This window comes from Sphaerodactylus townsendi, linkage group LG08, assembly GCF_021028975.2.
Source record: "Sphaerodactylus townsendi isolate TG3544 linkage group LG08, MPM_Stown_v2.3, whole genome shotgun sequence".
NCBI lineage: Eukaryota > Metazoa > Chordata > Lepidosauria > Squamata > Sphaerodactylidae > Sphaerodactylus > Sphaerodactylus townsendi.
In genome coordinates, this window is record NC_059432.1 from 34,882,325 (window position 1) to 34,954,413 (window position 72,089).

At 42.8% G+C, this 72,089-nt stretch overlaps 1 protein-coding gene across 4 annotated transcripts; it reads right to left on the reverse strand.

Moving 5' to 3' along the window:
- Positions 1-1,202: 1,202 nt before the first annotated feature.
- HTR7 (5-hydroxytryptamine receptor 7) lies at positions 1,203-58,807 on the reverse strand. Of its 4 annotated transcripts, XM_048507116.1 has the most exons (4): positions 58,204-58,807; positions 23,993-24,742; positions 5,159-5,183; positions 1,203-1,772 (listed from the first exon to the last, which is right to left on the reverse strand). In XM_048507116.1, the coding sequence occupies exons 1-3, from the start codon at positions 58,800-58,802 to the stop codon at positions 5,168-5,170; spliced, it is 1,365 nt and encodes a 454-aa protein (XP_048363073.1). In that variant the 5' UTR covers positions 58,803-58,807; the 3' UTR covers positions 1,203-1,772; positions 5,159-5,167. The 4 variants fall into 4 exon arrangements, with proteins under 4 accessions (XP_048363073.1, XP_048363072.1, XP_048363075.1 ...); XM_048507115.1 differs by lacking the exon at positions 5,159-5,183; XM_048507118.1 differs by lacking the exon at positions 5,159-5,183 and having other exon boundaries at positions 23,988-24,742.
- Between the last annotated feature and the right edge of the window lie 13,282 nt (positions 58,808-72,089).

A 72,089-nucleotide genomic window follows, 5' to 3' on the forward strand; every position in this document is an offset into this window, starting at 1 on the left:
ATGGATAAGCATGGTTTATTTTCTCAGGATTATAGGCAGTATATTTCACACTTGATAGCAAAAAGTACATATACCACCGCTGGTGTTTGTTGGGTAGGGGAACAATTTAGCAGTCCAGCAAAAATACATTCTGCATTATAGATGCTTCCTGAAAATTAATTCATAGCAACATCTTGTCTCAAAGCAATAGAAAATCAAAATAGATGTCATCTCCCCTGGTTGAGATTTCATTTGTCCCTTAAAATTTTATGTAATAGAAATCTGCAGAAATCTACACTTCCCATGATTCTCAGCAAAAGAAGGGGAAATGGAAAAGGAAGGAGAGAAATAAACCCAAGAAAATAGAAAATAAACCCAAGTTGTGCCTGTTTTGTGTTCCTTATCTCAGAAGCAAGCTAAAGGATTCCGTAATTCTGCCATTTATATTGATTTTTAAATGTGAAATGTTGTTCCACCCCTAATCCTTTCCTAGGGCTTATATGTCTCTCTTCCCTGGCACACTTTTCCACTGATTCTAATTTCAAGGGGAATCTTAACAAGTGTGGCAACATTTTGCCTGTTTGGAAGGACTGAGAACAATTAGTGGCGGCAGTTTGCAAAGGTTGGTGAGACAAACGCAGGATGCCCCTCGCTGTAAAGCATAATTTAGGAAAGACCTCTTACTCTGTTCCTTTCCAGAAATTACAGTAACATACCAGGAGGCCAACAACTGAACCCATTTTGACACATGACCATCACCATGTTGTCTGAAAGGGTACACAAGGATTTTCAGCTTTGGTACATATATTTACAAGAGCACTGAAAAACCAGTGTTTCAGCTAGTGTGTACAGAGGCTTTACCCATGGACAAAGTGAGTGTATTGCCTCTTTCAGACAACATAACAACTGTAAATTGCAGGTAGAAGGTAGTCCAGCATGCTGTAGTGGTTAAGAGCAGGTGGACTCTAATCTGGAGAACCAGATTTGATTCCCCATTCCTCCACATGAGACTCTTATCTGGTGAACCAGATTTGTTTCCCCATTCCTACATTCCTGCTGGGTGACCTCGGGCTGGTCATTATTCAGAACTCTCTCACCCCCCACCTACCTCACAAGGTGTCTGTTGTGGGGTGAAGAAAGGAAAGGAGCGTAAGCTGCCTTGAATCTCCTTATGGAATAGGAAGGGGGGTATAAATCCAAACTCTTATTCTCTTCCTTTTCTAGATTAGATTTCCCACTCCTTCACATGCAGCCTGCTGGGTGACCTTGGGCTAGTCACAGTTCTCTTAGAACTCTCTCGGCCTCACCTACCTCATAAGGTACCTACTGTGTGTGGAGGAAGTGAAAACAGTGGCAGCCCACTTTGATATTCATTGTGACAGAAAAAAGCATAATATAAAAGTCAACCCTCCTCCATGTTAGCAGACAACCACAGCATGTGAAAAGAGGTTTTCTATCCAGCCTGTGGCTTGTGCTATTTTCAAACAAAGAAAGGGGAATGTGTATATATGGGTATGTGTCTGCTTTAAAAGAAAAGATGGGAAAGAGAAAAGAGAGATAGATGTTACTGTGTTCAGCAGAAGTGCATTTAATACAATATACCAAGCTCCTTGATCTTCTTTACAACATTCTCTTCCACACTGGACCAAGTGCCTTTCATTAATCAATCAATTTCTCCATACTGGTTGGATCTTCAGCATTATCCTTTGTCTAGCAGTTCCTTGTCTGTATATGACTGTTCTTGATTTAGTCATAAATCATGGCTCTTTTTTCTTGAGTAATCAGAGCTCCTCCTGTTCAAACAAGATAGAACGTACAAAACATTAAGTTTGAAAACAGCCACAGAGTAGCTCCTAGAACATAACATAAGACTCATCTTCCCCCAACTTCAGGCAGGACTATGACATGTCAGAGCTAGACACACAACATAATGGCTTGTGGGGACTTCTAGAAATTAGCCCTACAGAAAAAATTGCAGGATGGAATTTAAACAAAATACAGTCAGAGCTTTGTTTGAGTAGGAGGTTAGGTAGGAACAAGACTGGGCAGGATGAAAGCATAGGCAGAGCTACCACGGGGAGGGGGGACAAACGCCCCGAGCGCAGGTGCGGTGGGGGAAGAGAGTTGCTCCCCCCTCCCCTCAGGCTGCCTCCACGACCTGCAGCAGCCCCCACAGACTGAAGCAGGCTGCTCTTTTAGCTTGAAAAAGGTAAGTGGATCGTGTTTGGGGAGGGCAGGGGTGTGGGGGAGTGCACGGCCTCCATTTTGCCCTGGGTGCCATTTTCCTTCCTATGGCAGTGGATGAAAGAGGAAAATCTTCATCAATGTACAGGGATAACTGAACTAATGATTAGCTATGCGGGCCACAGATGTAAGTATCTTGGGAAAGGGAAATCTATCAGTGAAAAATATGGCAAAAACAGCCAATTGAAACATGATGAGGTCCATACAAACACAACACAACACAACAAGAAATTAGTTTTCTAGGTGAAATTCAACGCAGTGAGTTTCTTACAGCCTCATCCAATGGTCTGGGGCAAATGCCTTGGGGAGGGTAAATTAGCTGGTGTAGCCCTGCACCATTCCCAAGGGCAGAATGCTCCCACCTTTTGGATGGGGCTGTAAATGTCTAAGCTAAGAAAGTGAAGGCCCAAGAATTTCTGCAGGTATTGAATTAGTTGGTGGCATATACAAAAACTATTTCCACAATATAACTGAGGAATAAAACAGTCATAAGGATTAAAAGGTCAGGATCTGGGAGGGTGTGACAGTGATTCTGGGGGCCCAGGCAAAAGTTCAAGATGGGCTTCCAAAAATCACTGTCAGCTTCTCACCTAAGAATTCCAGCCTCCAGGTGGAATCCGAGGTGCCCCCAGAGCTACAGTTTATATCCAGACAACAAAGATCACTTTCCCCTGGAAAAGAGATGCTTTGGAATGTGGACTCTATGCCATTGTACCCCAATAATGTCCCTGCCCTCCTCAAGCCCAATCCCCAAATTTCTAGGAGTGTCCCAACACGAATCTACCAACCCTGCCTGGATACCCTGCTGGTGGGTGGGGGTGGGGGGAACCTGGCAATCCTATTCCCACGGGCCTCAGCCGTCGCAGACTCAAGCAAAGCAGGAGCATGAGTTGGCTACTGCCTGAACCCCTGAAGGGGAATGGCATACGTGCGCATGGCAGGCAACCACCGTCTGAGCCCCAAACAGGACAGGCAGCAGCTGAGGTAGCCAGCTGCTGCCACAGCTCCAGAGGGGGTGGATATGTGCATGGTGGCCAGCCACTGTCCAAATACAGAAGGAGACAGGCAGCAGCTAAACTAGCATTTGCAGCTCAAGCTCTGGAGAGGTTTAGCAGGCATCTGGTGGACAAGCTATTCCTTTCCACCCCTGTGAGGGGGCAGGGCCATGGGTAGTCAGGGGCTTACCCACCCCAGTACCTAAGGCAGCTGCCCCAGATACACCATGACTAAGAGAACCCCTGCTTTGCAGACTGGATGAAATTGATCATAAATAATTTCCCAGTTACTTCTTTTAGTAGCATAGATAAGAATGCAAGTGGGGATAGTTATGGGGGATGGAAACAGAATCTCCTTCCTGTCACAGGCTCTGGGGTCAAGTAGTAAGTATTGCTATCCAGAATTGCTAGAACAGTGGATGCATCTGAGCCTCCTGTAGAGCTCAAATCCATTTAAAAGTTTTTGAAGTTGCTTGGAGAATCACGGAACAGATTAAAAGCAGAACTACACATTATATGGAATCTCCAATTCTGAGCTTGACTTGTAATGCTAATGAGAAGATGAATTTTCAAGAAACAATATTAGTGGGTGGGAAGGTGACTAGATATTCCTGTGCTTACCAGTTGTCCCCTAAAACCAGTTATCTCCTAAAAAAATCCTTTTAGACTTTTTTTAACTGGCTTTACACTCAGTTGACCTTCAAGAAGGGAAATAACCTTGAAGTCAAACAGTCTCAAGGGGGACATTTTTTTCAGTGAGATGACAAATATATGACAGCACTTAAACCTCAATATTCATGGTACCTCAGTAAATGTGGATGTGGGAGCATGAGCTTACACAGTGAGTAGCTCCCTCTTATACTATTTTTATATGATTTTTTAAAAATCTTAATTTGAGAAGGAGGTTTTCCCTCAGGGAAAATTAAGTACTGAGTTTTCCCTTCTGGGTTTTGAAAGACCATGTTAAATGAAAATTTACTTTTAGTAAAATCTTACATTCAGTAAAATTAATCTTATCTCTGTAACTATAAGTACTTTAAACAGCATTTACTTGTGGGGCTTGGAAAACAGGAAGACACCTAAAAATCTGATATAGCCACTGGGGAAATCTAAATATGTTCCTACTTCCGCTTGCTGATAAGGTAAAGCAATATCTCCAACATTATCACAGTGATGAAACTTAAGGCCAAATCCTGCCACCTTCTCCAGTTGTAAGAAAAAACGGAACTGAATTAATCTCAGTGAACTTGCAATTTCCTGCAGTCCAAGTTTCTTCCAACACATTTTCATTCACAGGGGGGCAATCAGTTAGATGTCACCACTATCATTTGCCAGTCATTTAAATGTTAACTTTCGAAGACTCAGAAGTAGAAACACATATGTATTGGACATAGCAGGGAAACCCCTTCAACTTCAATTGCATGGAAGTATGGAGATCCAGGATTTGGCCACATTATTGTACGCTTTACAACAAACACAGGACACAGCTGAAAATGGCAGCCATATCATTCCTCCTCTGGAAAATCTAGGTCCATATAAATGAAATCCTGGTGTCATGACACTATGCTCTTCCTTGTGCCTTGCAGCCAGTTATGTTGACTGGGAATGGGGAAAGGTACATTGGAAAGATGTCAAAATACAGGACAAGTTGAAGTAGATGATCTAGAAAAGGGAGAAACTAGACTCAGGGCTCTTGTTTTCAGCAGCAGCTATAAATCTCTACTCAACAGAACACAAACAAGACTGCTATCATTTTAATTCCCATACACAGTCCTTTTTGGGGTGTATGAAAATACAGCCTTATGAAGACACAGAACCACAGAGGAAATATGCCAGAGAACAAAACATCAGGGACAAAAATTTGCAATAGACATCATTGGATGATACATATAACTTCCCTTTTAATTAAAATAAAAATATTAGAAATAAAGTTAACTAACCATGTAGTTTTATCCAAGGTCAAAACTAGTTTTATCAGGAAGGGAATAATAATAGTAATAAATAACAAGGTTAGTAAACAGTAAAACAAAATAGAACAGAAAGAAATTTATATTACAAGCATTACTATTTGTAATCAGTAAGAACCATATGCCCATGTTGGAATTTTAAATAATTTCTCGTACTAAATGGTTAAATGAGCAGCTATGTCTATTGAGGATAATCATGGCAAAGCACAACTGTTTTGTAAACCTGTCCTCTGGTGTGAGAATTATTCAAGAGACAAAGGCATATTCTTTGGAAAGTTATGAAAAGAACCTCAAGTCTATTTTGGGCTACAGAAAGGATTGGTTGATTGATTGTCCCTGTGCTTTCTGTATGAGAAATGTTTCTTCTGAGTGGTCTTTCCTGAAAAAAAGAGAAAAGGTCAAATAGAAAGTCAAGGCTTATGAGAAATGAAGAAATTGCTTCATTTCAGCTTATGTTCAATGTGTTTTTTCCCCATCCCAAAACCTTAGGAATGGTAACCTGATGCTTGTCAAGATCCTGAATAGCAGACAGAGACCCACACAGATGTGAGTCAGACAAATCCAAGAAAGCCATTTAGTTTTCTGACAGTTCCAGAGAATGAACAAATACACTGGGAGTCCTTAACCGAGGAAGCAATCTACAAGCAGAATAGCAGAGATTTTGATGTTTGTAAAGCTTTTAAGGATGACAGAAGTTTCACAGGTATAGATTATCCCGTCATAATGCCGCCATGAAAGGAAAAGTGCATCAGCAAACAGTTGTCTTAATTCATATGACCCAAGCCTATGTGTGTGCTAAAATCCCATGCCCACTTATGAATATGCTTATATACACTTGTGAATATACTTTTAAAAAATTAGAATTAGAAATTAATATTTTCATTTGTCACGTTTAATGCAGGAAGACTCCAATGTTTACATTTGGGTCGGAGGGAGGTTTTCAATTTCCTAAATAGATGGTATTCTATTGATATAATTAATGGACAAAACTAATGTTCTGTGCTGTATAAATATTCACAATGGCTTTCTTCATAGCTACAAGTATTTGCAGTGAAAAAACTGATTAGCTACAAAAAATTTCAAAAATGCCTATTGAAGGTTATTTAAATGTGACATTCAGATTCAAAACTTTACATGGAAATTACATTTTATCAGAAATATTTGTAAAATCTTAAAGATAACAGATTGGACCTAATTCCGCTTTCCGCTCGTGGAAGGGAAAGAGAGCACTTTTTGCCAGTTAACCCCTCTCACTTGTATTCTGACCCTCAAAACATTCCAGGGTGTCAGTGACACATGGCAATGCAACTCTGGGAGGCATAGAAGACTGGAGAAGAAAAGAGGAGAAATTGCTATTTATGTAGCACAACTTTACTTGTGCTGCACAGGATCCAAGCCAACGTACAACAGTATGCTCTTGTCTTCCTGATTAAGAGAAAAAAGATAGCACTGAAGACTACTGATATTCTAATTTGAACTCACCTACAGATCTGTGTGTGATATACTGTAATTGCCCATGCAATGGGTTCAACAGAGCTTAACGTTCGCTGATGGCAATGCAGTGGTTTCGATAGATCTGTTCCACTAGTTTCCCTCCAGCAAAAGGCGTGTTTCCTTGAGTGTCAGTTCTTGCACTGAGGAAAGCACCTTCATTAGTGCAAAGGGGCCATGGGACCTACCCAACCTGCAGAAGTTCTTACACTACTTTATTTCCATTCAGATGCGCATCAGATCCAGAACACTTCATACTATGTTGTCTTTCGCAAAATGATGGCAAAGTGTATCGCTAGGTTTGCCAGTCTCCAAGTGGTCCCTGGAGAGTTCCCAGAATTACAATGGATCTCCAGACTACAGCAATCAGTTTTCCTGAAGAAAATGACAACATTACGAAGTAGATTCTATAGCATTATACCCTACTGAAGTCCTTCCCCCCTTCAAACCCTGCCCTTCCACAAACTCCACCCCCATATACCCAGAATTTCCTAAGCTAGAGCTGGCAACTCTGATCTACATACAGGAACAACTCTTTGCTAGTTGTGATTTTTTAAAATTATTTTTAAATTTTCCATTAATAAAAGTTAACATAATAGAAAAAAGATAAAAACAAAAACAGATCCTATCAGTTACAATTCTAAATACTAAGAGAGGCAACAAAGTTATATCTATAATCTATATATATATAAATCTATCAGTGCTTTTTTCTGCTGACAGGTGATCTCCCAAACTACTGGACCGATTGCTTTGAAATTTTCACACAACGTCGCATTCGCGTGCGGCCAGGTTTCCATACTGTTTCCACACCTCCTATTGTGTATATGTCACAACTGTGACAGTTGGAACCACAATTCTGTTCCGCAACAGCGCCATCTGCTGGCCATCAAAGCAACACCCTCTGATACAAGAGAAACAACCATGCCTTCCTTGAAAACCACTGCCTTATGGAGTGAAAGGGATGGGGCGGGCCATCTAACATGGCCCACCCACCTTAGCGGAGGAAGGGGAAGGTGAGGGAGGGTCTGGGGGTTTGCTGGACCAAACGCTCTGAAATTTGAACACAATGTCGCTCATGCCTCCCAGCGTGTTTTACGCTAGATAATTCGCCTGCAAGGGAAGGGAGTGAAAGGGACAGGACCAGCCACCTGCACATGGCCCACCCACCCTAGCAGAGGAAGGGGAAAGTTAGGGAGGGACCGGCTGGGTTGCCATGCAAGGGAACGGGAGAGAGGGAGGGGAGTGAGGGGCCCCTTGCCCCTCCCTTGCAAGCATTGTGCAATGCCACATGTTCTAACCGTTCGCTTCCCCTTTTCTTTCTTTTCCACTTCACCAGACTCAGCCACAGCAATGCATGGCTGGGCCCACTAGTATTATATAAAACTCTTATGTCAGTTTCCAGTACTGGCCATTTTAGTTGAGAAATACATTAATAGTTGATTACTGTTATAATTTTCTAGAATTTTTCTCGCAAAATATAACTCATGTTATCAAATTGTAACAATTTCTTAATTTATCCTTTCCTCTTTCCCCCTTTAACTCAGTTTCAGTATGATATATTCTATGTTCTAAGGATTGTTAATAATTAACATCCATCATATTCACTTTTCACCTGTGTTCTTATTTTTGGGAATAATACGAATAATACATTTTCCATTTATCTTAGAATTCTTTGATTGGTCTCTTATTCACAAAGTTGGTTAGTTTTGCCATTGTCACATATTGTACTGGTTATTTTTCCAGTTACCTTAGTTAGGGCATTCTTCTGCCTTCCATTTTGTCGCAAGTACTACTCTGGCCACTGCTGTCAAATATCAAAACAGTTCTTCTGAGATGTTTGGGACATTGCTAGTTGTGATTGGGACTGTCATTTTTTACCATTTTTTTTGGTAACTTTTGCATTTGGGTTTTAAAGACCTGGAAATTCTAGAAAAAGTTGAAAAAAGTCAAACCACAGAGCTGGAATGCAAGCCAGAGAGCTGAATGCTGGGTCTGGCCCATCGAATGAGACTCGCCATGCCTCTCTTCCCAGGGGAGAGGGAATTTTAAATGTGGAACACTGGGCGCCAATTAACTATTTATTAATTATATCTCAATCCATTGGGATTGTGCAAACCAAATTTCTGGGTTTATCGCTGCTTTTAAATGTTTAACCTGTTTTATACTGTCTTTTTACATGCTGTACACCGCCCAGAGCCCTTCGGGGATGGGGCGGTATAAAAGCATAAACAAACAAACAAACAAACAAATAAGGGCTTTAAAGGCATTCAGCAGGTAAGTAAGGGAGAGAGAGGCTCCTCCGTTTTTTTTAATGGCGGCAAGGCCAAAATGTCCTGAAAAATTTGAGAAAAAATCAGCTCCTTTAAATTACTGCCATTTTTCACCCTAAAATAACCCCACCCCTCAAAAATGCCAAAATGTATTTTTGATTCAGTTTTATCTGGACACACAGCCCTAATACATGCCCAACAAATAAGGTTGCTAACCTCCAGGTGGAGTCTGGAGTTCTCTCAGAATTACCAATGTTCTACAAACTACATGACTGTGGAGCTTATTTACTGAACGACATTGGAATGAGCGAAATAACAACATTAAAGCGAGTGAACCGAGTGAATCAAGTGAAACAACGGAGTAAGGACTGTGGCATGCGATACCTGACTTCCCTGTGCTTCCCAGCGCCTGGTGTTCCGTGTCTCTCACCTCCTGGTTGGATTGTCTTCCATGTGGCCTCGAGATCCAACTGGGTTCCTCCTATTGCCCTGGAGTATCTCACACTGACGAACTGGGGTTTTTGGAATTGGGGTGGAGGACGGCAGCAGTCCTCCCCCTGCAACCCCCGGTGGGACTCCGGCGGCTTCTGGCGGGACCTTCGGCGAGGCGCCTCAAAAATTTACAGCAGGGGCGGTGACGACGATGGGGAGTCCTTCTTGGAGATTGAGACCACAGCTTCAGCGGTGTTTGCAGCCTGGGATTTCTGCTGCTCTTTCGGGCCTCGGCGAGCCGGTAGTGTGAGGACAGAGCGGTCCGTGGCCTTGGAATGCGGTGGGAGGTCCAGACCAGAGCAAAGCGTAGTGGGGAGATTAGGCTGGAGCAGCGAGCACATCAGCGGCTCTTCTGAGGCTCGACGTGCCGGCGGTGAGAGGGCCGTGTGGGCCATGGCTCTGAAGAGCGGCGGGGGGAACAACTTCATACTTTCAACCTTGACTGGGGTAATCGGTGGCAGAGACCCTCAGAGACCCTCAGCTGCTGCTTCACCTCGCTTGGAGCCGTTTTATCGGCCCTACAAGACTGGATTTTTGCAAGTGGCTTATCGGGTGGTGGGAGCCCCGTGTTCTGCCACTTTTGTCCACCAGAGGGCGCAGGGACCTGGTATCAGAGTTTCCCATTGCCATCTATTGGCGCCCTCTGCTGGCTCCAGTCTTGGTTACATCCTGCGATCCTTCTGTTCATTTAGAGGCTGGAGGCAGGTACCTGCGTTTCATTACATCCACGACAGCCCGCTAGTGAGAGTATTGGGCTGCTCTGTCTAAGGGAACGGTAGACTTTGCTCTTCCATCCAACCTTTGTTATATTGTAACTAGCAAGATAGTGCTGGGTTAGCTGTTTAGTATTGGTGGAATTAGTGGTTAGGTTAGTTAGTTTGACTAGGTGGAATGTCCAGCTTTTATTGTATTAGTTGATTGATGTTGTTGGTAGCAAGACTGGACTCACCTATAAAGATTTAGTATTACTAGTAGGCTATTAGATAAACAGAGAGAGTGGAGATATGGGGGCGCCATTGGGGCTGGGGATCCCAGTTTTAATGGCACGGGGTAAGTACAACGGTAGGCGGTGGCCTTATGTGAGAAGACAGACAAGATATGGGTATGCTGGTACGTCTTCTGACCTCCGACCTAACCCAAGACACGAAGGTGGTCGGGCTCAGGGTTACTCCGCTTCATCTCTGGTGTTGATCAATGCCAGGTCCATTAACAACAAAACTGCAGTGCTTCGCGACTTCCTAGGAAGTCAGCGAATGGACCTGGCTTGTATCACTGAAACCTGGGTGTGTGAAGGCGAAACGGTCGCCTTACGTGAGGTCTCACCACCAGGTTTCGGGTGCTTCCACCAGTCATGAACACGGGGCTGGGGGGGCGGCGTGGCGATGTTCATCCATGATTCCATTCCCTCTAGGGCTATCCTGGTTCCGGAGATCACAGGTATGGAGTGTGTCAGCCTAGAGTGGTTGGCTTTGGAGAGGTTGGCTGTCCTCTTGGTGTACCAGTCGCCTAGCTCACCGAGGGACGGTCTGCTGCGGCTACTGGAGGTGGTGGCTGACTGGGCGCTGAGGTTCCCCAGACTCATTGTCTTGGGGAACTTCAAGGTCCATGTCGACACCGCCTCACGTACGGTGGCTGCGGACCTAGTGTCATCCAGGGCGACGCTGGGCCTCTCCTTAATAAATTCTGGCCCCACTCACGAGGCTGGTCACACGTTGGACCTGGTCTTCGGGTCGGGAATTAACATGGTCATATCCTCTACCGACAGAGTGCCATGGTCCGACCATTATACCCTAAAGGTCCGGATGGACTTGCCGTGCCTCCCCTGTCTAGGCGACGGACTGATTTATGTCCGCCCGTGGAGACTTATGGATCCACTTGGTTTCCTGAATGCTCTGCGGGACCCTGAGCCTGCCGGCACGCTCGATGGACAAGTGGAAGACTGGAATGCCCGGCTTTCCGATGCCATTGAAGCTGTTGCCCCCCGGCGCCCTCTGCGCCCCCGCTCTCGGCTAGCTCCGTGGTATACCGAGGAGCTACGCCATATGAAACGGGAGCTCAGACGGCTGGAGCGAGTGTGGAAGAAATCTCGTGACGAAGCTGCGCGAACATCTTATAGGACGTTTATGAAGGCCTATGAGATGGCGACGAAGGAGGCGAAGAGAGTTTTCTTCTCCTCCTCTCTCGCATCTGCTAGCTCTCGCCCAGCCCAATTGTTTCGTTTGGTTCAGTCTTTGACCTCACTATCTAGAGGTTCTACAAATTCCCAATTGGAGATTGGCTGTGAGGCATTTATGAGCTTCTTTGCAGATAAAGTCGCGTCGCTCCGCCAGGACCTTCCTGCCACGTTGACTACAATTAGCGAACTAGAGGCTCCCTTGCCATCTTCTGGCCCTTGTTTGGCCCAGTTTTCCCTGCTCTCTGAAGCCCATGTTGACAGGGTCCTGGCTGCTGTTAGACCTACTACCTGTCCTCTGGATCCGTGCCCCTCCTGGCTTATTAAGGCTTGCCAGGGGGAGTTACGACCCCACCTGTTGAAGATCATCAATGGCTCCCTTGAGCAAGGAGTCTTTCCGGGTGGGTTGAAGGAGGCAGTGGTCCGCCCACTCTTGAAAAGACCATCGTTAGATCCAGGAGATCTGGCCAATTACCGACCCGTTTCGAATCTTTCGTTTCTGGGGAAGGTAATTGAGAGAGTGGTGTTGGAGCAGCTTCAGGGCTTTCTGGAGGACACACGGGCTTTTGATCCCTTCCAGTCCGGCTTCCGTGCTGGGCATGGGACGGAGACTGTCCTCGTCGCTGTCACAGACACGCTCCGCATACAACTTGACCGAGGCGGATCGGCGCTGCTGGTATTATTGGATCTTACCGCAGCGTTTGATATGGTCGATCACGACCTTTTGGCCCACCGCCTGGCTGCTTCCAGGGTGCGAGGCACTGTCCTTCAGTGGATTGTCTCATTTCTCTGGGACCGGAATCAGCAAGTGTGGGGTGGGGAGCAAGCCTCCCAGAGGTGCCCGCTTCATTGCGGGGTGCCCCAGGGAGCGCTGTTATTCCCGCTGTTGTTTAACATCTACATGCGACCCCTTGCTCAGTTGGTGCGGAACTTTGGGCTGATCTGTCACCAGTACGCTGATGACACTCAGCTCATTCTGTTGATGGAGGGGAGGGGCAGTCGTCGCCCCTGCAGCTCTACAGCACTGTTTGGAGGCGGTTGCTGGTTGGTTGCAACAGAGCAGGTTAAAACTGAATCCATCGAAGATGGAGGTCCTTTGGCTGGGCCGCGGGGCGGAGGTGGGGGATTTTCAGTCGCCGGAGTGGGAGGGGCTACATTGGCAACGGCCTCCTCCGTGCGTAGCCTGGGGGTCCACCTGGATTCGTCTCTTTCAATGGAGACCCAGGTGGCCCATACAACCCGGGTTGCGTTTTGTCACCTTCGACAGGCCCGGCGGCTGGCCCCTTTCCTCTCCCAGGCGGATCTTGCCACTGTGATCCATGCAACGGTCACCTCTAGGTTAGACTATTGTAACTCGCTCTATGCGGGCCTCCCCTTACGTCTGCTTCGGAAGCTGAAGCTGGTCCAGCATGCGGCGGCACGTGTTCTCGCCGGTGGTGCCTTCAGAGAACACATCCAACCTGTGCTGCGTCGCCTGCATTGGCTTCCAGTTGAGTTCCGAATCATTCATAAGGTATAGGTGCTTACCTTTAAGGCCTTACGCGGCCTGGGACCTTCGTACCTTCAGGACCGTCTTACCCCATACGTCCCTACACAGCCTCTACGTTCGTTAGAGGCCAATTTGCTGGTGGTCCCTAGCCCCTCAATGATGCAGCTGGCCTCTACCCAGGCCACGGCTTTTACAGCCCTGGCCCCTGCCTGGTGGAACACCTTACCACTAGCTATTCAGGCCCTGCGGGACCTTGGAGAGTTCCGCAAGGCCTGTAAGACCGAATTGTTCCAACGGGCGTTTGGGGAGGCCGGCCGCTGAGGTGCACCCCACCCCTTCCTTTCTCCCTTTCCCCTTTACTTCCTGGGTTCTTCACTTCTCTGTTTTGTTTTTCCAGGGTGGATTTATGAAGTCTGTGTTTATGTTGGACGCCACTGCAATGCATTGTTATTAATCTGTTTTAATGGGGGTTTATTGTAATTATTGTTTTTATTATGTTGTTCACCGCCCAGAGCCCTTCGGGGGAAGGGCGGTATACAAGACCAATTATAAATAAATGAATGAATGAATGAATGAATGAATGAATGAATGAATGAATGAATGAATACAGAGATCAGTTCCCTTGGAGAAAATGGCAGCTTCAGAGTGCAGATCTGGTATATAATAGATGTTAAGTGAAACCTGCACTCCCCAATTTCCCCTCCACTGGTACCATTCCCAAATTTCTAGAATTTCCCATGCTAAAGTTGGCAACTTTAGGAATAATCACTTGAAAAAAGTGAATTACAATTTTGAAACTGTCCAATTTACTTGCTGTCTTATTGGCACCCACTCATATTCCGCTGTTTCATAAAACTAATGTTCATTTTTTAAAAAATAAACTATCCTTGGAAAATGTTCAGTGCCACATCTATGGTGATGATAAATGGCTATGTATATTCTGATCACATCCTGCTAGATTACTGTACTGCATTCTGAAGATGGATTAAAAACATTAATTAGTAGAAAACGAAGCAGCAAGGATGCTGACTGGTATAAGATATGTAACATCTTGTCAGTTTTAAGAGCTAAACTGGCAGCTGATTCACTCTTAGGAAAAAAACTGAAGTACTATTTGTTACCTTTAAATTTCTATGTAATCACAGATAAGGATATATAAAAATCACTGAAGCAAGGCTCCTTCCCATACCAGTGTAGTATAGTGGTTACTGTTGGGCTAGAATCTAGGAGGTCCTAAGGGGGGGAAAAGAAACACTCTGGGAAAATAAAGTAACAGAAGGCAAATATCAATGATAAAAATAATTGTACAGATGAAAATACATACATATATGTATGTGTGGGTGTCTATATTAGTTAGTACACAAAATATATAGAGTAACAACATAACAAAATTGTGTAACAACTTAAATGTCAGAGTGTTGGATGTGTGATCCAATATTACAAAATAAATAACGGAAGTAATACTATATAATGAGTGAGAAAAAAATAAATATCAACATTTATACAAAGAAACATAAGGCAATAAAAGGAGAAGACATGCCGTATATACTCGCATATAAGTTGAATTTTTCAGCACATTTTTTGTGCTGAAAAAGCCTCCCTCGACTTATACGCGAGTGAGGTTTATTTTAAAAAATATTTTTAGGGTTTTTACTTGGCCACTAGGGGGCACAGTTTTTAGGTTAGCGGCACTAAAATTTCAGGCTATCATCAAGCCTGAATGATCCTGATGATACCAGCCAGGTTTGGTGAAGTTTGGTTCAGGGGGTCCAAAGTTATGGAACCCCAAAGGGGGTGCCCCCATCCTCCATTGTTTCCAATGGGAGCTAATAGGAGATGGGACTACCCTTTTGAGGGTCCATAACTTTGGACCCCTTGAACCAAACTTCACCAAACCTGGGTGGTATCATCAGGAGGGTCTCCTAAAGATACTCTGAAATGTTGGTACTGCTAACATAAACATTACTTCCCTGAAAGGCACCCTCAAATTTTCCCCAGATTCTCCCTTTAAATCACCTACCCCCCACTGCTTCTGAGTGGATTTAAAGGGAGAATCAGGGCTTATAGAGCTAGTTTACTGTTTTTCTTTGAAATAAATATTCAAAAACATTTAACCTACTGAAGCCTCAGTTAATGTAATTTTATTGGTATCTGTTTTTATTTTTGAAATTTACCAGTAGCTGATGCATTTCCCACCCTTGACTTATACGCGAGTCAATAAGTTTTCCCAGTTTTTTGTGGTAAAATTAGGTGACTCGACTTACATGCAAGTTGACTTATACACGAGTATATATGGTATCCATTTCATGAAGGATAATGCTAAAATGAGAAGGAGCCATAACATCGACTCACTCATGATTGCTGCCATAGTTATAAACTTTACAAAATACTGTGGCAATTCCTATTTTCTCAAGCTCTCTTTGAATTTAATATTTCGACTCATATTGAGATGTAAAGGGCAAAACCATGACCTCCAGAAATATCAATACATGACGAGCCTGATAACAATGCACAAGAACGGTTAATTTGCAACTACGATCATTCTTTCCACATGGGGTGTTCCTACTTTCCTGCCAAAAAGCTAGATTCAAAGGGTGCCACTGATAAGCAATTGCCTCATCCATTCAAGGGCTGCCGGCAATACATTTATTTCAAATTATTTGTCTTGTCTCTCATCCTGAAAAATACAGAACAGGAAAATAACCATCTGTAGAGGAGGAAAAAGTTAAATACTAGGCTTCTATGTAGTCTAAACAGAAAAAGTAACAGGTGGATTGATGATAGCGAGTCTTAAATTCCTGAAAAATAAGCACAGAAAACCTTTGTCAACAGTATCATTTTCCTGTACTGACAATCAGCAGAACAGCACACTTCTTCTATCTGGAATGGCCGTCCTCTTCCACCGTGGGCACAGCCTCAGGAGGGACACATATGGAGCAGTGAGGGAGATGGGGGACACCTGCCTAGCCAGCCACCTTGCCAATTTTAAATATGTTTAATATTAGTTGTTAACAAACAAGAGATCCATAACACTTGCAGAAGAGGGAACACAACACTAGCAGAAGAAATTCCCTCTGCAATCCCACCGGCCAGTTTCTCCTCCCCCCCCCCATCACTGATTTCTCTTCCCTCTTCCCTTCTCACTCCCCAACGACCACTTTCCCTCCCTTCAAAACCCAGAAACAGTATTCCTTCTCATCTCAATCACTTCTTTCTCTCCTTTCCCTTCCTTATCCATTTCAATTACTATTTCCCCTTTTCTGCTCTATTCCAATTGCCTCTTCCTTCTCTGCCTTGCTACCCAACTGCCACTTCCTCCCCCTTCTCTCCACCAGGTGCCCTCAGTTTCTCTATGTTTCTTTGCTATCACTCACCCAACCATTCTCTCCCTCCCCAAAAAACCCTCCCAATATGCCAGAGTTGCCCTGACCAAGTCATGCCTTAATTGCTATGCAACCTCATAATCCCAACAGGATGTTATACTTTGTAGGGGGTGGTATTTAAACCCCTAATTATCTTCTAGTGTTGGGGTCATTGTTTTTTTTTGCAAACCTGGAGTTTCCCCAGTCTGTCTCTGGCCCTACTGTGCAGATTTTTAGATACACAAGTCAGGACCAGGTTCAGTATTAAATATAAAATATTATTTGTTTGTAATAGAATAGCTATAGTTGATGTAGCTTCTCCTTATTGTTGAAATTCTTCTTCCTACATTCCAACTTGACCTACAAATTTTAAAGAAAATATCGAGATGACAGCTCAGAATGAATATAATGGCTCTGTAACATGCATTACTGGTGCAGAGCTAACTTGGATATATCTTATTTCAAGACACTTTGCAGTGGATCAAAGTACCTGATATTATTTTAGTTCAATAGAGTGACAGAGAATCAGTGACATGATGCCTTCTGTAGAACGAAAAAAGAACATGAAGACTGAGCTACTGTTTTTGTCTGTGAGATATAAACCTGAAGCAGGGCCGGGATCTCTACTTGTCTATTGTAGCTCTGTCAGCGGTGGCAGTGCTTGAATGTTTCAGGAAACAGAGCAGTGGCTACAGCAGAGACAGTGAGGCCCCTTCCACACAGCAAAGGTATAACGGGTTGTAATTGGGATAAAGGAACCTATTTTCCTGTTTTCGTATTCACATGCATCCGTGCAGGCAGTGATTGGAGCCCACAGAAACCATCTGGATTGCTGTTGAGCCTTCACACAGACGCATCTGGCTTTTTTTTAATTTACTTCCCATTGATGCATAGCTACGCAGGCATGCACAAAGGATCCTCCAGAGCCATGCTGATGTCTCACAATACAACCATCTGCACCTGCGTAGCTACGCAGATGTAAGCCGTGAATTTTTTTTAAAGGGAAAGCACAGCCAAATAAAGCGCTTCCTGCTCCTGTTCACTCGCGAGTGGGCTGCAACCCAAGATTTTTGAAAAGACTCGCTCATAGTGCACTTCTGAAAAAACCTAGCTTGGGGGAAATAACATGGGGCAGACTCAATTTAGAGATCTGTGCGAAGTCCCCCCCCCCCAAAAAAAACAATCCTGTTTTTTTACTGTCCCACACCTGTGTTTATTGGCCTGTGAGGAATGGGCCTCAGAGAAGCAATGCCTGGTGCTGCCATCCCCACTTTCTACCTCTTGTGCCCTATAACAGGAGCAGCCCAGTCCGAGAATCTCATGAGACCAACTGTTTTGCACCTTTTCTTTGGCTAACCATTCATATACTTAAGAATTTATTTCAGTTCATTTCTAATCCTGTTTGTTTTACATACAGTGCAGGACAATTTCTGGGCACCCACTTACATGGGTGACTAAACACTGACTCTTAACAACAGGTCCGTATCTCCTGAAGGACACAATGGGTCAAAGTCCAAACCATAATGGCACCTTTAGCAGCAGTGCCACTGCCTCGTTCATGAATACTTGTGTTGGCAGCTAGGCAGGCCCTAAAATGGGTTAGAAATGTCCACAGTGTCCAGGAAGTCTCTAGTAGAGCGAGGCGAGTCTCCTTTCTCATCTCATCACAAGGGAGCCTTCTCCTGCACTGCAGAAAAAAAATCCTACCCACAGTCGAGCCAGCCACGACAGAGCACAGGAAAAGGCAGCAGAGCTGCCCAATGGTGCACCTGCAGCCCCAACCAGAGCTGGGAGTGACAGCAGCACTGCTACTGGTGGTATTGTTTTGGGGAGAAGTAAGGCCAGGCAACCCTCAGAGCTAGCCTGACTGTGCCCATGCCACCACTGTACAATCTCCCCGCAGCTGCGCAAGGTTGCTTGTGCTTCAGGATAATCTTCTCTTCTGTCTCCTCGAATAAAAAACCTTGCTTAAGTAAACCATTTAAAACATTGTGTGTGTGTGCGACGGGGGGGATGTCTTCAAGTTTCTGCAGAGTTCTGTCTTAGGCTACATAGCAAACAAATAAGGGAGAAAAAGCCAATTCCATATCTGCAACTGTTCTTGACTGAGTTTCTTTTCTGGTGCTTGTCGCTGTCCCTATGTTTGCATCTTTTGGCAATGGCTTGTCACGGTTTAGCTCCTTCTGTGGAGTATCTAGAAAAGGAAGCTGCATAAAGAGGCATACGCATGAATATGAACAGTGCAATCCTAAGCAGTGTTTTGTCTTCAATGGCTGCAAACGATAATTTTCTGGCACTTTATAACATCCAACTTTTTCTGGCACTTTATAACATCCTCCAACATTTCACAGGTAAAAATACTGATGTATACTAGTTGTAACACTCTTATCACCATCTTATGCACTCAGAAATAAGTTCTGCTATGTTTTCTTGCGTGCATAAGATTGTAGCCTCAGTGCAGTCCTATGTAGTGTTACACCATTCTAAGCCCATTAGTTTCAAACCAAGATCTCCTTCTGAGAGTTCTTCTACTATTGTAGGTTCTTTCTTACTTGCTGCAAGCAAGATTTATTCACTTTGGGACAGTATGTTCTGAATGGATTAACAAGACAAAGGTGTTTGTTGTTTTGGCTAAAGATATACCTTTGAGATTTCCCCAGGCATTGCTTACAATTAAGCTTGTCTCTATAGACTTAACACCTAGAAACCTGACTTCTAAAAAGTGAATGCTGAAACTCCCAGTCATCTTTATGCTCTGCACAAGGCAATCATGGAAACATTCAATAAACATGCAGATGTAATTCAAGATGGCTATAAGCAAATCTATTTCAGTGTTGGCTAAACACTGACATTATTGCCGTTCCTAAATTAAGACAGAGCTTCCTTAAATTTCAATTTTATTTATTCACATATCCCTATCTCACCTTACTCCAAAGCCTTAGAACCTCATCCAAGGGGCGGGTGTGTGTGTGTGTGAATCCTATTTCCCCGCCCTGGGGCACCTATCCCGATGGAGGAGTGATTTCACCAGTCTGCAGCCACTGTTCCCACTGTCTGGTACTGGAATGTGACACTGAGCACAGTGCCAACGTCCCAGCAGCCCCAGAATGGCGGGGGTGGGCAGAGAAGAAGTTGACATTACTCTGCTCTCTCCCAGCCTTTGCTGGCATTATGCCAGCGGGCTGCAGTTCAGGCTTAAACCAACCTTTTGGTTGGCACAAATCCATTGTGGCCCATTGAGGGTTCTTGGCGGCAGGGAGGCTGTTACATTTTGCAAGTCTGTCCACACCACCATGAAGCCCCTTTGGGAGCTGCGGGGCAGCACCACATCGGTACTGTGGCCCACTGCCAGTATGGATGGGGATGCCCATGTATTAAGCAATTAAACCACCATATAATGTAATGGAAAATGGAAACTTCTGGTTAGTCATGGGAATACTCTGGTTTTTATTTAAACCATAGGATTAGAACTGTTAAGTCTCCAAGATTAATAGCAGACTTCACATTAGCAGCCCTGTCTACAACTCCTGCAAGCTGGCCTCCTTTGGCCTACACTAAGTTACAAGAGAGTGTCAATACGAAATAACAACAGAGCATCAACTGGTGAATGACTACATGTGAAAACACTGAGTTCAGTGGCTGCCCAACAGGCAACACTAGATGTTACAGTATAACAAAAAAAGGTATAAGTTTTGTCATAATGAAGTAATATGATATCAAATCTACTTGGTAATGGTTATACTTTTGGCAGTGGAAAGTGTCATCAAGTCATAGCCGAATTATGGCAACCCTGCAGGGTTTTCAAGACAAGAGACAAACAAAGGTGACTTTTCATTGCCAGCTTCTGCAAAGCAACCCTGGACTTCTTGGGTGGTCTCCCATCCAAATGCCAATCAGACTGACGCTGTTTACCTATCAAGATCTCACAAGATCAGGCTAGCCTGAGCCATCCAGGTGAGGATAGTTATACTTTTACCTCAGCAGATGTCCAATCAATTTTTAAAAGCAAATCTTTGGGGATATATTAAAACACTCTGAATGAAGTGGATAAAATAGGGGTAAAATTAACTCTGGTGAAAATAATACCTAAGGCTAGCTTGACCTTCCTGTGGTCCAACAATCTGAATTAGGGTTTGGAGGTGCTGACTTGGTGGGCAACTTCAGCTGTGTCACTTCCAAGGAATACCCAGAAGTAATAGGCTAGGCTCAAGGAATCGTCAAAAATTCCATGGTCTCTGGAGATTCCTAGAACTGTAGCTTCATGCTTTCCTCCAGAAGGGATGAAGTGACACAACTGATATTACTGTTGCTGGGGTTTTTTCACTCATTTGTTTATAATTTGACTTCTAGCCTGTCTTTCTCTTTGATGTGTTCAGGATGGCTTACAATAAATTAAAGGATTAAAATATACAACTATACATTGTAAAGCATCATAAGGGGAATTAATTAAAGAAAGAAGGGAAGTAAAGGGGAAAAAGAAAAGAAAGGGGAAGGGAAAGGGGGAGGGGGAGGAGAGGAGAGGGGAAGGGGGGGAGGCCAGCTATGGTGGAATGCTGTTGTTGCTCTCAGCCATGGCCTAGCGCAGGGGTAGGGAACCTGCGGCTCTCCAGATGTTCAGGAACTACAATTCCCATCAGCCTCTGTCAGCATGGCCAATTGGCCATGCTGGTAGGGGCTGATGAGAATTGTAGTTCCTGAACATCTGGAGAGCCGCAGGTTCCCTACCCCTGGCCTAGCGGAACAGCTCTATCTTACAGACCCTGCAGAATTGCAATAGGCCCTACGGGGTCCAGGTCTCATTTGATAGCATTTCACCAGGCCAGAGCCAGGGCTGAAGATGCCTGGCCCTGGTCGAAGAAGTCCAGATGTCTTTCAGGCCAGGTCTTTCATACCAACAAGTGAAGTACTCTCTTTGAGGTGTACTTGGAAAGGTGATCTGGCAGGTATGAAGGTCCCAGACTGCTCAGGTTAACACTAAATCCTTGAACTTGACTAGGTACTCCACTGGTAACCAATGCAGTTGGTGGAGCACTGGATGGATATGCTCCTACCATGACATCCTAGTTAAGAGCCATGCCGCTGAATTCTGAACTAGCTGGAGTTTCCCGGTCAGTCTCAAGGTCAGCCTCAGATAGAGTAAGTTACTATAGTCTAATCTAGAGTTGACTGTTGCGTGGATTAAAGAGGCAGGCATCACAAAGCTAATTAGCATAATTACTTGACTGTACTTTGCAGACGGCAAAAAAATCCTGACACTTTTTTTTTTTAAATGAACCAGCAAAAAAGAAACCAGTTCTAGGAGGGAAATTGAATGACCAAAGCAATATAGCACAATGCATTTACCGGTACTCAAAATCTGCAGAAATTTAAATGTGAAGCCTTTGCAATAGTGAAGTCTTTCTGTAAATTTCTGAATCCCGACTCTAAACCAGATGTTAGCTCATTTCCAAGTAAAGTATTCCAGAGATGGAATTTTAGCCCATCTATGAGCTACGTTTAAAGCACTCTGGCCTTTTCAAACAGCATCACTTTTCCCCCGTTGTCTTTTTTCTGCAGTGTGTTCTTTTTTGCCTTCTTTAACATTCTGAAATTTCTACTATAGCACCATAGCGATCCAATGCATTTAAATGCTGGTGATACAGCCCTGAATTGCTGTATTACCAGCATTTGAATACTGTGGATTGCTATAGTGCTATAGCACAAATCTCAGAATGTTAAAAAATCAAAAAGAACATGCTGTGGAAAAAAGTGTGAAGAGGCAATTCTTTCAAAAGTGCTTGAGACATATACTGCAAAGATTCAGAAGTGCAAGAAAAAACGGAAAATGAGACAAAGCAATTTTTGTTAAAAAAACCCAAACAGCTGAGTCCAGAGATGCCAATTGGACACAAATGGCTTTGTCTTAAAAGGTTAAAAATCTGTTAGCAGCTGGAAGCCAAAATGTTCTGTCTGAAATGACACAAAGAAATTGTTAGCAACCATCTGCTAAAACAGATTATAAGGGCAGTTTGAAAGGAGTCTTAATAAGAGCTTAAGCAGAGTTACACCCTTCTAAATCCACCCAGATCTTTGTAGCCTTGTTGCTAGTTCCTTGTTAGCCTAGTCTACTCAATATTTCTGAACCTATGGAAAACTTTGACATTTTGAGAAATGGTGATGCGTACCACCCAAAAACAGCTATCACAGCAGACATAGCCCCCCCAAAATATGGCTGCCTCAGGAGGCAGAATCAAACATAGTACCTCCCTCTTTGTGAAAGAAAAGCAGAAGGAAAATAGAGGAAAGTCCAAGGGAGTGGGGGAGAAAGGATAGATTGGAGAGTAAAAAGAAACAAAGGAGGTCTGGGGGAAAGTGGGAAAAAGAGAAAAAGGAATAAAAAGAAACATCTGAAGGGGGAATGGAATCCCAAGCCCAGCTGTTTACTAGTCCTTCTGACCCTCCCGTGGCTGCGGCTCTAACTGCAGCTGTGCGAAACCTTTTAATTTAAATATGTGCAGCCACTAACAAGCCTTGCCTTACAATGTTCCTACCCACTTTCTGAAAAGCTCAGCGAGCACCAGGGAAAGCACTGGCAGATATTTTGGTGCACAAGGGTTAGAGAATACTGGTCTAGCCCAGAGCAAATAATACTAGGATTCCACTCACAAACTGTGATCTACAAACAATGCTTTATTTATAGTTTTCTCCAAAATATTCATCTTTTCTGAATGCTTGCCAAATTTCAATTCAGAAAAACAGTTGCTTTTTAAAAGCCTAGAAGGCTGTTTGTTGAAACCCACACAGAACAGGCATGCAGCTAATCATTCTAACACAATTCTCGACACCTACAAGTTACCATTTACCACATTATGGCTGCTTACTGAAAAGTGCAAGAAATCAAACAGATCAAATCATGTGTAATGCCCAGCTGTACAGTAAAGGTGATTGTCTGGTTTACCAAACATTCACAGCAACCAGAAATGTAGAATAGCACGAATGTGATAAAAATCAGCTGTTCACATAGTGTGATGCTGTAGGGCGCCGTTGCTTGTGCTTACCGGATAACATTGCAAGTAGTCAACAAAATAAGTAGCAAGAAAGTAATCGCTATCCCCACACCAACAGCTCTATAAACACCTTAAGATTTGCATTAGTTAAAAAGAGAGTTGCTTAAATACAAGGATTCTGAATATCCCACGACTCCAAGGGTGATCAAACCTTGACGTTATTGCCTCCACAGCATGGTTATAATATAATTTACAGTGGTTTAATTGCATGCCCCCCCTTCCTGGTCTTGCTAATGTATCCTGGGAAATTGCTGCTAGGTGTGTGTGGTGGTCAGATCTCTCCTACAGAATTCTCAGCATTCTCAACCAAATACAGTGCCCAAGCTTCTTCAGAGGAAGCAGTGACAAACTAGCAGAAAATTAAAATTCCCTAAGATCTGGCCTTAGTTTAAAGGAATCACGTCCATGTTTGGTTTCCCTTGAAAAAGGAAACATCTACATCTGCAGCTACGGAATAAACACAGTAGATGGCAAATGACCTTACAGGACAAACTCTGGCTTTTCAGCAAGCTTCAGGGCCTCGTGCATTCCTGCAGCTGATAGCTTACGGTTGATATTCCTATATCTGCACTGCAGCAGATTGCGATAGGTGGTCCTCAGGTCCCGGTTGAAGAAAGCATATATAAAGGGGTTGATAAGAGAGTTTGCGTAACCCAACCACAGAAAAGTCCTCTCAACCCACAACGGGATGCAACTGCAAGCCCTTCCGCAGATAAAGGGTCTAGCTGTGGATAGTATGAAAAAGGGCAACCAGCACACGGTAAAAGCCCCGACAATAATTCCAAGGGTAGTCGCAGCTTTCTGCTCCCTTTTGAAGATGGATATGTTCTTCCGTTCATGCTTAAGCAGCCGCGAAAAATTTGTGCATTCTTCTGACTCCTTGTGCAGTTTGACAATTCCGTTGGCGGAAACAATCCCTTCGTTTTCTTCGGGCCGCGGGAAGCCAGCAAACTTGTGTTTGGCAGCACTCTTCTTAGCGGCCTTGAAGATCTGATAGTACATGAAAAGCATAACGGACATGGGGATGTAAAAAGCAACAGCAGTGGAATATATCGTATAACCAAAGTCTTGGCTTATTAAACATACTTTGCCATCATTGATATTTTGAGCCCAGCCAAAGAGAGGCGGCAAAGTGATGGAAGCCGACAGCAGCCACACACAAAGGATCATTTTAGCCATGCACTTCCCGTTTTGCCTTACAGGATAGGTGAGAGGCCTGGTTATGCCAAGATACCTAAAGAAAAAGAAAAACAAGGCCAAGTTAACACATGCTTGACGTTTGTTTGTGGACAAAGCCAGTTTGGCTTTAACCTGCAGAGGGGAAAATCACACAAACTGTTACAGAAAAACAACTACGAATTATTTTTGATCTGTTTAAAACAAAACTAATAAGTTTGTGTCTGTTGCAACACAACAGCTTAATAACCTAAACCAACAGCTTAATAAAATAAAAGGTAATGTATAAAGTGATAATTTTTGTTTTCTTTTTTAGTACATTGATCCTAACTCTGCTTATGTAACAATTGATGTACAAAGTGCTTTACAGTAACTCTCTCCATTTTAACAAAATATGCTCCAAGAACATTCCCCAATTACAAAATTAAAGTGGGATGTGGGTTAGACTAGCCATATAATGCAAAGCTGCACAAAAGAGCAGCTGGAGCAAAAATGGATTCATATCAGTACAAATATCTGCTGATGTATATTTTGTGTCTAGCTGTGCTAGAAGTCTTGGCTTTCTCCCCACTCAGGTTTCTTTATGCTATTCAGCCTTCTGGCCCAACCTCACTTCTATGCTGGTATTGAGATGAGTAGCATATTACACATTTATTGGCTTGTCTTGCCCACTATATAACATAATTCATTTCATATACCTCCCACAGTAGCATACTACAATAGATTAAAATGGAAACTACCAGGGCCTACTGTTTTTATTTCAGATCATCTGCTCTGGCCGAAGGATCAAGCTGCAGCTAGGGTTGCCAGCCTCTGACTGACAGTTCCTGGGAGCATGGAGGAGGAAGAGGCTGTTGGACATCACTTCCTGTTTCAGTACAAGAAGCGACATCAATTTTTAGATACCTATGGATCTTGGATATTTGGAAATCCCTAGAGAGACCTGACATTTCATCTTGTTTTGAAACCAGAAGTCGTGTCCTGATGTTCCAGGAATTACAACTCAATCCAAAGTGGGAGAAAGGAGAAATTCCTTTCTCCCACAATAAAGCCCATAGTAGAAAATGGCTTCCACCACTTTTTTTGTAGTGTAAGTCTGCACCACTGGGGGAGAGTGTTCCCGGTCTGAAAGTGCACTTCTAAGAACACCCCCTCCACACAGGCATGGGCATTTGCCACCACAGAGCTCAACCTCTGGGGTTGGGCATTGCAGCGGCCAGGTGAGTCCCTTGGCGCCACATCCATTCCACATCGAGGTGAGTCCCTTGGCGCCACATCCATTCCAAGTAACACGTTGGTGGCATGGATACCAGTGCAACCCTTTGGCCACTTCCAATATAGTTTCAGCCTGCCCCCCTTTGGATTGCACGGTTAATGAATCTCTATGGCTTTTTACCATACAAATTTGAAAATTCCTAGAGTGTCATGATATCACTTCCTGTTCTGAAATAGAAAGTGTTGTCCCAACACCATTTCCCCCCAAGTCACTCCATTGAACATCGGCAAGAGGTCCTTTTTGGTAACCTGTGAAGTGGCAACCCTAAGACTTGGAAGATTCAAGTGCTGTTCAGAAATATGAGATTAGGATATTCCTTCTTTCCTGTCCTTGCTGTTTGCAGATCACTTGCCCCTTCTTCTTCTCCGGGCTTTGTTTCAGCTTTCCCTGCCCTCTTCTCAGACACCATAATGCTCATGCTTAAGTAGGAATCTGGATCAAAGTCTTCTAATGCTCCATCCGCTACATTAGACCAGTGTTACTCTACCTAAGGTCTAACTCCCACCTGAATATGCATAAGTTGAGTACAACTTTCTATCAATATGCAGCCTGATGATGGCTTTCCCATATCAAGCTATGTGCTACAGATGTGTATCTGAGTATTAACAAATTCATCAAGAACAAAACAGATATATCATGGTTGCAGAGTAGAAGATGCTGTCAAATCAGTTTTGGAGAAGATGCTGTCAAATCAGTTTTGCTGCAGTTGCCGGTGGTCAATGCATTACAGGCAGTGACGTAGGTATAGCTTTTTTATGGGGTGAGTTTGGGGGGCGGGTTTTGGGATCTCTTGCGAGAGGTGAGACTTTCTTTCCCTGGCTGGCTTGCACCTTGCAAGCGTGTAATGCCGGCTGCCTGTGTAAGTGGCTTCCCTTAGTTCTGCTGTGCGTGCCCCCCCCTACACACACTGGCCTTTTTTTTTACAGCACCGACGCCACTCGATTGCCCAGACTCGATGGGAGGCACAGCTGGGGTGGGAGGGGCACGCAGCTGGGGTACAGGAGCGCCCCCCACCGGACATGTAATGTGGAGGATTAAACCCATGGTCTCCCCCCTTACCTACATCCCTGATTACAGGCAGTTTCTCGTGTGACACATCTTGATCTTCACGGGTACACACAGCCAAAAAAAAATCTCTGGACATTTTTGTACTCAATTAAAACCCTCACAGCAGTGGACAGTTAAAAAATACAAATCAATTTTAAGAACAGGTACATATGTATAAAACTAACAATTACAGATCTGGATTGTGATATCTGTTGGAGGATTAAATTAGCTGTATCCAAGATATAACTCCAGGTTCCAAAAACTGAATAATATATTTCTCAGTATTAAAAATAAGTTTCATTTTCCTGAGCAAGTTAATTTATAGCACCTTTGATCCAGTGTTGAATAGAATTGCCAGGAAGCCCCTGGCAACCTACAGGGGCTAAGGGGGACTTACCAGGAGCAAACAGAAACTGAAGCCGGTGTTGCCAGCTACATTACAGTGTTATTTCTGGTACACATCAGAAGTTACATCATTACAATACTGGCAGCACAGGGACACTCTGGTATACGGGCAAAAACTTCACGGTAGGCAGGGGCCTGGCAATCCAAGTCCTGAGTGATAACATTAAGGTTTCTTTTTTCTACCTGATGTTTCCATATGAACATCTTCAACATGTTAAAACTGTTCAATTGCTCAAGCATTTTGGAAGGTTGAGGATTGGCCTCCTCACATTCAATGATTAAGATGGAGAAACCTTTCCACAGCCTTGAGACTGAGGCTCCTCTAGAACAATATTTTTAATTGCTTAATACAAATGGGGCTAATTTTACTGAACAGCATGCCAAATAAAATCACGGAGGGCATGTTTGATACAAAGTAATAGAAATAACTACACAAGTACAATTTTGTATGATTTCTCTTTACCAGAGTAAGCGAACTGGAATTCGAAAGGGGATGCTTGGAGAAGAAAAGGTGAGGCCAAGTGGGAGGGGCCAAATGGAAGGGGTGTTGGTAGAGGAGAAAGGAGCCATATCAAGGGGGCTCCAGTTATACCCTTTCACCCATGAAACATGGAACTGGCCATGCAGACATGGCTGAACTGAATGGCCTGCAGCACTAGCTTGTAATTCAGCAACGCCCACTCAACTTGCCTTATTCTGGGGCCATTTTTTCCTTCCTAATCAGCCCCTGTCAATTTTTGGCAGTGGTCATATTTGAAGATACAGTTCTACTGCCATCACATTTGTGCTCCCACATCTACCTTAAGAATCATCCCAAGTGCCTCTTCCTACAATAAGTAATAAAGAAACCTGGGATTTACTGTTAACGAATATTACATCTACCTCTTTCCTGGCACCAAGATCCTTTAGATATAAATACTTTCACATGAGCAATGAATAATGCTTGAGAGTTACATTTAAGGTCAATCTTGTCCCTAGTATATGTTTCTGAAGTGCCCAGGAGAGTCACTTAATGTATTCAGATGTAAAGTGAAATCAAAAATCAGAGAAGCAAATATACTGACCTAATTAAAATACATTAACCTTTAAGAAAGTCATAAGTACAAAACTGCACTGTCCTACAAATATGTCATTTAAGATTAAAATACATTTATCCACATAAAATGCATCCAATTGTTTTCTGTAATGTATCTATTCCAGTTATAGATGATGCTTTGTAAAGATTAAACAGACATCAATCAAATGACCTTAACGTGATTCACCTTGACATGATTATGTACCTTGAAAATTACAATATTTCTTTAGCATAGTGATTTGCAGTAAGCTGTCTACTCTGCAAGCAAGTGCATATATTTATTAGCCACATACAGTGAAAAACTGGATAAATCTGTGATCCATTTCTTAGCAGAAGAGTTCTTTTTAAAATCAATCAGAATTGCTACTAGCTTCCTAATAAAAACGTTCTGTTGGGGGGGGACTTTTTTGTTTTTGTTTTTGTGCACAGCTACATAACTACATCACTGTGTCATTACGTAGCTGTGTTGGTGGAATTTGATTGGCTATTGGGTCGGGACGGGAACATTACTCCGCCCCTGATTGAAAATTCATATTCTTATTTTCGTTTTTATGTTGCTATGTAGGCACATATGAACAATTTTTACAAATCGTTGTCTTGTATCAATGTTATTTCATTGCTATGTAGCCACGCCCAGCACACAGCAAAAAAAGGCTACGTGTGCTCGAAGCACAGCCCACTGTGCTCTGATTGGCTGGAAGGCTCCAAGGGCGGGAACAATAAGACGCGGCTGTCCCCTGTTTCTCCCCATCAAACCGGCTTCGGTGTTTGATTGGCTAAAAGGTGGATTTCAATGCAGGTTCTGAAAAAATGCGCAATGAGGAGGGGAGCGCGCACCGGAATCTTGATGAAGCCATGTTTGGCACTTGAGCGATGGGGAGTTCTGATTAAAAGCATGATTTATCACGTGAGTATCATGCAATTAATCACCCGTGGGGAATCGCCTTGTATCTGACATGGGCTACAATCCATCCAGTTCTCCTGCTGAATGTCACAAAGCAATTTTTTAATTAAAGCACTGAAGTACTGATTCAACACAGAACTCCAAAAAGGGGGGGAATCATGTAATGGTGGCTATGAATTGTTTTGAGGGGATGAATGTGGACATACGTCGTTGTAAAGGGAGGGGTTAAAGACGTTTTAGAAATGTTTGGGGTGATTTGTGTGGAAAGGGTCATTTTCTTTCTGTAGTAAAAGTTCCTCTCTCTCTCTCTCTCTCTCTCTCTCTCTCCCTCTCTGTATCTATCTATCTATCTATCTATCTATCTATCTATCTATCTATCTATCCATCTATCTATCTATCTATCTCTCCATCTATCTATCTCTCCATCTATCTATCTCTCCATCTATCTCTCCATCTATCTCTCCATCTCTCTCTCTCTCTCTCTCTCTCTATCTCTCCATCTATCTATCTCTCCATCTATCTATCTCTCCATCTATCTCTCTATCTACACATACACACACTCACGGAGCTCAGGGTAGTGTACATTATTCTGACTTTCTCCATTTTAGGCTCACGACAGCTCTGTGTCAGCTAGGTTAAAAGGAAATGTTTGTAACTATAGATGAGTTCACATTATTTTTATGTATTCATCTCTTAAAATGCCTTGGGTGTATTCACTATTGTGTTTTTTTTTCCATTCTTTTATTTCTCATTCATTTTTCTCATTTCAGGAACAATACTCAAAAGTAAGTCCTGTGTTATTCAACAAGACTTAACCCCGGAAAGTGCCTCACTCTTTCAATGCTCATGGATTTCTATCGATCTTCATTCTTTTATCTCACTCTATCTCAGTGGTTCTCAACCTGTGGGTCGCGACCCCTTTGGGGGTCGAACAACCCTTTCACAGGGGTCACCTAAGACTCTCTGCATCAGTGTTCTCCATCTGTAAAATGGATAAATGTTAGGGTTGGGGGTCACCACAACATGAGGAACTGTATTAAAGGTTGAGAACATTTGGAAGGTTGAGAACCACTATCTCTCTGTCTTTTAGACATGTCATTTTAGAGAATCTGCTTTATTCTGTTTTAACTTGAAAGCAATTTATAATCTCCAGCTGGCCATGGGGGTAGGTTCACAGCAGGTTTTCCCATTGCCCTTTATTACTTCACACATGGCGTTTTGATACCATTTTTAATTTTAAATACCAAACCACCACAGATGTGCTGTCCCTACACATCTTCATCTCTGCCTCAGAGTTCTCTTTCTCGTGTCTACTTGTTTCTGTCACTCACTATTGCACAAATTCTTACGGCTCCACATACATCGTAGTCATCCTTCCTTTATCCTTCACTGCAAATTATACAGAATGGTTTCCCCTGGGGTAAAAAAGAGGCAACATAAAATTGCTTTGTGACATTCGGCAGGAGGACTGGATGGATTGTAGCCCATGTCAGATACAGAGATGGTTGCCAAGAAAAACATCCCACATTACAAATTACACATGCCTAGAGTGTTGGGCTGTTTAAACATCTGCCTTTATTTAGCAGATTATTTCAGCACATGAAGATTTATTGTAAAATATATACACAATTCTTTTTCCTCCCTTACTGGATTATAGTTGTATTGATTACAAGACCCACACATATTTCTTCTGAAAAATAATGAGGCTACCACAGATTATTCTAAGCCATGTTCTTACCAGCATCATTGCACCTGGTAATTTTGTGTGTTTAGTGAACATTCCTTACCCCACAGGTAGCTTATGAACTATAAATTCATACTTGTCACCTTCACCTCTGAGAAAATAAACTATCGTCACACTGGAAGTTGTTCTAGTTTTCCTATGCAACATCCGAATGACTGGTAGGAAAGCAAATGGGACTAGTTAGCTGGAGCAACGGCAAATAGGGAAACAAGACAAGTCTAGGCTACTTCTTGATCTCTCTGAAGAAGGCAGGGCTAAGGGCAAGACTGCAGGGCTGGTGGGGAGGGAAGGGTTTCTGGTAAAAATCTCTGCAAGGTCATGATTCCCAGATCTGAAACAACTTCAAGGGGTATGTCAGATGGCAAACAATTCAGTAACTCACATATACCTCTCCAGTGGTGAGATTCAAACATTTTAACAACAGGTTCCGATGGTGGTGGGATTCAAATAATGACCATTAAAAAGTATTAAAATATATTTTAATATCACTTTTTATTTTAAGTATTAAAATATTAATACTTAATAAAATATTTAAAGTATTAAAAAGTGATATTTCAAATTTTAACAACAGGTTCTACAGAACCTTCGGAACCCCCTGAATCCCACCTCTGTTCAACCTCTCCCTTCTGAATTCCCCGACAAGGGCAGATTCCGTACGGGCCAACAAACACAAGTGCAGGGCACCCATTTTGAAGGTGGACTTCACACAGGTTCCGCTCCCCAAATGAGCTGCCCCATTTGATTTTCCCCAACCTGTTTTTTAAAAAATGGCTAAACAAGCAACCCTTTTGAAAAAGGGTTTTGAAAACCCTTTTGAAAAAGCCACTCCTAAACGAAAGGTCAGGCAGGAGGCACTTTATTTCCCTCCATTCCACCAAGCCATCCACAGCAGGGAGTATCTGCCTGCCATTGCCTTGACACTGTAGGAAGACCCCTTTTCCTTTTTTTTTTATTTTGCGGGTTGCATCTGCATAGCTACAAAGGTGCAGCTGGTCATATCGTGGGATGATAGGCAGGGCTGTGGGGGTTCATTTATGCATGCTTGCATAGCTATGCATGTTTTGCCAGAATTTTTTAAAAAAGAAGTGTCTCTGTGCGAAGGCGCAACAGCAACCTGGATTGTTTCCATGGGCTCCATTCGCTGCCTTCACAGAATGCATGTGAATGGGAAAACAGGTTCCTTTATCACAACTGCAACCCATTATACCTTTGCTGCGTGGAATTGGCCGAGAAGAAAACTATATTTTTAAGGCAGTTTCCTGTGTTGTTATTTTCATGGATGTTGCCACAGCCTGCCCCACCAACGAAGAGAAGTTTTAGGATTAGAAATGTCAGTGTTGCAATGACAACAGTTTTCAGACTCCATATGGTATAGGGGTTAGAGTATTGTACTAAGATCTGAAAGATCTGGGTTCAAATCACCATTCTGCCATGAAGCACACTGGATATAGCCCTGGGTCAGATACTCTCTCTCAACCTAACTTTATCTAACTTTATTGTGAAGATAAAATGGAGGAGAGCACAGCATATGCTTGATAGAAAGACAGAATAAAATGCATTACATTTATAAATAAATAATTTTGACCAAAAACAAGGCAAAAAAAAGGAAACTTCTACAATGGTTCAAAAAGTTTCAAAATGAAATATCCTGTCCTCCCTACCCAGAAAGTCCTGTTCAATTTCATATCTAGGTGTATTCACTTCCTCCTTGCATAAAAATTCTTACAGTACTACAAGACTTTTAAAAAACTTTATTCCTGAGAATGCAAATGAGGAGCATAATAAAATCTACTCAACCTACTTAATTTCTGACTTAGATTATAGTTAAAACAATATTTATCTTTGAAAACTGACTTATTTTAAATATATGCCGTTTCATTCATTACTTGCCTTTGTTCTGCCCTCAGAATATGAGCAAGCAGGTTAGAACTGTACAGTCATGAACTCAGCCTGTAATCTGAGAACCACCATTGAAGCACAACTTCACAGAAACCTGCACAGCAGAAAGCCATGTGAAATAGCTCCATAAAGGCTGTGTGGGTTATTCTGCCTGTCAGCCTCGCAATAAATAGAACAACCTCTGCATTTCTAGAATGTTGAGGATTACCCTAGGAAGCTTCAGCGGGCAACAACCATATTAATTAGTCTGCCCACACGATTGCATCTTTTCAAACATGACCAAAGAGGCATGGGGAGCAGCTGCACTGAATCAGTTTCTAAGTAAAGTATGAATTGGCCTACAGTGCATCTTCACACCCACAATAAGTCCCACCAAGGGGTCAGAACAGATGAGACCTGTGCCCAGATCTTCTCAGCTTTTTAAATTAGTATATATAAGGCGTAAACTGCTACAGTTTAGTTGCACTGAGGCAAGAGAAGGGGGCCAGCGTGGTGTGGTGGTTAAGAGCGGCAAACTCTGATCTGGTGAACCACTTTTGTTTTCCCTTTCTGTTGGGTGAAGTCTGCTGGGTGACCTTGGGCTAATCACAGTTTTCTCAGAACTCTCTCAGCCTCACCAACATCACAACATGTCTGTTATGAGGAGGGGAAGGGTAGGTGATTGTAAGCCACTTTGAGACTCCTTAAAGGTAGAGAAAACTGGGTTATAAAAACCAAGTCTTCTTCCCTTCTATGAGCACCAGCTCCACTGATACAAGAAGTAGAGAGAAGAGCTATTTCATATTACTCCTCATTGCAGCAGTCCAACCTGCATGGCTGAGAGTTCATTTGGGTCCCATGACCTTGGGATCAACAGGGACTTTTAGAGGGGAGAGTAATGCCAGAAAGATTAGCCCACCTTCTCCTGATGAGCCATTGGGTCCAAGCCAAAATCACAGGTCTATTCTGCATCATCTCTGAATTCACACTTCTCTGCGTTGCAAATCAGTGTTCATTAAATGCGTCACAAATAAAAACTTGAAAAGATATAGAAATTACTAGGCTTGATCAATACCCTACAAATTCGTTTGTATTCGCTTGATCAATACCCCAAAATTCGGATTCGGATGTATTCAGGCATAAAATTATCTGTATGTCCAAATAAGACAGATAACATATTCAGATATACCCGAATGTTTGGATATACCCAAAAAATTCGGGTCTGCCTGATTTTTTTGGGTTTTTGGGGGGTTTTTTGCGTTTTGGCCTGCAGGGGGGGCACTTTTAAACTTAGCAGCACCAACATTTCAGGGTATCATCCAGAGACTGTCCTGATGAAACCACCCAGGTTTGGTGAAGTTTGGATCAGGGGCAGAGTTATAGACCCCCAAAGGGGGTGCCCCATCCCTCATTGTTTCCAATGAGATGGGGGCTACCCTTTGAGGGTCCATAACTTTGGCCCCCCTGAACCAAACTTCACCAAACTCACATGGTATCATCAAACTCATGGTATCATCAAACTTCACCAAACTCACATGGTATCATCAGCATTTTGGTGTAGCTAGATATAAAAGTGTGCCCCCTGCAGGCTGATACATGAAAAACACCAAAAATACCTCCCAAAAGGCCCAAATACCTTGTATTCAGATTTGTTCATATTCAGGCAGGAGATATTTGGCCGATTTTGGCCTGAATATGCCCGAATTTGCCCAGATTCAGGCCAAATCTCCAAGGCTAGAGATCACCCATCCCAGTATTACATTAAGTCCCAAATATTTGTATCACAAAAACCCACATCTGAATTTGGGGGCAGGTAACATCATCATGCTGGAATAACTCATGTTGGGATGGGCTGATTCTGATGCCCTAAAGGGCTGAAAATCATGGCTTTATCAGTGCCATTCTATGAAGAGCTGTATTCTTTAAAGTCCACTGACTTCAATATACTTAGAAGGAAATAACTCTTGTTTATGATGGCACTGTATCAATAAGATAATGGAATTCCACTGTAAATTGTATTTCAAGTACAATATAACAAAAAGTACATTTTGAGCTTAACTGCGAAAAAATAAAAGGGAAATTAACAAAGTTCCATCTGCACAAATTAGATTTACAACCATGGTTACCATGAGAAATTTCAAAAAGCTTTTAAATTCATTAGTAAAAATAATTAAAGACAATTATACTTTTAGATGGGATGTTTTCCCATTACAAAGTGTACGCCACTTAAAAGCATGATATTTTCTAAGTGCCAATTATTGCAGTATGTTCTCATTACAAGGAAATAAAAAAACCATAAGAAGTAAATGACACTGGATTGCAACCATTGTTTCTTTCCAAGATGCAGTCACCATGAAAGGGGGTTGGGAAAAAACCTTGCATTTTGAACCTAATATCCAGTTAAAAAACCCATAATAATAAAATATGGTGGGAAACAGTTGAATGAAACAGAAGGGATAAATTAGATCTAAAGCAACAAAACTTGGGGTGGGGGTTTCAAAGAGGCTTGAGCACAGGCACTAAGTAGACCCATGTGCAGATTGAGAGATTGTCAATTTTCCCTTCCAGGAGCAGTTTCTCCTAGCCTTCAAGGACAACTTTTGGGGATGCAATGACAGAAGCCAGGAGGGAAAAGTGCCTACTGGTTAGAAAAAATATTAAGGGCCTTCAAGTTGGCCCAAGACAGCATGTACCTGGTACCCACCCACCCACTCCTCAGTTCTGGTGTAACACAAAATAATGTCAAAAGAATTGAAATACAGCTATTTTGATCATATTGCATCAATAAAGTCAAATAGAACTGGGACAGACAGAGGTCATTTCCCCACTGAGAAATTAAATCCAGATACAACCAGGTTTCAATAGAATCGGCACCTTTTTATCGAGGTTTCACCCTTCCGCACTGCAGCGTGTGTGTGATGAGGACATCCATGTCTATCACACTTTCAAACAGTTCAGCAATCCCCACGATCACATCTGCTCTGTGGTTTTTTCTTCCTCGTCCTGTTTGGCTGTTGCACTGTGTTGGGGCAGGAATATATTTTTAAAACTTTTTTGTGCAGCTACATCACCACGTGCATGTGTAGATAGGGTGGTAGCTGTTTTTCACACTAAGCTATGTTTATGTGTGGCTTCGGTAATTTTAGTTAACAGTTGACACAGAAATCACGTTCCACGCAGCCACGTTTCCACGTAGCCTCCGCCGGCGCAAAACAAAAAACTCTGCACTCTGATTGGCTGGAAGGTTCCGCATCACTGCCAATGGTGGGAAATTAAATCTAGATTGAAACCCTGATCCTCCCTGCCGATCTGGATTTGGCGCGTGTTTTTTTAAAAGGTGCACTTTCATGCAGGTTCTGAAAAAAACACGCGATCAGGGGGAGGAGAGCGCCAGAACAGGGATGAATTCATGTTTGGCGATCAGGCAGTGGGGAGTTCTTCCTGAAGCCTGGTTATTTCATGTGAGTATCCTGCGATTAATTGACCGTGGGGAATCGAACAGAGTAAACTGGTAGTAAACTACACTGAAATCCAGACCTATTTATCAGTGTATGAGTGAGAGGTCCAATGTTTATGACTTGAAGAGTGTAATGATGAGAGACTGCAGGAAGCTGCCTGGGTAGCCATGGGCAAACCACAATCCTATGTTGTCAAAATGAACTGAGATAACCCATGCATGCTGCTCTGTACGCCATGAAGCGTGGCTGATACATATCATGAATACAATGAAAAAATACTTTTCAGCAGAGTCAATTCGTACACTCAGCTGTGATTTAAAGTGGAAAGTAATCAAGATATATACATCCAAAAGGCAGAGCAGTTAGAATCTAAATAATGAAGTTTTAATTATTATATTGATTTTTATATTTATTACTTAAATTGTAGTATGAGCCGCCCTGAAAGGGTGGGCTACAAATCTAATAAACAAACAAACAAGCAAGCAAGCAAGCAAGCTGCGGCTAAATCCAGATGAGACAGAAGTAACCATGGGTTAGAAAGTCTAGTGCTCGGAAAGGTTGGCTCCACTGGTGATGGAAGGAGTTTACAGAACAGATTAACAGCCCAATCCAGACTGGGCTGGCAGGTAGGGTGCCACTGCTCTGGCTCTGCCCCCTCCAAAGAGCATTCCGGTGGCACAGAAAGCCCAAAAACCACACAAAAAAGTCAGCCAGAATTTCCCATAGGGAGAAGCAGAGATACACCACACTGCACCAGCTCAAGAGGGTAGAATGAGCAGTGGAAGCCAACTGAGGTTGGCTCCACCCTGGGAACACGCCCACCATGCTGATGCAGCTCAGGAGTACCAAAATGGAGCTGGTTGCTGCAGCTGGGTGTCCCAGGACCGTACAGGGGCCAAACGCCAGCAGATTTCTCCTCCACTGGGATAAGTGTTCTGGGAAATGCAAATCCGCTTGTGTAGTGCTGCCTCTAGAGGGGGACCCCCCACCCCGATTGGCGGTTAGACCTTGGGATGCTAATAGCCTTGCTATTAGTTTTATTATTATTTGATGTTTTAATTATGTATTTAAAATCACCTTAGTTGGAAGAAGGCAGGATATAAATGTACAGTGTGATCAATCTATCCTTAGATAGATCAACCTCTGTGCATAAAAAGATAGCAATCTTTAACAGGAAGTGTTTCCAAAATATAACTGAAGCTACATCCAAAATTAAAAAATGGAAAATGGATTAGGAGCACCACATATATGCCAACCCAAATTCCTTGGGAAAAGGATATAGTACATAAAAATGTACTAAATAAATAAGCAATCTTTTTTTAGAATATTTAATATCTATTTTTGGGGGGTAAAATGTACCTTCTGACTCCTTTTGTTTGTTGATCTTTTGCCATAACTTAACAATTTTTGTTCTTCACAATGCATTATAACTCTAAAAATAATTGATTACTTTTATAGCAATCCAAAGGCATGTAATTTTAAAATATTTACAGCTATTCAGCACTACTGCCAGCTTGTAGAAAAGGGAAGTAATAAGCCACATGGCCACTGTTACATGGCCACTGCCACATGGCCATTGTAGTGTTGGCTTGGAATACAGCAGGGACCATTCTTCTTGGTTTTCTCCAGGGCCATTTGAATTTCTAGTCCACCCATGGATAGAGGGGTGGTGGCTCATAAATATAGTAGCAACCTATTTATTTTTTTGTTATATTTATACACCACCTTATACTAGCTTCTCTGGGCAGCTTACAAAGGTTTGTTATATCTGAACAATTTCAGGATCTGTCAGTGGTTAACAATTCACAGATGCTTTCAACCTGCTGGCTGTGCTTTTTCTAAAACTTCAGGAGGTTTTATTTTGAGTACAGCATTGAGAAAGATAAAGTTTATTATATAAAAACAAGAGTTTTTATAACCAAGTTTTTATGACCAAGAGTTTTCCAGCGAAATGATAAAGGGCAGCAGACACAGACATGAAAAATACTTCAAAGTTCCTGCAGAAGTTGTCATGCCACTGGGCTGTTCAACCACTATTTCCTGTTCTGAAAACAGCAACAATATGGTCACAGGTCAGATGAAGGGAATGAGGATCCTGAAGCAGGTGTGGTTCATTCCAGGACACTGAGAATTTAGGCGCATAGCTTCTGAGTATAATTAGAGCTTCAAAATATCCATTAGCTATATTAGCTGTCACAAGCTGCACCTTGACTTGCACAGATATTCCAAAACCTCACAGCAATGATGAAAGAAAATGAATATACTCAGCTTCCATGGCAGGTTGAAGGACACACAATCCAGTAAACTTGCTCAAGCTAAGTAAGTATGGGGCTAGTCAGTGTTTGGGCATTCTGACCAACAAAGGTAGCAGTGGTGGGATTCAAACACTGTTAAAATGACTGTTAAAAAGTATTAAAATATATTTTTAATATCACTTTTTTATTTTAAGTATTAAGAATATTAATACTTAATAAAAATATTTTAAGCATTAAAAAAGTGATATTTAAAATTTTAACAACAGGTTCTACAGAACCTTCGAAACCCCCTGAATCCCACCTCTGGTGGATTGGATTTTGAAAGTCACAGAATATTCAGAAATGGCAAAACTGACATCTCTATTAAGGAACAATAGGATGGACATCTTTTTTAAAACTGGAAACCTTTTACGGAATACCTTTAGAGAACTTATTCAAACAGAGAAACAATAGTAGGATTTGCAATCTAAAAGAAAGCAGAATGTATTAGAATATTAGTAAAACAAAAATAATTGATTTAATGTGTGGGGACAGGCCAGAATGTGTATAAATTTGTTTAATCAAGAATTATGGGAAGTCATAGAACCAAGGATTTGCAAAGAATCAAAATGGGAGCTTCTGTGTAAGTGACCAGCAAGCCTGCATTTTTGCAATAGGTCAAAAAGGCATGTTACCAGCAGCTTGCTAGTGACTATGCAAACAAGCAAGATAACATCTTTGACATCTTGGCACTGAGGGCCTACGTGACAGAAGACAGATGCATTTTATTATTTGGTTTTTGGGTTAGAAATGAATGTGATTAGTTAAATCAACAAAGTGTTTTTCTATATAGTTAAATAAACACATAAATGATAAGTGATTCACATGTATTAGTATTTTACTATAATTCTATTGTCTTAGAATCATTGTATAATTGTTAGAATCATGTTTTAACATTTCAAACTGGGGAATTGTTAGAAACATTTCATGCTGGGAGAAGGAAAGTTTTATGAGCCTAAGGAATGCTGCATAGCCTGAAGGGATAGCTCTCTCTGGGAGAAACCTAGCAAAACGGGTTTTTCTTGGAGGAACAAGCTAGCTTTTATGGCAGTTCTTTGTATATGCACAGAGAGAAAGCACGCACAAACAGCATGTAGCGTTTGACGTAGAAATATAGGCTGTCTTCATGTGACCAGTTCTGACCAATAAGATTTTTAAGGTATATGAATCATAATACGTGGAACAAAAGGGGAGGACTGTGTGACGTTTTTGCATCTACAAAAACTAAGGTTTTCCTATACTGGGCGTGCCTCCTTCGAGAGCCACCCAGGAGAGGGCAATCTCCTGTAACATTCTAAACATTGTATTGGGGCGTGCCTCTCCTTCGGAAGAGGTCACCTTCTTCAACTTATCTGTATTCTGTAACGTTCTAAATTCTGTGTCTATCACTCGAGGGCACCAAGGGCGTGTCTCTTCCTTGGGAGAGTTCACATTCTGTAACTGATCTAAATTCTGCTAAGTAAAACTGTCTGTTTGTTTTCTAATGTCAGATGTCTTTTGCTTTATTTCAAATTTTAAGTTTTTCTTAAAACTAACTCAGCTGTGTAGGACCAGAGAGCGGCCCTGGCCCCACAAATGTTTCTTTACCTATATGCATGAATTTAGAGTTAACTTTCAATCGAAGATGAAATAGCTAGAAGTCATTGTAGGGTGTATTTTATTAGGTTTTAACTTGTTTTTTATTGTTGTTGGTGTCTATGTATGCATTGTGTTTTTTTCATGTGAAACAAATAGAAAGTGTTATTTAAAAAGAAAGGAAGTGGGCATTCGGGAAACTCTATATAAGCCACCTTGAGTTTCCATAATGGGGAACAAAACAAAATATAAATTAAAAAAGATTTACAGGAACATTTTTTTTGTCATCAAGTCACGGCTGACTTGTGGCAACCCCATAGGGTTTTCAAGGCAAGAGATGATCAGAAGTGGTTTACTTTTGCCTACCTCCACATTATGTATTCCACGAAGGTCTCCCATCCAAATGTTAGCCAGTGTGGTATATTGGTATTGTTGTTTTAAGGACTACTCCCAGAGGCTCTTTAGAATTGAGAGGCTCAGAAATTGTGACCGTAACTGGAGGAGTCAGAGTTACTGAGGCCTTGCTGTGGCCTGGTTAGTTAGGTGGCTGTTGTGTTCCAGTAAACACAGTTCTTAACCACTATTGTCACCAGAACGAATCCTTTCCCTCCCTAAAGGCGTAACAGGCAGCACTGATTCTGCCTAACTTCTGAGCTATGATGAGATCAGGGTAGCCTGTCGTATATGAGTTTTTTAATGCCACACTTTCTTCAAGATGCTCTGGGTACTTGGTTAATTTCATCCTCACGACAGGAGTTAAGATTAGGCTGAGAAACAATGACAGCCCACAACCACCTATCTAGCTTCATGGAAGAACAGTAATTTGAGATGCATCTCCCAGGAGTAATTGAAGAAGGAGAGTTTGGATTTACACCCCCCTTTCCTTTCTTTCCTTATAACCTAGCATTATGTAGAAACTCAGGACATAGTGAGATAAAAAATCATGAGCCTCATAGATGGGAATAGGTTACATTGAAAAGAAATTAAAAGATGAGATTATACTAGTTATGGCAGGTGTTAGAAACAAATGGTAGTATTTTCACATCCCATTATTAATCCATCTGAATGTGTTGTGCACATATTTATGTAAATTGGTGTGCATATTTAAAATCTACCGTTTTCTGTCAAAAAGTGGCAAGGTTGGGGGAAAATACATTTATCCCCCTCAAAGCATATAGTATCTTTTACAATACTATCTTTTAAAGAGATTGTGATATATTGGTACAGAATGCCTATGTTACATTTATCTCTCTCCTGCTTTTCACAGCAACTTCAATGCCATAAACAGACTCACTGATTACGTTATCATCTAGTGATTTCCCTCTTCTGAGGAAGAGGTCAAAAATGTCACTCCAAGTTAGCCATTAGCCTCAAAGAAATCCTGGCTGAGGCATACCAACTAACCTATGAGAGTATTTTCCTTCAATCACTTGTAAGTTTAACTTCTGCAATTTCTTCACAAAAAGAACGTTTTAAAGATCTGACACTATTAGTTTTATTTCATTTGAAAAGGCACTGCTCAGGCAATGGCATGAACATCCTCTAAGGAAAAAATGATTAAAAGGAATACAACAAAAAAGGAAATGGCCGTTAGTAAATAACATTTTTTTCTCTTTTGAGAAGTTAACAAAATTGTACCCGCTGATGTATTACACTGAGTTTTCACAAAAGTCAACAGAAAATTGCTTATGTGCAGACACCAAGCTTCTTCCTTTCTCATAGTCATGTCCTATTAGCAGAAATAGAAGGGCATGTTTTCATTGCCACTGATCAAAAAAGCCAGACTAAAGATTATCACAGGGCTTGAAGAACAAGACGGCATCACCCTTCACTAAGATGAGCTCTCCTCTATAAAAGCTCCTCAACAAAAAACCTTCACAATCCATACTACCCTGGAGCATGATCATGACATAACAATAAACCTCAGGTTCAGTTTGGATTTAAATGCTTTTTTGCAACAAACCACAGCTTGTCATTTCTCCCAAATCACAAGCTATGGCTTGTTCTCCCAGGATTCCAAAGCACAAATTGGCCTCCTGATGTAGAGTGAAGTTAATCATTATAGTTTGTGGTTTAGTCTAAATAAGTGCTTCGGACTCATGGGATTAGGAGCCACTTGTGGTTTTTTGATATGCCATTTGGGCCTCTTCCAAGCCCTATTCTCCAACGTTGCAACTACCTCATGTTCCAGGAAAGTATACAGACCTGTGGTTGACAGGTGGTTCCCACCATGAAAGAGTTGCTGGCACAGGGACTACAGGATGGGTAAGCTGTGAGATGATGACCTCATGTCAAGTATGGAAGTAGCGGTTCCATCCTCTCCAATAACCCCCACTCCTAAAGTTCCACCAGGAGATTTTGTGGGTAGAGCCTGAGGAGGGCAGGGTTTGGGGAGGGAGGGATAAAATGGCATAAAGTCCATCTTCCAAAGCAGCCATTTTCTCCAGGGGAACTGATATTTTTCTCCTGGAGATAAATTGTAATCCCAGGAGATCTCCAGCCATCACCTAGAAGCTAACAACCGCACTCACTCAACCCTTCACCACATTCTCTGTACTTTCATCCCAGCACCTGAGCCAAGATGGCCACAGTGGAAATGTGTTGGTCTTGCTTCCCTATCTCCATGAGCAGTTTGCTTTTCTTTTACCTAAGCTGCTGTGTCTCATTCTGAGAAGAAAGTGAGAAAGCAGAGAGGGAAGGCATTCCCACATTTGAGATAACATAAGGTTAAGGTTCAGCCATGTGTGGAGAAACAAGCCTACATGCTCAGAGATAATATGGTGATTTAAAAGGTTATGGCCATATTTTAATAGCTATATCATATGTGGGTACACAGGACATTTAGTGGCTCTTTGGGTAAAGTAGTTAGCTCTTTGCTAATGTAGTTCTCTGAAAGCCACCAAATGAGTACCAGTAGCCTAAATGACTAATCTCCAACATGACCCCCATGGGCACCTATCTACCCACCATAGTTTTTTTCTTGTGCCCACCTCTGTGTTTGAGGGAAGTGGGCAGGGGTTTTCCTGAGCAAATTGTGCCTGGGAAAAGTTCTTTCCATCTCATCTTCCTGCCAATCTGGTGGGTAGTTGGACAGTGGGCCAGCCTACCACAACATCCCTCACAGTGTCCATAGGCTAAACAAGACTGGAGATCCCTCATCTAAGTGATAAATTAGGTCATAACAAATGAGTTTCTGGTTGTGAGAGAAAGGAGAACCACGTAAGCAAGCTCCTGGTTCTTCACAGATTCATTCTTGTATGTCAAGGAAAAGTCTAGGCTTTTGCCACCTGGCTCGCATGGGTTCTTGTGAGTAAGTGAGCAAACAGCAGACTGAATAAAATCTTTAAAGTTTTATACAAAAAGTAAAATAAAATAAAAAAGAACAACATGAAAAATCATTCAGCAGGAATAATAGCATCTGCACAAATAGCAGAAGATTAGCTGAAACTTAAGATTCAGAATAAAGCGCTCACAAATATGCAAATATTAGCATAGTCTTTGAAATCTATTTAGCGTTGGCCTTAGTTTCTTTCAGCAAGCATAGGTCTGAGAAAAGGTACAGCATTTCAGGTAGGTTCAGAATAAAATAAAACGGCATAGAATCACATCTCTAGCCACAGTAAGTTTTTTATAAGGATTCATCAATCACGGTCAGGTGAGTCTAAATTCAAACAATTAGATCCAAATTTGAGTGGAACTTTCCAGAGCCAAGCTTCTGGTGATAATTACACATCAGCAATTAATGACTTGGGTCAGCCTGGCACAAATAATCACAACACCCCTTTCATGTTTTGAGAGACTGAGAGGTAGCTAATACTCCCTGCTCGTTCTCACAACATAAATCAGGTGAAACAGAATCCAGTCAAGACAGGGCCTTCTAATTAAAGGAGACAGAAAAAAGTTCTGACAGTGATTGAATTTCTTTTTTAAAAATTTTTGTTATTGTATAGTATAATACAACAGATAAATGGTATGCTTTTAATCAGACTATACATTTTCCCCTTTTCTCCCTCCCCCCTCCCTTCTTTTTCATTTTTTACATGCAAGCAGCAGAAAGTTCATTCTTCGTATTCTTTGTTCCCATATTTCTTCATTAAATCTGGCTTCTCTTATCCATTTCTCAAAGATTGACCATATCTTCATAACATCTCTAAGAGCGTTTCCCCACTTATTCATAGCCCCCTATGCCACGCGCTACTCACAGCGTGCGTCATTTCTGGTGCGCGCCCGGGCTTCCCCACAACCCCGCGAAAGGCGCCATTTTGAAGAGCACCAGGAATGACGCACACTGAGGGGGCGTGACAGCGGCAGCGTCGGGGCGGCTGCGTTGTCGCCGCCCCTGTAGTGGGGAGTGCCGGGGGACCCCACGCTACTTGGCTACAGTAGCGTGGGGCAGAAGGTAAACGCCCTCAGTTTTTCTTGCCATAACATATTTTTTGACATCATCTCAAAAATTTCTAACTGTATTTGTTCCCAAACATATTCCAACCATTTTGAGATTGTCCATTTCTTTTTATCTTTCCATCCGAATGCAATCACCATGTGTGCAGCTCTAATCATAATTTTATACATTGGTCCATAACTTCTATTCACCCTTTTATCTTCAATTAGACCTGCCATTAATAAATCATTGTTTGTGATTGAATTTCTTGACACTGTACCAATCCTCAGAGCAGCAATACATGCAAAGCCTAAAACACTTATAAATATTTCTAAAGAACAAAAGCAGAGAACCAAGCTACATACTCAAGTGCAGATACTCACACAGTGCCTCTGCAGCCACATGTAACTCTTTGACATGCCACCTCTGGCACCATTACCCATTACCCAATGTCACCAAACCCCTTGTTTCAGTAAAGTGGGCAAGGTTCTTGCCCATTGCCCAGGCTTGCAGTTGGCGAGTGGCTCCCATCCCGAAGCAACTACTGTTGGGGAAAAGTAAAAGGTGAGAAAGCTGCTTGCAACAAGAGACTTCACAGAGCTGCTGGCTGGCTCTGAGAAATTTCTATTGCGGAAGAACTTCTTTTGCTGCCTTCTTGTACTCTCCATGGCACAAGGTATATCTCCAAGGGTTGCGCCGAATATGGGCTGCCCCAGCAATGGGGCATACCACTGTTAAAAGCAACTCCAGAAAACAAGATGCCTTGCAAGGATAAAACGTGGTATGGATAGAGGTTAGTACCGCCTCATCTACTGCAATACCAGCTATTTAATGGTATGCTGTGTTATTGTTATGTTTGTATGTTGTTATACATATTGTGCTGACATGTATGATACTGATATTAGCCACTCTGAGACTGTCTTGACAGGTGAGAGTGGCATAGAGGTCTAAGTCTAGAGTTCAACTTAAAGGGAGCTTTTAACATAAAAAAGAATGTATTTTTAACATTTAAACTACTAAAAAGTTCCGGAGAACTTGAAAGTTTGCACATTGTTTTACGTCATGTCTGACTTGCCAGTGTTTTCTCCTTACTCCAAAAACACAAAATCTGGCTCAACAGACAGAACCTGGCTGAGGTTCAACAGTAGCAGCGAGGGAAAACCCTACATGCTCAGAGGTACTCACAGGTAATTTTCTATGCTGTGCCTTCTTAAAGGACTGAGCTTGTGTGGTATGTTTCCATTTCTCCTTCTTTGAAAGGGTCTCAGAAGAAGATGACCTTAATCTTATGAGAGGGGAGTTTTGCCAAAAGTGTCCATTTGGGAGCTCCTTCCTGTTTATCACCGAATTTTCAAATAAGTTGGGGCGTCTTCAAAACAATAGATATATAAAGGGCACAAACCTGTTATAAAGCAATTATTGCTGGAAAATATCATGACCTTTAAGACTAGTAAGTGAAACTACAGGTTGCAGCTTTTCCTGCTGTGTGCAATGCCTTGTCTCTAATTTTTGAAGTCTTTGTGACTATTTTTAAGGTTTTGAGAAATTTAGCAATTTGGTATAGCAAATGTGGGTTAAAAGAATGATGAGATGAGAAAAGGAGGCATTTATAGGGTCCAATTATGGGGATACAAACTTGCATGCTGTCACGTTTCACAATGCTCTGCAGACTGAGTATCTGACAATGAATAATATGGCCCATTATTTAGTATGATCAGTACTATGTATGCTTCCTTTAGAAAATGCTATCTCTCGTATTCCCCCTGCCCCCCTCCCCCGCCAAGTGTTTGGAACCTTGATTCTTAACATGTTTCCATAGAAGCTCATAATTTCTTTGGAATAGCTGCAATTCACAATAAATCTACAAGCTAGCCTATTTCCTAACACGCTAAATACTGATTCTGGTAAAAGAAAAACTCCTGCTAAAAGAAAGCAGATACAGATAAAAACTATAACTGTTTACCATTCTCAATAGTTTTACAACTTTCTTGTGTATTCATGGCTCTGTGTATTAATATCTCCTTGCAAAGACATGTCTGGGCGACATTCTGGCTGTCTGAGAGAGAGACAGACTCACACAAGTACACTGAAGATGACAACAAAAAAATAACTCAGCCTTTTGATAACTTATTCCTGTCTGTTTACCAGCTACAGAAGGAAACCCACAGAAGTCTGTCATGTTGATTAGTCAATGCAACCCAGTCCGCAGTTCATTTCTGCATCTGTTTCAACTAAACTGAATTCCAGGTGGAGAATCTGTGAAACAGAAGAGAAATACACCAGCTCTGCTGAAACAGCAAACTTGCTGATGCACACAATTTTTTTCTAATTTAGTGTCATCAAGAATAAAGGCACAGTTTAAGATTCTTACCAGTTCTTCACATCCTCCCTGCCCCACCCCAAATGTATGCCTAGTGACTTCATAAATTATTTTTGTGGACTGTTTATCTATCTATCTATCTATCTATCTATCTATCTATCTATCTATCTATCTATCTATCTATCTATCTATCTATCTATATCTATATCTATATCTATAGATATAGATATAGATATAGATATAGATATAGATATAGATATAGATATAGATATAGATATAGATATAGATATATCTATATCTATATCTATATCTATATCTATATCTATATCTATATATATATCTATATAGATAGATAGATAGATAGATAGATAGATAGATAGATAGATAGATAGATAGATAGATATAGATATAGATATAGATATAGATATAGATATATAGATATAGATATATAGCTAACAGTGTGTTTGTCCCTGATGGTCTCCCTCAGAAGCTGCTGGACGAATCGCCCCCAAATTTTCACAGGACGTTCCTCCCTGTTGTGGGCAGGTAATCGGACCTTCACATCGCTGAAAGTCCATACCTGAGCCAGGTAAAACATCTTTTTCCTGGCGCACCAGGCCATGAAGCTGGCTGTGTTTAACTGTCACCCTTAGAATGTTCGTGCAGCCTGTCTGTGGCCTGAGGGCTTGGTATAAGGGTTCTTAGGAATGTTCAAGCAAGAGATGGCCCAGAGAGATGAGCAGTGAAAACAGTAAATAGGTAATACTGTTAGGTAATACGAGTGGAAGTGAACACATAGACACTTTGCCGTGTGAGACGTCAGGTGGGGTTCCCCCCCACACGCTGGTAACTTTCACTCTCTGTGCCTCACCCACTGCTACCAGACAACACACATACTCTCATACACATCCAGCTCATCCTCACACACCTCACTCTGCCCTCCTTCACATCCAACCACCACTTACCCACTTCCTCACCCATATTTGCCACAGCTCTCTTTTACTAAAAGCGAGCTGCAGCTTTGTCCTTTTTTCTTCTAAGACAATCCCAAGCCCAGGGTGGGGGGTGAAAACCAAGCACTACTTGGTTCCACTTCTTTGCACATGGCTCCCTTTACTTAACCCAGGGAGCTGGCCTCGATCTGGAGCCTCACCACCTCTGCCTCCTGCTTTTCGCCTGACTGGGATAGCCTGCTTGCCCCAGTTCTGCCTTACCCAAGCCAGGACTGTGCATGTCAACCAGCCTCATGGACAGCGGGATTTACACTCTGGACAGTTCCGTTGTGGAATGGGAAGGGTTACCTTATACTAAAAAAACAAGACAGCACCATATAACGATGTGCATTGAAAAAGGAAAGAGGGATTCCATTTGACCACCCCAAAAGGCTATGCTGGGAATCATTGGACCTGCATGGACCTCTGTGTGGGTTGCGGACTGTGATGAGAAGGACAATTGCCACAGCAATGCGTGGCCGGGCCCATTAGTGCACTACTAAGAGTGTAGAAACCACCTAACGAGAATAGCCTAAGCTCCAGCATGCTTTCTACCCAATGATGATATGGCTTGCTTCAAGGTAAATGGATTTTATGATGAGCTAGACTCTGTTTTAATCCGGATCAAGGACAAGTCCCTGACTTACCCTCATTTCCAAAATCTTGGAGAACTACACCTACATGTTGCCTCTGGAAATACTTGTGCTTTCTCCATTGCAATCTTCAGAAAGCACCCCAGCAGGAAAGGTGGGGCAGCTGCCCGGGCCCATGGCTTCTGGAGAGTGAGGATAGCCCATCCAAGTACCACCCCTGCTTAGCTTCTGAGAGCTGATAAGATCTGATGTTCCCTTCCCTCCCAACACATGAGAACATTTAATAAGTGCACATACCTACTTGAAATTTAGCTCTATATAAATATTCTTCTATACCAATAAAATTCAAAATTCTGCTTAACGTATAGCTTTCCCCTCTGTGTTTACTCCAAAATTAAAGGCTCCAGTATGAAAACAGGCCTCCCAAGGCCCTACACATTTTCATAGGGTTTTTTTCCCCCTTTAAACCCAGAATTCAAGAGGATATTACAGTCAGTGACCACTTTGTAGTCTAGTCTGCCAAGCTATGTGCCTCAAACATCTGTACCTTCAAGCCAGGATGGTTGCTTAGCCATTTGGGCAACTTGACAGAAATATTCCCCACAGCAGCTAGGATTCCCACTCCTGTTGCTTATCTGAAAGAAGCAGCAAGCAATCAAGATTCAACTTCAAAACAGTTTTGACTCCCTGCAGATCAGCTCTGCTCCATCTCCCCCATCTGCCGTTCACCATGACCTAAAATCAGATCTTTAAGAACAGCTGTAGTCTATGTGCTTTTTCTGTTGGTGTGCCTTTCCCCAGCTACTCCTCCTAAGCCAGTGGTAGGAAACTGGCAGCTTTTGGGGGGTGGAGGGGATAAACCTGTACCAGTGTTTATGTGAACCTGATATAAAAGGACAATTCACATAAACACACACACACAAGATCTAGCTGAGAGACTCTGAGAATTGTAAAAAATGTAACTGTGCCAAATACAATGTCTTGGATGTCTTCTTAAACATTTATGATGTTGGTTCTAAGCAGGACTCTTCTAGAATTAGAGTTGTTAACAGACCTGGAGAAAATGCCTGTCTTTTTAGAAGAAGAATGGACAACTGAAATTGGCAACAAACAACTTTTCATGGCATAAGCTGGTAAATAAATGCGAAAGTGACATCACAACCGACTTAGAGCAACCCCAGCAAGGGACTTCCAAGATAAGTGAGAACCAGAGGTGTTTGCCATTGTCTGCCTCTTCAGAGTCAAAATTTGGTGATCTCCTATTCAGGTACTGACCCTGCTTAGCTTCCAAGAGCTGATAAGACTGAGCTTTACCACACTGCCTTTCCTTATCTGGTTAATAGTATCCCATACTTATTTCTTTATAACATTTATGTCTTGCTTTATCTCCTCTGACTTAAGGCAGTTAACAGTTCACCTGCCAGGTTGTGAGGACACAAACTGTAACAGACCAAACTGAGGCCGCTTCTGCACGGGCGGAATATGGTGGCCTGGGGACGGCAAAAACGCCGTCCCCAGGCCGCCATTCGCACAGGGGACGCAGCTGCTTTGCAGCTGCGCCGCCCGCCCGGCGCCGAAAGCCAGTTTCCAGAGCTCTGGCGCTGGAAAGCGCACTTTTCTCGAAAACTCGGCTGGAAGCCGCCTGCTGTATCTAACGGCAGCAGCTTCCCGGCGCTCCCTCCCTAACTCTCCTCCTTTCATTGCTTACCTGCTCATCCGGCCCTCTCAGGTGTTGCCGGGCCTGGGGATTACACACACCCCTGCTCTGCGACATTTACGGGAAGCAGGCGGCGCGCAGGGCAGGAGAGAGGCGGTTGTCCCTCCTTCAGTGTGCTTCCCGGCGACGCGCCGGAGTGGGCCAGTAGAGCAGGTAAAGTCGACTTTGGGCGACCTACGCGCCCAGCGCTAAAAAAAAGCCGCCGTCTTCAAAGTTCTTTCTGGGACCGCCCATCGCGACGGTCCTTAGCGTTACATCGGGTCGGCGTCCAGAAACGCCGATTCCAAATTCCCTTCCGCCTCCCGTATGCGGAAAGGAGGGCCTTCCGACAACTATTAAAACACAGATTGAAGCATACAAATTACAGACTTAAAAATACTCAAGATTTATGAAGGCTCTATTAAAGGGAACGGATATTTTTATCCAAGACTGGTGGCAGCCCTCTCCAAGGTGGAGTTGTAATATCCAATAAGCATATCAAAGAATTCTTTATTTTAATAATCACTCTCTTCATATTAATAGTGGCTAAGTGGTGTAGTGGCGTAAGAGCAGGTGCACTCTGATCTGGAGGAACCGGGTTTGATTCCCTGCTCTGCCACTTGAGGTGTGGAGGCTTATCTGGGGAATTCAGATTAGCCTGGGCATTCCCACACACGCCAGCTGGGTGACCTTGGGCTAGTCAAAGCTTTCCGGAGCTCTCTCAGCCCCACCTACCTCACAGGGTGTTTGTTGTGAGGGGGGAAGGGCAAGGAGATTATAAGCCCCTTTGAGCCTCCTATAGGTGTGAAAGGGGGGATATAAATCCAAACTCTTCTTCTTCTCTTTTAATGTTTGTCAATAGCAATCTTAGGGGGAAAGCCTCAGCAGGTCTTATCGGAGGTAGGTCCCATTTTATGCAATAAGATTTTCATCCAAAAAGGTGTTTTTAGGATTGCAGCCTCCAACCCAACAATCTGGGAGTCAGCAGGATTAGAAAAATTCTGCCCTCAGGAAAAAGACATTAAACATAAAGTAGATTCTGATTTCATTTGTGTTATTGCCCTGTGAACATGTAGTTTATTATACTACATCGTATTCATGTTGCCCTTTGGGAATCTAATTTAGTTTTTATAATCCATGTATTTTGTGTAATTCTGAAATGTTCTCATGAAGTAGCCCATAACTGTTAGAACTGACTTTTTAGCTCCTTATTGATTTATCAGGTCAACACTTGCTTTGTTTTCCCAGCAAGAAAATCCAGAAAGGTTTGAGAAAATATTTCTTCCAAAACAGAAAGGACTTTTAAAAAAGGGAAGTGTTATTCCGGTACAGCACTTTTGTGGTTGCTATAAAGCTATGATGGGAGAGGCTGCAAACGAGTCACACTTTGGCTCCAAGATTTATGCTGCTGATTTATAGTCTTTCGTTGGTCTATACCCCGTTTCACATAGGCTCATTCCGCACATGCAGAATAATGCACTTTCAAACTGCTTTCAGTGCTCTTTGAAGCTGTGCGGAATAGCAAAATCCACTTGCAAACAGTTGTGAAAGTGGTTTGAAGACGCATTATTTTGTGTGTGCGGAAGGGGCCATAAAGATGTTAGTTAAGTCAGCTGAGGTGCAGCAGTTGAGAAAATGGTATGCTTCTGCATTAGAATATAGCACCAGATGAACAGAATTATCATTCATTTTTAAGAACTGCCTTTGTCAAAACCATTATTTTGTGAATTGTTAAACATGGTACTTTGATACAAGAACATTTATGGAAAAATGTATTTTTATTTTCAAACTTTCAAACAGATCGGGGGGAGCAGGGTTAGGTAGGCACCAGGACCCTGGCAGAGCATTTTACAACAAAGGAGGTTCGGTATGCTTTGTTTTGTAGTGGAAGAATACACAATCTACTAACATCTTCATGTGAAACAGACTATAGCTCCCTCATATTTCAGTGGTGCTCCTCTGAGGGTCATACCCTAGACTACCTCAATCTCTAGATTCTCTAAAGTGAAAAGGAGCAAGCCTGAGAGAGCTTTCCCTAGGCAGAAGGAAGACCAAGATACTCGGTCGCCAGAGATAAATCTAATTGTTGTCGCACCTGCATAGTAGTAAAAAACATAATGAAAAATCAGCAAATAGTAGCGAACCCTGACCAAATCCACTCAAGGTGATCAAAAAAATCAATTAAAAAACTAGACTTGTCAGGACTTTTACATTTTGGCTACTCGCACAACAGTGAGACAGGTGATTTTTTTCCTACTCCAGCAGCTGTTCTTGATTTATTTACTTCATTTAAGGAACCAAAGTGGCTTAAAACAGTCTACCATTCTCCATTTTTTTCCTTACAACAATGTTGTGAGATCAGTTAGGCTGAAATCATCCAGCAAGTTTCTACTGCAAAATGATTACCGGTATTTGAAACGGGGTCACCAAACCCGAGTCTAATCACTACTTACCACTGTCTTTTTATTTAAAATCCATACATATACGGTACATATCTTACTTGAACTGGCTTTTTACCTCTGGGTTCTATCATGCAGATCAGCCCTCAGACCTTTTAAATTTCTAGAATTTCTTATTATAGGCTTTCTGCATGCACATTTCCATGGTCCAAAAAGCAGAGAGTTCTAGAGTCTATTCTTTCCCACACCACATTGCCTATAGAACATATCTACATGCTCGGACTATGTGTGAGTCATCAGCAAGATTTGCATCTCTGAGGTACTACCACATAAGGAACCTAAAACATTAAGAATACGCCTGATAGCCTACAATTTTTTTAAAAAAAAATTTTTTATGTTTCCACAAAACATTACACAAGTGAAAAAAGGGAAATTTAGAAAGAAAAAAGAAAAAGAAAAGTCTTACATAGATCTGCAATAATACTATAATACTGAAGGAATGCTCACCACTTAAATAATTTTGGTAAGCAAATTCATACAAACACATAAACGTTAACAGCCTGATATTGACACATAAACTTAAATAAGATTTTACAATGTATAATACTTAATAAAGCTCCCATTTTTCTTTAAATTCATGCTCCAGTGTTCTATTAACAAAGTTTGTCAGTTTAGCCACAATAAAGTACTCTCTCATCTTGTCTTCCCAATTTTCTTAAATGGGATTAGTCTTCCATTTTCCAGCTACACACAACCGTGATTCTTGCTGCAGTTAGTAAACACAGAAATAATTCTGGTTGTTTTGGTAAGTTTTCTGGGAGAATGCCTTCTGCTAGCCTATAAATAAGTAGTCCAAGAAATCTTAGCAGGATTAATGCATCCACATCTGCTATCTAAAAAACATTCTCTCTAGAGGACTTTTAAAACCCTTCACTAAATATTGGAATGGTTCAGTTGCATGCAAAGTATCATCTTCATTTCAGAATCATGGCAGGCCCAGAGGAACAGGTTTACTGCGTGGGTCTTAACTTCTTCCCCTGAGTGATAAAACAAGCACAGAAATGTATACCCTTGGATGCTAGTAGCCCATAGTTTATATATTCAGATATCCACATTGTAAATACTGGTCCCTGGGAGTGAAAAAAACAACAAATTGTTCATTGTCTTGCATTTCATATATGTCACGTACCCTTTGAGCAAGGCAGCCAAATTACCTATCATTGCTTTAGTAAAATATATGATCGCATAATGTCCTTTTCTTTTATTTTCCCCTTTCAGCAGTCTTTTACTTGCTATCCTCTGAAGCTATTCTTCAGTAAGCTACAAGTGAATATCATACAAATATGTCACAAGTCTTTCTTCTCTATTTAGTAAACAGGGTCCTTTGCAATGTATGTCACAACAAATGGTATCATCTGAAAAGCATTGCAGTCCTTCAAAAATAGAGCTCAAGTGTTGCTGAACGCAAAGTCTAAAACCCTGGCAGCCTTATCCCATACATGTTTACTCAGAAGAAGGCCTCCTGCTCTCCTGAATGGACCATACTCTTTGATAAGCACACCTAGAATCACTGGGTTTAGAAAATGCAAAATTTAGTGGTACATATACTTCATTGGACAAGTAATCATACAATGCACACACTCTGAGCCTAGCCTACCTCACAAGATTATTGTAAGAACAAAACAGAAGAGAGAAGAATGATAAAAGCTGCTTTGGGTTCCTATTGGGAGTGAAAGGTAGGCTATAAATAGAGTTAATTAATAAAACCATTCTTTCAAATGGTCCTGCCTTGTCTCTCACCTTGGGAGGGTGGAAGGGTCTGGCAGAAGTATCAAGTTGCAGCCAATGATAGTAAATGGAATAACTTACTTATAATAATATCTCCAAACCCTCTATCAAATTTGCACAGGAATATTTTTTCATTGTGAGAGCATCTTCTATTTATGCTGTTCTTCCAGAGGCGTAGCTAGGGAAAATGGAGCCCGGTGCAGAGTTTTGCTGCCCCCCCCCACCCATGTTCGTTTGTGTTTTTTGTATTTTTTAGTGTTTTTTCAGTTTTTGGCCTGCAAAGGGCACGGTTTTTAGGCTAGCAGCATCAAAATTTTAGGGTATCTTTTGGAGACTATCCTGATGAAACTAGCCAGGTTTGGTGAAGTTTGATTCAGGGGGTCCAATGTTATGGACCCTCAAAGGTGTAGCCCCCATCTCTTATTAGATCCCATTGAAAACAATGGGGGATGGGGCACCCCCTTTGGGAGTCCATAACTTTGGACCCACTGAACCAAACCTCACCTAACTTGGGTATTATCATCAGGAGAATTCCCCGAAAACTCCCTGAAATTTTGGTGCTGCTAGCCTAAAAACTGCACCTCCTGCAGGCCAAAAACTGAAAAATACTAAAAAATACAAAAAACAAACCTGAACATTTTGCTGCCCCCCAGGCGCACGCCCAGTGCAACGCACACCCCCGTCCCCCTTGTAGCTCTGCCTTTGCGTTCTTCCGCTTTTTAAAAGAGTCCCCTTTGCCTTTTAAGGCTTCTTTGACTTGAGTTATTAAGAACACAGACATCCTTTCTGTCTTGGTGGTATCTTTTCCTGATCTGAGGCATTCTATCTGGGTCTCTGTTCTTGCCACAGCATGGACCTCTTCCAATTAATTATATATGTAAATGCTCCATGTATGCTCAGCAATACATTATTTAACATCATGGTTATGTTCCTGAAAAGAGAGTACTAAGGTTTTGATAACTCGGGTTCTAATGGAGATGTATTCACACAATCGTCAATTCCTTTAAATGAGTAACATTTGAGGCAGCAACTGGAAGAGGGAGCAACCACCAAATGAATGCCTCTGTCAGGCTTCTGAGTAAGATCATCACCAGATGTTTTACACACTTCCCTCTGTGATACACCTCTGAAGACGTCAGCTACAGATGCAGGCGAAACAAGTAACAAGATCCACCAGACCACGGCCACACATCCCAGAAATCCCACAACAACCAGTTGAGTCCGGCCGTGAAAGCCTCCAACAATACATAGTACAGGAAACCATTCTATAGGAGATATTGCTTGTATAAATCATGTAGTGAAACCCAGAAGAAAATAATCTGGAGGACTGTTATCACTAGAAAAACACTTAGTCCTGGAATTAAGACTAAAATCCAGCCAATTCTGCATTCTAATAAGGGATTCTGCCAAAAGGTTACAGCTACAGGATCTTAAATAATGAAGCAGGTAAACGGCTAAAAAGACTTACAAATATTTGCTTTCAGATATTTCACACAATGAATCTATAGTCTCGTATCTACAAGTAACCAACGGCTATTTGTGCACAGACGCAGAGTTCGAGTAACCAAGATTCCTGTGGTATATTAAAGACTAAGGAACACATTGTGACTTGAGTTCCCTTGAGCTACAACCACTTTGTCAGATGCAAAGAGTCAAAGGTAGTGCCAAAGCCATCAAACATTTTTTACGTGGGGCTTGCTAGATTAATACTAAAGGAGCTGTCCATTTTGCCTTTGTGACAGTTTCTAAGAAGAAACATTTTGGATTGTCTCATCATAACATTTGAGGAGACCATCCAAAATGACTACTGGAGAATTACTCAGCTTTAGGAGGGACAATGAGGAAATTAAAATTGTTGAAGACTTTCAATTCCTTGATTCCACCATTAATCAAAAGGGAGACTGTAACCAAGACATCAAAAGGAGATTGAGACTGGGAAAGGCAGCCAGGAAGGAACTAGAAAAGATTCTTAAGTGTAAGGATGTGTCACTGGCTATCAAGATCAAGTTAACTCATGCCTTAGTATTCCCTATTACTATGTTTGGGTGTAAAAGCTGGATAATGAAGAAAGCTGACAGGAAGACAGTAGATTTCTTTGAAATGTGGTATTCAAAGAGAATGTTATGGATACCACAGACTGCCAAAAAATCAAATCAGTGGGTTCTACATCAAATTAAGCCTGAACTGTCCCTAGAAGCTAAAGGGACAAAAGTGAGGCTGTTTACTTTGGTCACAGAATGAGAAGACGAGAGTCGTTGGAAAAGACAATAATGCTAGGAAAGGTTGAAGGCAGCAGCAAAAGAAGAAGACCCAGCATGAGATGGATTGACTCAATAAAGAAACCATGGCCCCCAGTTTGCAAGACCTGACCAAGGCTATTAATGATAGGACATTTTGGAGGATATTCCTAGGGTCACCATGAGTCGTGACTTGGCGGCACTTAACACAGAGAGAAGGAACACAGCCAGGAGTTCTATGTCAAGCTAGGTGTCATTAAATCCACCAATTTCAACAGGCTTGGGTTGCCTCACTTAGAATAAGCGTAGAAAAAAAGAAGGCTGACTGTTAAAAGGAGTTAAAATTAAATGGCTTTTGTTTCCTACATCAAGGTGCCTGTCACATAATGCACAAGTATCCTGTTTAGCATGCAGTCATGCAGGGCCATGTTTACTTGGCATTGCATTAAGCAGATAAGACAACGTTAGGTGTCACATCACTGGCGTTTTCTTTTGTTCCCATCAACCACTTTTCTTTTTTTGCTTGACTTCCACACAATGGCTGAAAAAACAAAGCAAAGGAGACCCCTGCTGGAATGGCTGGGGAGCCTCAAACTGTTCCATCCAAACTTTAAAGCCTGTGCTATACATTGGCTAGTTTCATATCCTCTCTATTTAAGTTTCTTGCCTCCACTAAAAACAGAATACTGAATAATATATTTGACCTCACTTGCATGTGAAATCTCCATGCACTAAATCAGGTGGCCTTATGGTGAGTTTGCTACTGAGAGGATACTGACTGGCTTTAGATGGAAAGTTTCCAGTGTGTGAAAAGGGACACAGGGGCTGCTTTGACATCTACTTGCATAAGCTAGACCACACATTCTTTTATCCTAGATTCATCTAAATAATTATTCTTACTTTCACTCCCTAAAAAAGCACAGGACCACCTTTTCACTGAGGCAAACACAGAGACAAGCTGCAGACACTGACAAGGTGTTCAAAAAGCGAAGTCCTAAGCAGAGTTAAATCCTTCTAAGCCCATTGATTTTAGTAGACCGATCAGGGCTTACTTCTGTTTGGACAATCTTGTAGGTGTCTTAAGGGCTAACTTACGTCAAACAATGCAACACACATTTCCGCCACAACATATACACCTTCATATAACCGGCTGTGAACTCATCCAGAACAAATCACAGCCATTAAACCAGGCTTGCCTTTTTAAGCATGAAAACAAGCGCATCTACTCTGTTATCCTACCCCACCCTAGGTGAGTCCATGAGAGTGACCCAAGGTCATGAAACCGGGTAGCTAAATGACCTTAGACAATCTTGCATAGATACTTGGGAGATTCTCAGAACTTAGCCGAAATACTTTAGTAGCTCTTTGCCACCATCCAACTTTCACAAGCACGATCCCTCGCTGGGAATCCAAACCTTCCTGGAGCAGGGCGAAGAGCGTGAAGCTGCGGCGCTCACCTGTCGATGCTGATGAGGCAGAGGGTCATGATGGAGGCGGTGCAGCACATCACGTCCATGGCGATGAAGACGTTGCAGAAGGCCGTGCCGAACATCCACTCGCCGCCGATGAGGTCGGTCACGCTGACAAAGGGCATCACGGCCACGGCCACCGACAGGTCGGCCAGGGCCAGCGAGACGATGAGATAGTTGGACGGCTGCCGCAGCTTCTTCACGAAGCACACCGAGATCACCACCAGGCAGTTGCCGGCGATGGTCAGCAGGGTGATGAGCGACAGCGCGGCCCCGATCACCACTTTCTCCACGTTGCCGTAGCTCAGGATCAGCACGCACTGCGTCTCGTTGCCGCCCAAGCCGACGGGGCTGGACGCGCCGGGGGTCCCGCTGCCGTCGCCGCCCCCGCTGCCCCCGGGGCTGGCCGTGACCCCCTGCAGCAGCTTCCCCAGGCGGGTGGGCTGCCAGGAGCCGGCGATCATCCCGGCGCCGCTGCCGCCCAGCTGCCGGGGATCCTCGGGCGCGAAAGGGCGCAGCAGCGGGCTGGCCAGGAGCGCGCTGCTGCTGCTGCTGCTGCTGCCGGTGCCGTTGAAGCCCAGGACCATATTGAGGAGGGCTGCCCAGGAAGCCAGCCGCCAGCCCCCCGCATGCCCGGTGGGGCCCAGCGCGCCGGCGGCCGGGGGCTCCTCCTCCTCCCGCCCGGGCAAGCAGCCGCAGCCACCGGCTCCCGCGCGGGCAGACGCCGCCGCCGCCGCCGCCGCCTTAGCTCCGACGGCTGGAGGCGCATCGTCCGCTCGCTCGCTGCTCGCCGGCGGCGGCGTGCGCTGCAAGCAGGTCCGCCTCCACAGGGGGCAGAGCCAGCCCAGCCCGGGTCTCCGGACGTCCAGCGGCCATGCCTGACCCCGACGGGCTCCAGCTGAAGTTTGAGCGGGCTGCGCGCCCCGTCGTCGGCGCCGCCTCTCGTCCCCGCCTTGACACGTCCCCGCCGGCCTTGCCGAAGAGCGCCAGCCCGCAAAACGAGGCTCTCTCTGGCCATGCGCAGAGCTCCGGCGACGTCCCGGGCTGGAGTCTCGGGCTTCCCCCCCCCCCCCCGCACCCCATGCAAAGTACTCCGGGGGCGGGGAGTCTAAAGCCCTCCACAACAGGGTGGGTTGTTTCATTTGGACCAACCAAGTAACTGCGGCTGCTGTCTGGCAAGGTGGTTGGTTCGGATACTGGCTCAGACCACCGACCCATCATCCCATGGAGCCCAGGATCCTGTTCCGCGCAGCAGCCAGCTAGGAGGGCCGACCGTGTTTACTTCGCAGCTATTTGCTCCCAAGTGGGTTTTTCCCCACGTTTTTCGTTTAAGCCTGGGGACGGGAGGGTTAGGGGATCCGAGGAACTTCAGCAGGGTATGATGCCACAGAAATGACAGGATCCAAGCAGACATTTTCACCTTGGAACTTATCTATGTCGGCCAAAGATTACTTGTAATTCCCAGAGCTCTCCAGGCCTCACCTGGAGGCTGGCAACCTAATTGCTGGAAATATTGTATATTGAGAAGCTGCTCTTACGTAAAGGGACAATGATGGAGCTTCCAAATCAGTTTAAATGCTTTCAAAATGTGATGTCTGCCTTCATGCAAATAACCCCATTTTAGGGCATGGAAACTGCGCAGAATGCAGGTGCCCAATTTCTGGAGTGTTTCTTTCTGAAAATTTGATTTGGCATCTTTGTCTGTTTGAGAGAAGGGGGAGAGAAAAAGTGTGTGTGGAAGGCGATACTCTAAAACGATAAAGCGCTGGAAGTACAGGGATGTTGAGAGACAGACTGTGCCTCCTACACAGTTTTGCAGCGGGAAAACACTTAAATGAAACATATTTATTTGCAATAGTAAGATGGTAGCGTATGCCATTCAGAATGCAGTGTGAGATTTCATAGCCTAAGTTTGCTAACTTGCATTGAATTATGTATTTCAGCAGAATTTCTAACAATGGACCTGAGAACCAGTGGCTCAGTGACTACTTCAGCCCAATCCCTTGTGTAAAGAGAAAACCACGGGAAAACCCCAGTGCAAGGCAAACAGCCTTGAGGTATGCAGTAAGTACACAAAAGTCCATCGTTTTGAAGCTGTTGGGTTACTGGTTCAGGCATTCCCTGAATCAACTTCCTACAACATTAGGGGTGCTGTTGTTACCCCAATCGATACTTGTGTTGGGCCAATGATGTGCAAAGCATCGTCTACAATGTCACCAAGGTAATTGTTCTGGACCCATCATTCTGGTGTGTACCTGGGTCCCAATGTATCACAGCACTCCAAGTGAGAAGGGTGAGTAAGACCCAGAGAATCTCAAACAGAAATAATCTTTATTCCCCTAGCAGGATACAAGGGGGGGGGGGGGGGATGAAATGCAATAGACAGCAAATACAGAGAACAATACTCCAATTAAACAAATGCAATTCCAGCAATGTGTTGTCGCCTAACTGGAGAGGAATTGGGAATCTGAAGAGGAAATAAAGGGTGAATGGAAAAACATACATTAAATAGAATGCTGAACTGAGATCCAGGGCAGAAGGAATAAAGGCTGGAAACAGGAAAAGGACAAATCCAAACTGAAACCTACTAAGTGAAGTTGGGGATCCAGGGTCTGTGATTCAGTGACTCAGCCAAAAGGTGAAGGTCCAGGAAGCAAACCATCCACAAAACTGAGGAAAAGGCTTGGATACAAAACTCACTGGAGAGCCAGAGTGGTTCACAATGCCCCATGTGCAAGATTTGGAAAAAATAAAATTTAGGCTCTGCAGCAAAGTTAGAACAAGAGTGCAGGGTCTTGAACTTGGGAGGAGATACAGGAGATGGAAGGGAGGCACCAGAGTGATTTTGGGCGGAGTGATTTAGTTTTGAGAAGGGCAGCTCAGGGTGATATAACAAAAGCTTAGAGTTGACTTACAGAGCAGGCGGGCTTTTTATTTATTATTTAGTAGCCCACCCTTTCCATATGATAGTCAGGCTCAGGACAACTCACATCACAATATAAACAATGATTTTTAAAAAATCAATATAATAATTACAACCTCATTATTAAAATTCTAACGTTGAATCCAAGCAGCACCCTTAATACGATTTAATACCCTGATGGGGACAACTGGGAAAGGAGGGAAAAAAGAGAGGAAGGAAGGCAAACGAAAAAATAGCAGACAGCTAAAGGATTATAGAGGCCAACCATGATGTAACCACTGCTGCTTTAACCATAGACCTGGCGAACATCTCAGTGTTGAATGAGCCTGGGTCGCATTCAACAGAGAGTTTCACCAGGTGGGGGCAGTGCCAAGAAGGCTCCAGCTCTGGCTGAGGACAGTCAGATCTGTCTAGGCCCAAGGACCACCTGGTTGGTTGTTATCCATTGAGAATATTACACTCCGGGGCTATATCAGGAGAGGTAGCCCCACAGGTATGATGGTCCCAGACTATTTAGAGCTTTGAAAGTCAGCATCAAAACCTTGAACCCAATTCAGTGCTCAGCTGGGAGCCAGTACAACTGGCAGACAGAGCACTAGTTGTACATGTCCTGTGTAGCACGAATTACAGTAGTCTAACCTGGAGGTGACAGTTGCATGGATCACCGTGGCTAGATTGGGGTGAGACAGGTAGGGCAACAACTGCCTAGCCTGGCAAAGGTGGATAAATATTGGTTGTATTTGTGACCGCAACACCCATAGGCATCCAGAATCACCCAAGCTCCTGTCGGTTGGTGCAGGTGTCACTGTCACCCCATCCAAAGTCAGAAGTTGGTGACCTAATCCCAGGTCCCCCCAACCCAGCCACAGGATCTGAAATGGATTGCATTTCAGCCAGCTCTTTTTTAACCATTTCACCACAGCCTCCAGGTATCTGGCCAAGGTATGAGATGGTATCTGTCCACCCATCATCCATCAACAGATACTCCTGATTGTGTGGATGTTGGGTATAAAAGGCCTTTCCTCAGTCTTGGAGCATTCCAACAGGTAGGCTACTTCTACGCAGGAGCATTCAGGGACAATTTCCACTAGTGTTCAGGGCCCCACATCTTCATATCAAACTAGATTATCAGACCTTTGTCAGTTACATCAAAGGACCTTTGGGAGTATTCAAACATACCCTTGGGAGAGGGCAGACTTGTTTGCAACACTGTTCCCACTGAGGCTGGGGAAAGATCCTTGAAAGGGTATTTGGTAAGGGGAAACAGGCATAAAATACAGCCTTCCTCCCACTATTCAATGGCAAAAGAAGGGATTGTACAGTGATCTATATGTTGATATAGTGATTTTATATAATAATATGGAGTGTTGGACTAGACCTTGGGAGACTCAGGTTCAGCTCTCAGCTTGCCATGGCTGTCACTCAACAACCTTTATCCAATTATTTTCTCTTGGCCTAAGCTGCTTCCCACGGGTGTTGTAAAGCTAAACTGGAGGACAAGAGAAGCTTGAACTCTGCCATATATACAATAAAAGAAGGGTGGGATAAAAAATGCAATCAACAAAGAATCTTTTTTTTCCATCTAGCTTCCAGGTGGGTTTTTAAATGTCTGTTCCTTGTCCAGCTGTACAAAAACTGCATGGTTCTGAGCAAATACATTTTTGAAGAGTGTATAATTTCACATTTCTTAATAGGAGTTTTTTTAAATTAAAACTTTGTCTGAATTCAGATGTTTTAAAGAGATATAATCAAAAATAGATCCTACTGATTTCAGTAGGGCTCACTTCCCTGGAAGTATGTTTAGGATTTCAGCATTGAAAAAAAAAAGATGACTTATGAATCTCTCATACAAACACATGCCTTTGGGGATAAAGGATGGGGGCCCTCAGCAATAAAAATGAAAGCAGAGATTCTTTAAGCAGGGCGTGATGCTCCACTACTGTATAAACATGTCGCCTGCTAGTGATTCATGCCTTGGCCATGTTAAAGTTTTCTCGATAAACCCTGAGGGTTGTTGATATTATGAGAAGAGCTCTGTCTTTGACATACTGTTGAAGACTTCTAATTTCATTTATTCTTCGCTTTCTTCCTAGAGAGTGAATCTGCAGGCTCTCTTCTTCCTATTTGTTTTCCTGGATAGATATTGACCCAAAAAAGGCCTGTTACAAAGTTGCCAGACAGTCATAAAGATCAACACCCTTCCCAGTGTCATCTTATACTGTGCACCATGCTTAGTTTTTCCAACTCTGCCTTCCTCCCCCATGTTTGTGTTCATAAACCAACAATGATTTAAATGTAATAATTGCATAGTAATGAGACTCAACTATAGAAGGACGAGGCCAGAAGCGAAAATATTTTTTTCCAAAAATTAGAATAGTTCATCTAAAATGATGACAGCTTAAGTAGATGCACACTTCACAGGCTATTAAGTAATTGGGATGCAAGCACAATTGAATCCTGTGTTCTTTGTGGATTGGTCCTGTGCTTAGAATCAGGGTCCTAAAAGATAGAGAAGGGTCTCTTCAATGAAGTGCTAACAGTAGGGAGGGTGCAGTCCCTTATTCAGAACAGCCTTTTGAAGTCAGAATTTGTGTTTATCTTGACCGACCTGGAGGCATATTATAGAAATCTTCTCCTTCAAATATATCAATATCTTAAATGTGGTCAACCTTACTTGACTGAAGGTGCTGGGGGCAATAGAACATTTCCCTAATTTCTGAAACACTAACTTGGCCTGTTCAGTAACTTCGACAACCATCTTTCCCACACACATCCTCTACATAAGAAGAGGAGTTTGGATTTATACCCCACCTTCCTCTCCTGTAAGGAGACTCAAGGCTGCTTACAAACTCCTTTCCCTTCCTCTCCCCACAAAAGACACCTTGTCAGATAGATGGGGCTGAGCAAATGCCAAAGAACCCAAGGTCACCCAGCAGGCTTTGTGTGTAGGAGTGGGGAAGCAAATCCAGTTCACTAGCTCAGAGTCCGCTGCTCATATGGAGGAGTGGGAAATCAAACCTGGTTCTCCATGGCTCTTAACCACTACACCTCACAGACTGAGGAAAATCTGGATGTGTAATGATAGATGGGAGAGTGTTGCCATGATCCACCCCAAAATATCCCACATTTTAGAAACCAAATAAAGTAGATTGCCTTGTTTAATCTAGGAGTGCTAATAGTGGTTCTGAGTAGCCAGCAGAAAGATGGTGTCTTTTGCTTGCCTGGAATTGCTTGCCTAACCCTTTTAATTACTGTTTTGGGTTTCCCAGTTCTGTGGATGGGCAATTGCAGGCTCTTCTGTGAAGAAAATTTACTTTCAGATATATATAAGGTGAATAAAAAGCAAATACAAAGGCAGACAGTTAGCCTCAAAGCAGTATCATTCCAGTAACCAAGAGACTTTGAAAGGTCAGACAGAAGCTTCATTTGCAATCTTTCTGAGTCAGACCTAAAACTCAAACTAATGACCAATCTGAGAATACCAGTTCCCAGAAATAACAAATAATGAAACCCAGGGAACTAATTTTTAAAAAGTCCTGCAAAACAAAATAGGCCCTGCAGAATACCAATAAGAAGGGAGAAGCTTATTTCCTCTGGTAATTTGTTCCACAAAATTGGATTTGCACATGCTTGGGCTGTTGACCTCAGCACCTGAGATAGACACAGCAAGCAAGAACTGGGGAACAGTTTGAAGATGGTGTGTAGGCTCATGGAGGGAGAGGTTAAAGGGCAGCTGGAAGGCCAACCTGAGATGAATACTGCAGTTCTAAACGGAGTTACTCAGGCTAAGTTCATTGAAATCAGTGGGCTTCCAACTAGGGCGGCAATTTATCAGCTGCTGGCAGGGAATCTCCTGTTGGTGCTCCTCTCCCTCCTACTGGCACTTGATGGAAGTGATGTCAGTTCATCAGGCAACTATAGAGATTTATAAGGTTCCTAGAGTGGCATGATTATGTTACTTCCAGGTCGTCACCTAGAAGTGATGTTGACATGTTGCATGCCACAACACTGACCATACCTCATCCTTGAAGGCTCCTGGAGACTGCAGGTATTGCTAGCTTAAATTAGAGTAATTCTACAAAGGCTAGTGCTGCAAGAGTACTATGGTTCCCAGTTGACTAGAAATGAAACCAACTCAACACTTTTGGTTGGTGTTTTGTTTTTAGATCAGTTTAAAACAAGCAGTTTTATACCATAGCAGAGTTTTCAGCTTTTGTCCCGAGCTGCACTGCCAGATGCAATTTTTAAAAAATACACGGTTCAACACCCTGGCTTTTCCTGGCCCTAGAATTGCCGCTTTCTCGCCCAAGAAAATTAAGGAACTCATCTCCAGGGCCAGATGCACATATTAACTAGGGTCTTAGAATCCATCTACTGTAATTTCAAATACTAGAATGTGTAATATTAATGGGTCCACAGATAAAAGCTATCAGAATGGAGAATAGCTTAAAACAATTGTAATGTGAATAGCAACTAAAACAACTTGTGTATCATTCTCTGTTGTATGTCGCCCTGAGCCCTTCAGGGGAGGGTGACTCATAAATCGAATGAATGAATGAATGAATGAATGAATGAATGAATGAATGAATGAATGAATGAATGAATGAATGAATGAGCGAGCATGGAATTGGATTGGAGCCCCTTTATATCACATTTTTTAATACAGAACATGTTAATATTCCAGCAGATTTACCAAATGATTTATCAGCTGACCCGCAGTGTATAAGCTCAGTGGAATGTTACAATGCTAGAGAGGGATCAGAAGAAGACTCTTGACAGTTTGGGGAAATGCCCAGTTGTCCCAGAAAGCTGTTCTCTGATGCTAAATATGGTTCCCAATAGAAAGAGCCTCAGCATCAATAGCACTTCCTAACATAAAATCAAGCTTTTTCTTCTGTAGTCACTACATACAGTTCGGCGGAAGCCTCTGGAGTAATTTCGCACCTTGACTTCAACTGTTTAAGGATGCTTTTCTCTCCCTGTGAAGAGAGACTTAGGGAGCTGGGTATGTTTAGTTTGGAGAAGAGAAGGTTAAAGAGTGACATGATAGCCATATTTAAATATTTAAAGGGATGTCATGTTGAAGATGGAGCAAGCTTCTTTTCAGCTGCTACAGAGACTAGGAGAAGGAGTAATGGATTCAAACTACGAGAAAGGAAGTTCCATCTAAACATGAGGAAGAACTCCCTGATACTAAGGGCTGTTCAACAGTGGAAAGGTCTTTCTGGTTTTTTGTTTTCCCTTTATTAGAGCTTAAAGAAGCTCTGTATTTGGGAGCAAACGTGTATTGGGATCTCTAACAAAACACCACCAAGAAGGGCTGGATCTACTTTTTTTGAATGGGGACAAAAGTACAAAACGATGTCCCTCATATATTATATACATATTTTAGTTTATATATATGTATATAATAAACATATACAATCAATAACTTTTTAAATTATAGAGTAAATTATGTTGACCTCAATGAACTTTTAATGAATAATTACAACTTTAATTTATCTATCTAAAATATTTTAATATTCCCTCAACCCCTCTGCACTCATAGAAATCTAAGCCAAGGAGAAAGTTTTTCAGCTTAACCTTTTCCTGGACATTTTTTTAAAATACAGCACATATAATTTTGACATAGGAAACACCAAACATACCTCATGTGACTTTGTAGACTAATAAAGTACATTTCAAGAAAAGCTTTATCTGGAAGTTATGCTGCTAGAAGCTAAAATGACTAAACTGAAGTCACTGTACTTTAGACACTGGAAAAGACACCCTGGGAAAGACTTCCCAGAAGAGATGCTCATTGACAATGACAATAATGGGGACAAAAGTACAAAAAGAATGACAATAATGCTAGGAAATGTTGAAGTTAGTAGGAAAAGAGGAAAACTCACCATGAAATGGATTGACTCAGCAAAGGAAGCCATGGCCCTTAGTTTGCATGACCTGAGCAAGGCTGTGAGGACATTTCGGAAGTCATTGATTCCTAAATCAGAAGTAACTTGATGGCACATGACGCATGTGAACAGGCCTTCTGCTCTTGTTCCCTGCCCTCCCCGTGTGTAAAATCAGGCTCTTTGAGAAAGGCCAAGCCTGTCAGATGAGGAGGCAGGTCTTTGGCAAATTCAGGCAAAACACAGCCCCCAGTTCTAAAGCCTCAAGAGGGGACAAAACCTCGTACTCTTTTCCTCCACCTCCATCTCATTCAGCTCCAGGCTATTCCAGGAGTTGAAGCAATTCAGCAAATGTTTAGAACCCTAAGCCTCCAACCCAGAGGTTTCATAAGCCCAAAGCCTACCATGGCCACTGTCAACACACAGTTCTTAAAAGAGTGGGATGGGGAGAGACAAGGAATTGTAGGTCCTTCAAGTGGAAGAGCAGAGGGTGCCTTGGCTAGGGGAAGGAGGGAGATTAGCAAGGCTAAGGAAGGTTACCTGGGGGTCTATGTCTCTCACTGCATTGAACCTGACATCTTTGAACATCTCAGGAATTATTAGCTCCTGCTCATCTTTGCTCACCACAGTCCCACCAGAGTTGCAGCTTCTGCCTTATCAAGCACTGTGACTCCCCTCTGAGGCCCGGGTCTCCCTCTCCCTTCCTCCAACTCTGCTGCAGCCACCTCCGAGCCCATCTCTGCCCATCTCTGCTGGGCAATTGAGCCTCCCCCACCTCCTGGCATCAGCCTACTTGAGCGAACAAGGCATCTCTACTCAGCAACTGAGCTCCCCTCACCTAACAGCAGCTGAACAGGGTGCACATGATGCAGAATGAGCCAGCTCTTCCTTGCAATTGTACCTCCTCCACCTCCTAGCAGCAGCCTTATTAGGGCAACAGGGCACGTGCTGCCAAATGAGCATCTCTTCTGGGAAATTGAGTCTCACTTCATGCCCTCTCTCACCCCTCTTAGATCCAGTCCTGCCATCAAAACCACCCTACTAGTGTCAAGTCCTTGCTTTCTAAGTGTCGTCCCCCCACCCCAGTGTGGATAATGTATTTTGAACAGAATAATTTGCCAGATAAAAATCAAAATATTTACGTGCATCCACAGACACACTTCTGAATTTACCCCGAGAAGGACAAGGGCAGACCATCATCCATAACTAAAGACTGCTGATGAAATCAGCCTTTGCAGTCTGCATAGAAATGCCGGTTTTGTAAAAGGAGAACAGACAGTGGAACAATAACGCCACGAGTGAGCTTCCCAAGAGTGACACACACTGCAGTGATAGCAAAATCATGATTACATTTCTCATCTTTTCCTGTCCTTGCATTTTCCCATTCATCTCTCTTAGGGCAGTATTCTTTCCTAATTCCACACATACCTGTGCTAAACACAAGAATGGGAAATTGCTCAAGCTAGAAGCCACAAGATCTTCCCTACTTTGAAATGGGAAAACTAGCTATGAGTACCGACTGTGAATGTTTCAGAAGGCAATTCCTTCTCTGTGGTGTGGATAGCAGATTGTGAAGAAAGAAGAGGAGCCAGTACATTACTACCCTCTCCATTTGTGTCCTTGAGTTTGGAAGATAGTCAAAAGTTCTTCCAGTCCTTCTAGAAGCTTCCATGTGGAAGATACACAAAGGGCGATTACCCAAAGGGCAATTAATTGCATGATACTCATGTGATAAATCATGCTTTTAATCAGAACTCCCCACCATTCAAGTGCCAAACACAGCGTCATCAAGGTTCTGGCGCGCGTCCCCCCCCCCACGTGTTTTTTCAAAACCTGCCTTGAAGTGTGCCTTTTGGCCAATCAAGCGCCGAAGCCAGTTCGGTGGGGAGAAACAGGACAGACGTCTCATTGTTCCCGCCCTTGGAGCCTTCCAGCCAATCAGAGCGTAGTGGGCTGTGCACAGAGTGCGTGCAGCCTTTTTTTTTTTTTGCTGTGTGCTGGGCATGGCTACGTAGTAACAAAATAATGTTGCTACAAGACAACAATTTGTAAAAATTGTTCATATGTGCCTACGTAGCAACGTAAAAACGAAAATAAGAATATGAATTTTCAATCGGGGCGGAGTAATGTTCCCGCTCTGACCCAATAACCGATCAAATTCCACCAACACAGCTACGTAGTGACAGTTACGTAGTTACGTAGCTGCGTGCGAAAAAAAACAAAAGGTCCCGCCCCAACACAACGCAACAGCCAATCAGGATGTGGAAGAACACACCCACCGAGCAGATCACGTGTTTGTGGGGAGTGTTACATTGCTTGAATACTTGAGAGACATCAAGGTCTTCAGTGGAGTGGGGAGCGAGAATGCGTGATGAAAAGGTTTCTTTTGAAACCTGGATGTATCCACCTTTAATTTCTCAGTGGGGATTCGCCCAAAGTTGTGTGATACTGAATCAGACCCTTGATCCATTAAGATCAGTACTATCCACTTGAACTGGCAGCGGTTCTCTAGCATCTCAGGTCTCTCACATCCCCTCCCACCTGATCCTTGTTGTTGAAGATGTCAGGAATTGAACCAGAGGCTTTCTGCATGCAAAGCAAATGCTCTACCACTGAGCCACAGTCCCTCCCCAACCCTGCATTATGTACCTGTTGTTAGAGAAGAAGTTGGATTTATGCCCCACTTTTCTCAACCGTAAGGAGTCTCAAAGTGGCTTACAAACACCAGCACAACAGACATCTTGTGAGGTAGGTGGGACTGAGAGAGTTCTGAGAGAACTGTGACTAGCCCAAGGTCACCCAGTGGAGGAGTGGGGAAAACAAACCTGGTTTACCAGATAAGAGTTCGCCACTCATCGGAGGAGTGGGGAATCAAACCTGGTTCTCCTGATAAGAGTCTGCCTTCTCTTAGCAACTGCACCACAATGGCACAGTGACATAATACACTATTCCTTATCTACTTTGCAAGCAAAGCTTTTGAAGTGTGCATGTGTCCAAGTCTCTGCTCTATCATTCTTATTTTTTTAACCATTAGCATCATATTTTAGATGCACAAAACTCCCCCGCACAGCCTCAACTAGGAGTTTTTTCATGTTTGATTATTGTTTTGCAGTTTTTTCAGTGCTTCCCATTCTGTCCTTGTTATGCATATTTCCATTTTTCTGCAATGTTCCCGCACTCCCCCACCCTTTTCCATTTCTGACGATAAACAAATTCATTTCTATAGTTCCTTGTAAAATTTTATTTAAAAATATCCTGCACTCTGGATAATAACCCCCTAAGTAATAATAAAAGGGTAAGTAACTGTTTCTGCTTGCATTGAGAGAGATAATGTCTAAATATTTAGTATCTTTTTATGAAAGTCTTCAGTAAATGCTGAAGCTGTCTCATATTTTCACATGATATTGATTCGCAGCATGTACTGTTTATCAAATGTGATTCTTGTTTGACTTGTAGCAAAGATGTTACAGCTGCTGTCTTCTCCGCTGCCATCACCCAGATTTGTGCAAATAAATCATCGTCATTTTGCAGCAGAAGAAGAGGGTGATAAAACTAATTTTGCTGGGTCTGTCAAAATAAGTTCTTGCATTTTGACAATTTAAATGTGGAATGAAGGTTTTACTGATATAAACAAATTCTGACTCACTATGCAGGAACGTAGAACTGGAAAATATTTTTTGAAGGGAGGGGTTGAAAACAAGGCAGACCTTGAAAGCAAATCTTTGTGTAAATTGCTTTAAATTTATAGTTTAAGGGTACACGATACAGAAATTTTGCCAAAGTTAAGCAGATGGGTCTGCTCAGCTCCTGTATAGGGGCCTGGGACTGAGAATGGGTTGGACTGAGCGACTTCCCAGGCCCTCTTCCAATGCTATGACTCGACTCCTAAGCAAAATGAGTGAAGTCCCACTAGAGGAAGACAATTCCTCCCCCCGCACATTCAGTGCAACTTTCTGTGCCTCCCAGAATTGTGTTACTGAGAGTCAGTAGACCCAACATGTGAGGATCTAATTGGAAACCTGCAACAAGAGGGGAGAATCAACAACAAAAAATCCCCCATAGATGAAATGCCATTTCCTTGTATGAGCTGCTACTGCATAGATAGATGTAACGACACCCAAGGATCCAAGCCATAGGTCATTTATGCACCTGAGGATCCAAGTCATGTCTGTAATAACTGTTTTGCATTCATCCATGCAGACTGCAATGAAAACAAAAGGTACAAGCTCCCAAACTATTAGGATGAAAATATTCCATAAAATGAAGGTTTGGGGGCAAAGGGATTATTGCACAATCTGCCCTCAGGGTGTGGAAACCACAGTTGCTTTTGCAAAGTGGCATTTTACTGGATGTGGACATCATTTCTTCCATCTCCAAATAAGTGAAACCCTGACATTTAAGCAAAACAAATGCGACAGAATTTTTCTGTGAGTGGTTTTCAAGATTTGTTCAGAGGAAATATTCATTTAACGTCTTTGTGTACTTTTCAGCCCCAAAAGGTTCTGGGAATATATGCATGAAACTAAAGCAAAATAAATGATTAACACAAGCACTGAACAGAAAATTGGATGTTAGGAAGCATCCAGCCTTACATGGAAACTGCTTGTTTTCTGACAGAACAACACTAGAAAAAAAACCAGAGTTCCAAAGACTGCCTGTTCAAGCAAACATCTGGCCAAGCTTTGTCATTCCACAGTGGAGGGAGCAAATATGCAGTTTCCCACCTATTACAGAGGTAGAATTGACTAAAACCTATGAAAAAGAACAATCATTTAATGGAAATCCACAAAAGAAGAAATAATATGTTCTTCTGCCCCAGTCCCCTCTCCCACACCAGTAGGAGACCTTTCCAAGGTGTGTGCTTAGATGTGCTCACTGGTGATTGTCATCTTAGGGAGGGTAGGAGGCACGCTATAGCCTGATCTTGTCAGAACTCAGACGCTAAGCAGGGTCAGACAGGAGACCACCAAAAAAGACTTTGCAGAGGAAGGCAATGGCAAACCACCTCTGCTACTCACTGGCATTGAAAATCCCCTTGGCCGGGGCTGCCAAACATTGGG

What these genes read in the sequence shown, in the direction of transcription:
- HTR7 (XM_048507115.1), bottom strand. Translation starts at nt 58,802, where the DNA reads ATGGTCCTGGGCTTCAACGGCACCGGCAGCAGCAGCAGCAGCAGCAGC. An exon ending in TGCCTCATCAGCATCGACAG is followed by an intron (nt 24,743 to 58,203) that starts GTGAGCGCCGCA and finishes CTTTTTCTTTAG; the next exon opens with GTATCTTGGCATAACCAGGC. An exon ending in GAAAAGCCAGAGTTTGTCCT is followed by an intron (nt 1,773 to 23,992) that starts GTAAGGTCATTT and finishes TTGTTTGAACAG; the next exon opens with GAGGAGCTCTGATTACTCAA.